Here is a 72,089-nt window from a genome sequence, read left to right as displayed (position 1 = left end):
TTGCTACATTTCCTTATTAGGAGACTGGGTCCACCAAAAAGTAATAGTGTTATATTTGTTTCCCCTCTTCTTCCACCAAAAAGTACTACTTTTTTCCCTTTTTTCAACCAATTAAGGGGGCAGCAATAGGTAATAATTATATTGCTGCGGTTTAAAACCGCAGCAATATTTGAACATATTGCTGCGGTTTTTGGGTAAAACCGCAGCAATATATTTATTTTTTATTAAAACCGTACAACGTATTGCTGCGGTTTTGGCTAGAAACCGCAGCAATAGCTTGGCCTATTGCTGCGGTTGTTTCCCAAAACCGCAGCAATATGACCTTGCCAGGTAAAAAAAAAAAAATTTTTTTTTTGGAATTTTGCAATTAAATCTGAAAGATTAAAACCATGCCACTATCCACCAAATTCGCAAACAAACCGGAAATGAAATGACATGAATCTTATTAATATTTAAAGATAAAAAACTATTACAACTTAATGACTAATTACAAAAATTATAATAAAAACAAAAATACAAAACTGATCTTAAAAAACGAAAAATATAAAAAAAAAATCAAAAGAACTACAAACAGAGTTGAACCTGCACTCAAGAAGCAGCTAATAGGAAAAAAAATCATGAAAAATCCTAAAACGAAAATCACAAACAGATCTAAAAAAAATGAAAAAAAAATCCTAAAACAAAAACTCACAAACAGATCTAAAAAAATGAAAAAAAAAACAAAAAAAAACGAAAATAAAATAAATGGCTCGAACAACCACTCGTTTCTCAAAAGAAAATAGAAAAAAATCGTTTCTCGCGTCTCAACCTTGAGAACCAGATCTGAAAAATCGAAACCCATCTCGTTTCTCGACGATGTACCAGATAGTAGTAGTGTTGATAATAGTGTATCAATAATATCTTTAACTTATATTGGTAAAAATATTAAAAGTTTAATTTTGTTATTGAACTCATTGAAAACCAGACAAAACATCACATAGTATATTTTTTTTCTTATATATAGGAAAGAATTCCGAAGACTTTTTTTTAATTTTTTTGTAATAATCGAGTTTCATTAGATGGAAATCTGTTAGGATATTAGAGATATAGTATCTTTTGCACGCTATGCGTGTCTGACATTATGTGTAAGTGATTTTGTGGAAGTTTTTAATTTAAGAGTCATTCAAATAATATTGTTCTATTTTTTGTTTGAAATGGTGCAGATGTAAGATGTAACTGTTTTGCATTGTAGGGATTATTTTTTCCCTTTTTTTTTAAAAAAAAAAGAGAGAACACAATTAGTAATTTTATTAGATTATTAAGGTTATTTTGAATAATATAAAGAGGATGGATACCAAAAGAACACAATTTTCCATATATAATGGGGGCGTTTGGTTCATATAGTGGTATGGGTTTGGAATCATGAATGAAATCAAGGTGGTATAGGTTTGAAACTTGATACCTAATACCATGTGTTTGGTTTTATTTGGGGAATGATGTTTCTCCTTCTATTTAATAATTAGAGGTATTGGTATGAGCCAAACTCACCTCCCCGCTTGGGTTTCTAACCCCATACCTTATGGGTTTGAGGTATGGGTTTTAGATCTCTCAAATTATTAAACAAACACTAGATATGGGTTTTGCTCATTCTAAACCCATACATCATACCAAAATCGTATGAACCAAACTTTTAGAGATTTAGGATATCTTCTTATCTATCGTTATCTAGAATATCTACTTAATAGGACTCTTGTCCTTGTAATACATATACTCCTTAGTAAATCAATGAGAAGGGTTGGTTTTACCAATTACTTTTTATTATGGTATCAGTTGCTGAGGTTTAAGGGTCGCTCTCACCATGGCTGGCGATGAACCGCCACCACCATCAAAAATTGAGTCTAACTCACCCTACTTTCTTGGTCCACAAGATAAACCCCATGATTTTATTACTCCCATCCACTTAAATGGTGAGAATTATGCTGTATGGGCAGATGCAATACAAACAGCTTTGAAGGTACGACGCCAATTTGTGTTCCTAGATGGTACAATCACCAAACTGGCACCACCATACCATGCACTCCTATGGATTGGACAACAATCAATGCCATGCTTATTTCATGGCTTATGAACACCATCGAACGAGTAGCATCCTCACCCTAGCTTACCCTTATTTTCACTTGGGAGTATTATGATACTAAGACCTCAAACCTGGGATAACAACATTAATAATAGTATTTAACATCATGTTTTGTAGAATCATCAAATGGTCTTTGCTTACCGGAAGTACCGTATCAATGGTTCTCATTAAATCAAATTGAGCTATGATGCTACTTTACTTAGTTATAGTGTAGTTGGAGTTTTACATTGAAGTAAATAACATGTACTTGGTGTTTATTTTAGACGAGTATGAAAAGGTGTAGTGTTGGGGTTAGTAGCGCAAGCGGAAACAAATAATGATAATGAGAAAATTAGGTAGAAGATGGACAAAGAAAGTAGAAAATGATATACACAATTTAACGTGGGAAAAATCCTCAAACGAGGTAAACAACCCACCGACGACGAGCACTTATTATACAATTAGATACTCTAAATGGGGGAGGATTGTTGGATATTTAGAGTATCGGAGTGTTGGTTTTCATGTTTCGTTACGTTAAGTCACATAGGATAAGGTGTTGTGACTTGAAGTAACGTGTGGATTAGAGTTGACTAATGTACGTAATACATTAGTGAAAGAGCGCTCGCTCGGGTTCGGAGCGCTCGCACAAAAAGGGCAGGGAATTGAGAAAATGCGCAAAGTGAAGAAAAGGAAAGGGCTCCTCTGTCCCTTCGCTGGTTTTTACGGTTTTTCAAGTGACGGTTATTGCTGTGTTTTGCTTCTTTTGAAACGTTGCAAAGGCTCTAATAAGTCATATTCAATAGATGTGAATGAAAAGAAACCAGATAAACTCTCTGAAAGTTCCATAAGCACAAGTTTCATTCATTGCTACAAATTCTTTCTCTCTTACTCTCATTTGACGAATTCATAACGAGCGTGATCTTCGTTGTTCTTCTTTGTATCTCGGAAGTGAATTCCTTGTAACCCGTGCTCAGTGTAGGGTAGGAATATTGCTTTTGGGAAAGTGTCCCAACACGCCTAGAAGATTCATTGTTCGTCTTGTAATCATCTTTGTCACCCTCAATCCATTTCTAACACTAACAAACATGTTATAAAATCTAAAATTAGGTTTCATTAGAAATTCACTAAGATAAACTTTGTGCATGCTTAAGAGGATATTGGATTGTCCGTCTTTTAAGCATCAAGTATAGATTCAGCACAAATTGCATGATGTATCACAAGAGAATTCATTAGGTTCCCTTGACTACTCCTACATTCAGTTGCAAACAATATTTTAGTAAATGCCAAAATGCCATGGTTGTTAGGTGATAACATTGAACTAATACTCAAAATGGACGACTCTACAGGGTTGTTTCTAACAACAGTTCAATGTTTTCACTTGGCAACTCTAGAGTTAAGGAGAATTTGCTGTAATATTGTAATACTTAACTTAGTCATAGTTAATGAGGTGGTGAGGTTGGAGGAGAGGATTACGGAGTTGAAGTTTTCGGGGAAAGCAATGGTGGAGGAGGTGGTGGTAGTGGAGGAGGAGGAAAAGATTGAGTCGGTAAGAGTTAAGTTAGTAAGAGTTAAGGGTTTGGGTAAGACGGAGACAGCAAAATGCGCTGTTAAGAGAAGTGGAGTGGTGGGATCATATGAATCTTTAGAGAGATAGAGGAAGGGGAGACTATGAGATGCGATGATAATAAGTGTAAAGTCATGGGATCATGAGGGTCTTAAGAGTGCTCCCCCTTTGCCCCTGAAGTCAGGGGTTCGATCCTCACCCCAGTATTATGTTGGGGTATTTTCTTAGCATGCTGTGCATGCCTTATCAGCCAATGTGTTGGTGTTTCCTACAGGCTAGTAGCCTTGTAGGGGTTGGCCCTTGGGTTGACTTATTTTCCTAATTAAAAAAAAAATAAAAAATGAGGGTCTTAAGAGTGGTAGAAGGAGATTGATGATGGCATGGTTGGAAGGAATTAAGATTTAAGAAAGATATAAACAACTCAATTAGTTGACATTTTTTTGTCTGATAGGGGCAACCGATACCCTAGCAGTACCTGCTCATTCCTTTCTCTTTTTATTCTTAATTTTCAAACTTTAAGCTCTAATATTAGCTGATTTAAGAATGTGCCTTGAATTGTTGTGCATCGAAGATGTTCGTCGAAATGCGCAAGAGACGCAAACCTGCGTCTCTCCCGGGTAGGTCGGGCGAACCTCACCCGGTCGGGCGCAGGAGCAAATCTAGGAGAACGTTGTTTCGCCCGATCGGGTGGATCTCGCCTGGTCGGGAGCGCATATACGTCTGGGAGAGCTGAGGACCGCCCGGATGGGCGGATTTCGCCCGGGCGAGTCGGGCGGGTCGGAGAATTACGCGGAAAACGCGTTTTTAGCCATTTAGTATAAATAGGTTATTTTAACCTATCTTTTACACTACGAAAAACACTCTGTTCTCTCTGTAATCTGGTTTCTTCTCATAATAAAATATTCTCTCTCTCTCTGCCGTGGATGTAGCCAAATTGGTGAACCACGTAAATCTGTTGTCTGATTTTATTGCTTTTGAGTTCATTATTTGTTTCTCTCTCACATCCGTTATAACAAATTGGTATCAAGAGCTTTGGTGATCGATCTGTGTGAGAAAGATGTCTGGGGTGAATGTCAAAATCGATAAATTTACTGGGAGGAATAGTTTAGTTTGTGGCAGATCAAGATGCGGGCGTTACTGAAGCAACAAGGGTTGTGGGCACCGTTGGCAAAGAAGTCAACAGATCCAGTTACCGCTGAGATGACCACTCTGGAGGAGAAGGCTTATTCAACGATTATGTTGTGTCTGGCAGATGACATAATCACTGAAGTCACGGAGGAGGAAACCGCATCTAGTCTGTGGTTGAAATTAGAGCGTTTGTACATGACAAAATCTCTAACCAACAAGTTGCTTTTGAAACAACGTCTGTTCAGTCTGCGAATGCAGGAAGGTATGCCTCTTAGAGATCATCTAGATCAATTAAATACAATTTTGCTAGACTTGCGTAATATTGATGTGAAGGTGGAGGATGAGGATGCCGCTTTAATTCTGCTTGTTTCTTTACCTATATCGTATGAAAATTTTGTGCAATCTTTCATTGTTGGTAAAGATTTTGTGTCCCTAGAAGAAGTTAGATCATCTTTGCATACTAGGGAATTGCGCCATAAGGCATCTGGTAGTACAGGTACAAAAAATCAGTCTTCTGGGTTAGTGGCCAGTAGTGGTGGTAAAGGACATGGTAAAAAGAATTTAAAGAAATCTGAAAATTCCAAAGGGGGTCCTAAACCTAATGATATCTGTAACTACTGTAAGAAAAAGGGGCATTGGAAGAAGGAATGTCCTAAAAAGAAGCATCAGGAGAATAAATCTGGGTCTGGTTCTGTTGCTGTTGCAGCAGAAAATTCGAATTCTGAGGATGACCTTGCTCTAGTTGCAAATGAGCAAACATATAGTGATGTGTGGGTTCTTGATTCTGGAGCGTCGTATCATATGAGTCCTCATAGGGAGTGGTTTACTACTTATGAGCAGGTAGATGGGGGTAATATTTCGATGGCTAACAGTGCAGTCTGTATGATAGTTGGAATAGGCTCTATCAAGATCCGGACTCATGAGGATATTTTCTATACTTTGAAAAATGTTACACATGTTCCACAGATGACCAACAATCTGATTTCACTTAGTCTACTAGACAGTAAGGGTTTCAGTTTCAGAGGGAGTGGTGGAATTGTGTGTGTCTGCAAGGGTTCAAAAGAGATTTTGAAGGGGGTCAAGCGTGGTACTTTGTAGTTTCTACAGGATTCTACTATCTCAGGTTCAGCTGCTGTTGCTTCGTCTGAGGTTCAGAAAGGGGATATGACTAAGCTATGGCACATGAGACTTGGTCATATGAGTGAGAGAGGAATGCAAATCCTCTCCAAGGCAGATCTTCTGGGTGGCCATAGGGTCACAAACCTGAAGTTTTGTGAGCACTGTGTTTTTAGGAAATTACATCGTAGCAAGTTTCCTAAGGGCATTCATAGAACAAAAGGTACTCTGGATTATATCCACTCTGATTGTTGGGGTCCTTCACGTGTGGAGTCTTTGGGAGGTCACAGGTATTTTGTTTCTTTCATAGATGATTATTCAAGAATGACTTGGTTGATTATCATGAAGTCAAAAGGTGAAGCTTTCAAGAATTTTAAGTAGTGGAAGGCATTGGTGGAAAATCAAACTAGGAAGAAGATCAAAAGGCTACGAACTAATAATGGTCTGGAATTTTGTTTGTCTGAGTTCAATGAGTTCTGTAAAAATGAAGGGATTGCTACATCACACTGTCAGAGATACACCACAGCAGAATGGTGTAGCGGAAAGAATGAATCAGACACTTCTGGAGAAAGCTCGGTGCATGCTTTCTAATGCTGGTATGACTAGAAGGTTATGGGGAGAAGCTGTCAATACAGCATGTTATTTGATAAATCGTGGGCCTCATTCTGGGATCAATCTCAAAACACCATATGAGATGTGGTCAGGTAAGCCTGCAGATTACTCATATTTGCGAGTTTTTGGTTGTAATGTCTACTATCATGTGAATGAAGGAAAATTAGAACCAAGGGAAAAAAGGGGAGTGTTTGTGGGTTATGGAGATGGAGTTAAGGGTTATAGAATCTTGTCTCCATATTATGGAAGGGTTATACTTAGTAGAAATGTAGTCTTTGATGAAAATTCTATGTTTAATCCTTCTGTGATGTCCGCTGAAGTACTAGATAGTAGTAGTGTTGATAAACAGGTGGAGCAGCAAGTCTCTCATGATGAGAGTGATGATCATCAACACATTGGTTATGAAGAACCATCATCTTCGAAGCCAAGTGAGGAGGCGCCTAGCCTGGCACGGGAACGTTCTATGAGGACAAATTTTGGAAAACCTCCAAATAGATATGGGTTTGAAGATATGGTGGCTTATGCACTGCAGGTTGCTGAAGAGGTGGATGTCTATGAGCCATCAACCTATAGGAAAGCAGTTACATGTATGGAGTCTACCCATTGGCTTGCTGCGATGGGGGAAGAGATGGAGTCACTTCATAAGAACGAGACTTGGGAGCTTGTGTCTAAGCCTTCAGGGAGGAAAATTGTTACTTGTAAATGGGTTTTCAAGAAAAAGGAGGGGATCATGATAACATCTGAAGAAGGGGTCAAGTATAAGGCTCGACTGGTTGCAAGAGGGTTCACACAAAGGGAGGGTGTAGACTATAATGAGATTTTTTCGCCTGTAGTCAGACATACTTCCATCAGGGTGCTACTAGCGATAGTTGCACATCAGGATTTTGAGCTTGAGCAGCTAGATGTAAAAACAGCTTTCTTACATGGAGAGTTGGAGGAGGAGATATATATGGCTCAACCAGATGGGTTTCAGGTTCCAAAAAAAGAAAACAGTGTTTGCAAGTTGAAGAAGTCCTTATATGGGCTAAAGCAGTCTCCAAGGCAATGGTACAAGAAGTTTGATAGCTATGATGAAGCTAGGCTACAACAGGAGCTCATATGATTCTTGTGTGTATCATAACAAGCTGACAGATGGGTCTTTTATCTACCTAGTGCTATATGTGGATCATATGTTGATAGCTGCCAGGAACAAGTCAAACGTTCAGAAATTGAAGGAACTTCTCAGTGCTGAATTTGGAAGGATTTGGGTGCAGCAAGGGAGATTTTGGGCATTGTGATCAATGCATCTGGTTTTCTAGTTATTGTGAGAGGATTCAAGTCAAGGTGGAGATTTGTAAGAATGTGCCTTGAATTGTTGTGCATCGAAGATGTTCGTCGAAATGCGCAAGAGACGCAAACCTGCGTCTCGCCCGGGCAGGTCGGGCGAACCTCGCCCGGTCGGGCGCGGGAGCAAATATGGGAGAACGTTGTTTCGCCCGGTCGGGGGGATCTCGCCCGGTCGAGCGCACATATACGTCTGGGAGAGCTGGGGACCGCCCGGTCGGGCGGATTTCACCCGGGCGGGTCGGAGAGTTACGCGGAAAACGCGTTTTTAGCCGTTTAGTATAAATAGGTTATTTTAACCTATCTTTTACACTACGAAAAACACTCTGTTCTCTCTGTAATCTGGTTTCTTCTCATAATAAAATATTCTCTCTTTCTCTGCCGTGGATGTAGCCAAATTGGTGAACCACGTAAATCTGTTGTCTGATTTTATTGCTTTTGAGTTCATTATTTGTTTCTCTCTCACATCCGTTATAACAGCTGATTTAATTTCTTGAATATATCTTATATAGAATTGTAGATATGCTTTGTGTAAATCTATCATCTAATAAGTGGGGTGATGAATAGTGTAAAAAGTCAAATAAAAAACAACAAAAAAGGATGAAAAGTGTAAGGAAACTGAAAATGAGGTGTAAACACCTTCTGTCGATGAAAATTTTCTCTCTATCTCTCTCATATCATGTGTTCTCTCTCTTTTTTTTCCCACTTTAACTCTCTTTTCATAGAAAGTTGCATAGTTTGTAAAATAAAAAGTATCATCACAAGTGAAAAATGACGAGATTATATTCTTCTCAAACTGAATACATAATGTTAGCATAATATCGCAATTTATTATTATTATTATTTGACGGATACAATTAATATCAAATTTACAAACTTTCAATTTTTTTTTCTACAAATGCCAGTTAATTATGAATTATACTTAGAAAATGACCAGTTACTATATCTTAAACGAATGACTTTCACTACTTATATTTTTAACCTTATCAAACTATTGGTCTAATTTTTTATTACCCAATTTGACTTGGAATTATGTTCATGAAACTATGCATTTTTATTTTGATGAAAAGACGAGGCCAATCTGCAAGTGGAAAATTAGCATAACGCGACAGGGACGCACATTTATCATGTCACAAATTAATTAATTAAAAGTTAGAAGAATATAAAATTTTACTTTGTTAGATTTGTATATAAAACTCTACAAGGTAGAGTTACATCTCAGCCATTCATTTTGTGATCAAAGACTCATATTAATTGTAATGGGAGTACAAGTGGGTGAGTTTGATGAGAAAAAATAAAAATAATTTTTTAAATGCATTATGTGAGTCTTTGATTTTTAATTTAAGGCTTAATATTCTACCAACTCAACCTTTTTTTTTTTTAGGGACTACCAACTCTATCATGTAGAGTTTCTTTTAAACTTTAGAGGATCCAAATATAATCTTTTGCTCCAAAAAATAAAATGAAAAAAAATTTACCATCCTAGACTAATTTATCTCAAAACCTTATCACCCGGACAAGATCATAATACGCCTAGAGTTAGAATCTCTTGAGCATGATTGTTATCATGTTTTGCCCCCAAAGAAAAAAAAAAGGGAAGATAATAATAATAATTAATTAATATTCCTGATTTTATTCTTTCCTAGATTTTAGGACAAAAGATTGAGTTTTGATTAGTCGAGAATCCTAAAACCATAAGATAAAATCCCCAAGTAAACTAGTTTTAGGAAAGTTGCTTACTACTACAATTCTAACGGTAACATATGATATATGGCGCGTATATGATCGTAGTAATCTGAGTTGTATCAGTATTAGGATTCCTACTTCTTCACCGCCTCTTTTCTCATCAGATTAGATCACTCCCTCCTCTTATTATCCCCAAGTAATCATCTTCTTGAATCATCAATCTCCAACTCTTCATTTAATTAGCTCATCTGTATACTGATTTCTGAAATCCATCATTACTTTCATTCTCTGATGAAGACCATGGATAGGAAGAGAAAGAGAGTAGAAGTAGTTGATCCAAGTAGTTTCTCCCATGAAGATATCGAATGCGCCGAAACTCTTGTTAGTTTGAGTTTAAGTAATAATTCTTCAACCCCATCATCATCTTCATCACTATCATTATCTCCGAAATCCGAAAAACAACAACCCACTGCCAACAAACAACTGAGGATTGTTATTCCTCCACCAAAGCCACCTATCTCCGACAATTCTTTGCCACCTATTGAGTCCATAATCAACAAGTTCACACCCATTGATCCATGCTTTGGTAAGAAGTTCATTGTTGTTAACAAGCCTCTCACACATACCGATGTTAACCCAAATCAGACACGTCTTGGAATCCTGCATAGTGATCTTAATGATAAGGAGGAGTTCTTTGTTGGATTATGCTCCAAAATTAGTCAAATAGTTTTCCTAATAGTTAGAATTAGTTGCTAATAATTAGTTAGTGGGTTAACAAGTAGTGGTCTAGATAATGGTCTAATTAGTGGGATAGCAAGTAGTGGGCTACATAGTGGAGATGTGATTAGTACTGCTTTGTATGCCTATTTAAAGATTGTTTTGTTTATTCATTAAGGGTGTACATGAAAAATATATAAAAATGTAGTCTTTTTAATGCTCTCTTTCTCTCTAAATGAAGAGCTTCAGGTTAGATCCGGAAAAGGGAAATAAATGAAGCAAAAAAAAAAAAAAAAGGGGAGAGAGAGATAGAGAGAGAAAGAGAGTATTAAAAACAAAATTAAGTAAAAAGAAACAAGCAATGCAGCTTGATTTCATTGTTTGTGAGCAAAATTTTTGTTTGAGTCAAATTTTTTGTGTTTAACCATGAAAGTAATGGTTGGGTGTGGTGTGTTGTTGGGTTCCCTTTTAGCCCATGAAAATGGATTTTAATCCTGTGAAAAAGAGGGCATAAAAAAATTGCTTGAGTTGAAGATCGAGTAATCTTTACGAGTGTGTGGAAGTCGTAGTCAACGCAGAGACGGTTTCCGAAATTAAATTAGTGGACTTAGTCAATTTGCAAGGCAAAGTCAAAATGAGTTTATGGAGAGATCGAAGTGCTCCATTGAGTGAAGGTTGGTGATAATGTGCATCAACGAATTAAAATACGGTGTTGGTGAGACGTGCATCAGCAAATGTTTGGTGATGAGAAGTGCATCACATATGAAGGGAAGTACTTCATAAATTTATTTATTTTTTAACCAATTTTGAAGCAAAGGGGTGTGTTGGATTATGCTCCAAAATTAGTCAAATAGTTTTCCTAATAGTTAGAATTAGTTGCTAATAATTAGTTAGTGGGTTAACAAGTAGTGGTCTAGATAATGGTCTAATTAGTGGGATAGCAAGTAGTGGGATAGCAAGTAGTGGGCTACATAGTGGAGATGTGATTAGTAGTGCTTTGTATGCCTATTTAAAGATTGTTTTGTTTATTCATTAAGGGTGTACATGAAAAATATATAAAAATGTAGTCTTTTTAATGCTCTCCAAGTTTCTCTCTTTCCTCCTCTAAAAATTCTACATTCTTGACTCAACAAGAGAAAGATGAGCTTGAGAAGATTTATCCGAATTTGGATGGAAAGAAGCCAAAGAAGGGACATGTTCGTGTCAAAGTCAGGGGTTGTTTTTCCCAGAAAGAACATGATATGTTGATGAGTAAGTGGTATTACAATTCTGGGATAGGTTTTAGGTATGCTTTGATTGGTGGTTGGAATTCTTTCAAGGACCAACATGGCCTTCAGGCTGATGATAAGATAACTATTGTTGCGGTTCGATCCCAAGGTGTTCTCTGTTTCGTAATCCATGGTGGTCGACGCCAAGAACCCAGACCTGCTGATCTTGCTCTTGTTCCCCGGCAGCAGCGCAAAAAGGTGAAACCTTCGCCTGGTGTTTTTCCAGTTGCTGTCAACAATGTTAGTGTACCGAGACCTGTTATCGCTCGTGCTCCAGTTCCTGTTGCTGTTGCTGCTGCTCCATGTCTTTTAACATGGCGGAGAACTCTCCCAAAGCCGCTAAAGATGCTGATTGGAAGCATGTGAATGAACATAAGTTGATTAGTTGCTGAACATCAGAGCGAATTCGGATTCTTAAATGTTTGTTGTTGTTGTTCAACGCTTTTGCCTTGTTTAATCAGACTATGAAACTCAGTATCATTGTTATCAAGCAATAGTTAATTTAGTTTGATTACTAGGTTTGTTTCCTTTTGTTAGTAGTTGATGATGATCAAAAGTTTATTGATCAATCCTATTAGAACAATTTGTATTAGGGCATGATTTATTTTGGACATTTCAGTCTATCCCAAGTGTAAACTGATCAATCAGAGTATTATATATAAGATGAGTTGATTAATGAGCTTTATTAATACAGATTTGTTCCTTGTTTTTTTTACAAGGTTTCAATCAAACTTTTCAGTATGTTATAGCTTCCACAATTAATTAGCATTAATTGTCATAGGGAATTTCTTGTGAAGACAGTATTTTGGCATTAATAACTCTCTTAATTTAATGGCTCAATGCATTTTAGTTATAACATTGTTAATAAGCACTTTCCTTGGGTGATACATAGGTCATTAGCAGGGCAAGAGCGAAAACAAAAACACAGGTACATGTCACTAGCACAAGAAGAGAAACAGATCGATTTTCAAGAGACTAGATGATATTCTTCGATGATTAGTTGCCATAGTTAGATCTCAGAAACAAGTGCTGACACAACAAAATAAGACTCAAAGTAGCATCTTATGCCAACTTTCTTCAGACATAATATACTTAATTGCGAAGAAGTTGCTTTTGTTTGATTATTGGAGCTTGCGAGCCGCATGTAAGATGTTTGAAGCTGCATTCCTCCTAGAACCTGAGTTCAGAATATTGGATCATATGAAGTGAAAGATCCATTTCAGAATATATCATGCTCTGGAACCCTTTGGGCTCAGCCGTCAGCGTGTTCCTTACTTGCATACCATCATGGCTTCTACCAAGAACGGATGGCTACTTGCAAAATCCATCTATGAAAAGTTGCAATTTGTTAATCTCTTCACAGATATGCGCATCTATATCACACCTCACTACGAGCATAGTATATGATGTTTTTTTTACTTATTGGACTCTCTAAACACCCAACTTCTCATGACTGTGTAACTGTTAAATTATTGTCTTTAAAATTCTGTTGGTCATGAGCGGTGCAACTGCATTGCATATCTTTACCAGTGCTGTTTATCATAATGAAGGCATTATTCTATTTTATGGATAGAGATGGATATCTTGGAGTATTCAAATTGGTAGGTCAAGAAGCAAATTGGACATTTCATGGAAAGCAAGTAGACATCAATGAGGCTTTTTTTGGGCCACTTTCAAGCCATCTAATCTGACTGTGATGGAGATTTTCTATAAGATTTTATAGGAATTCATACAAGGGAATCTAATAACAAAGCATTAAATGGTGGTGCCGGAGGTAAATTCATGGAGGATCATCGTCTAGGTCTCAAAGTGTTTCAGGTATAACGAATTTTTTTTAATGGGGCTTGATTGTGATTATTATGCTCAAACTCGTTATAATATTTTGGCTCAAGATCCTCTCCCTTGTTTGAAGTTGTTTTGAAGTTCCTCTATGACTTGTTTGCTATCAATTGCTACAATGACATTGGGTCCACTGTGTTTGAGAGATCCAACTTAAAGCTTCCTTGACCGCTTTTAGCTCAGCTTCAAGTGCATCTGTGCAATATACATGCCTTGCTACTCCCTGGATCCAGACACCATTATGGTCTCTGCATATAGCTCCTATTCTTGTCACGCTATTTGTATCTTTGAAAGAAGCATCAGTATCTATCTTTTTCCAGTCAGTGGGCAGGATTTTCTAAGTTTGAATACTGTTATCTTTCTGCTGTTTGTTCTTTGCATTCTAATTTGTAAGTGTAATATCATTCATCACTTTTCCATTTTATCTGTTTTACAACTTGTAAAACAGATAAAATGGAAAAGTAATGAAAGTTACAATTTACAACCTGCTCCTTAAACAGATTTTTCCTTTCAAACAACCATTGGTTACTTCTTTTCCAGAGGTTCCAAATTGTCAAGGCAAATGTGACATTCCAAGGAAGTTTGTGTATAGAATCTAACTCAGTGGTTGAACTCCGTTGTAGCCAGGTTTTAGAATCTCAGTAGCTCTAGAACGTGTTCTTAGAATGTGATCCATTGTTTCCTCGACAAGTTGACAGAAGCAACAGTGGGTAGCAATTGAGGGGATTCTGAAGTGTATGTTTCAATTTGTGGGTTTTCAATTCCACTAGGTTTGCCAAATGAAGTACTTGATTTTAGGGTGACCATGTGATTTCCATACAACTTTCCAGTTCTCATGATCATCTAATAACCTTCAAGGCCTTTAATTTTTTGTCAAAATTGTTATTTTTAGTCCACTCTGAGAATGTGTCATCTTCTTGATGTTGAAAAAGCACCAATCTCACGGCTAACAGTTAGTAACTCAGCTTATGGTTTAGGGGGGGAATAAATTTTGATCTTAGAGTGAAGTTTCCCAACCATTTATGATGCCACAGGGAGATACTTATGACCATTACCTAGAGTTCAGGAAGAAAATTACTAACCTATCCATGAGTAATCTAATTCCTCCAAAACCTAGCTAAATTACTAATCACTTGGTTTTGTGAAGTTCCGCGAGCATCAGTTGCCACTTTTGTTGTAGCCTAAGAAATCAACGGCTCTGGTACTGACACGTGGCCTCATCTGAGCCCTACATGTGGCATATATGCAGGGGAATAAAAGTACAAAAGGGCCTGAAGGTGACAGGCCTAAAAGTACGTTTCTCTGAAACGTACTAAAAAGATCTTCTTCTGGCCCCAAAAACTGTACTTAGGCCCAGTAAGTCTGATTTACACCTTTATATGAAAGAGGGTGTACTGACCAGTTAACAGCTGCCACGTGTCCCAAAACTTTGATTAGCCAATCAGATGCTCCCAAATTAGGGTGACATCAAGGCACAGCAGTCATTTCAAACAGTATAAATAGTCCTTGATTTCAGGGTGAAAGGTACGTTTTTCAGAGCATAGTACTGTTACTCTGTCATAAATTCTTCTCTCTCTCTCTCTACTTTCTCTCTCTAAAAGTTCCTTTACATCCCTGACATCTGACTTAAGCTTCGGAGGGGGAAATACCACCCAAACCTCCAGGGTGGGTCCCTTTTGTGCAGGTTGCTGGTCAGGAGTTTGCTTCGGGATTTGGACCAATCATTGTTGCACAAGTCTCCAGTTCTAAGAACCTATCTTTGGGAGTTGTGATATAAATTGCTAGTTTTACACTACATAACATTTGGCGCCGTCTGTGGGGAGACGCAACAATGACGGACTGTCACTCTTCGAATGTGGCAAGGAACAGAAGTTTTAGAGTTCAGGTGGATGATACCGTTGATGACGAGAGGCCACCTCGAGGCAGGGATCAGGGCCATGCTGCCGTTCACCTCGAGGGTAGGACTGTAACTCCAGTCATCCAAGAAAATCTTGACCGTCCAGTGACTGCTGGTCATTTGGAAAATGTGTTAAATGACTTCCAGGCCAGGATGGCCGCTGTTATGGAAGAGCAGATTAAGAACAACATGCTATTTTTTCAGATGAGTCCGAGAGAAGAGGCAGCTGCGCCACTTAAAGGGCGATCCCAAGAGGGTCGTCCAGGACCTAGTCGGCCACCTCGGCCAGAATTGACTAAGCCGCCTTCCAAAGGAAAGCAGCCGGCAGTCAGTGATTCTAGGAGGAAGATGGACTGGAAGCTGGTGGTCCGTCCAGCAGATAATATCCCTCCTACTGGTCACATGATGGAGACTGATGCCCGGGAGTACTTGGAGGCCAAGAGGGCGGCAGCACAGCAACGTTCAGCCTCTGGCTCCACGCCATATATGAAGGATCCGTCCTTAAGGCTCCCGTCCAGAACAGTGGTGCGAAGCCGTGGTCCATCCGCTTTCCAGCCCAGGCAAGAGAAGACAGTTTTGCAGCCTATGGTGTACAGGCGTCAGCCTTAGCTAACACCTCATCTAATCCGGTTTTAAAAGAGTACCGTCAGGAGCACATACCCATTGAGGGGCAGGTGGCGGCACTCCAGATCAATTGGCCCACTCCTTTCTCGGTCAGGATCATGGAGTCCCCTCCTTGTTAAGCTCCCAACCATTGATCCTTTTGACGGAACTACTGATCCGGACGATCACCTATCAGCTTACAAGCATCAGATGTATGTCCAAGGGGTGGACGATGCTACTTGGTGTAAGAATTTCCCAGCTACTTTGAAAGGAGTAGCGCAAAAATGGTTCAACAACTTGCCGCCTAATTCAGTGAATAAATTTTACTGAACTTAGTATTCTATTCACCAGTCACTTTGTGGCTAATCGGCAAGAACAGAAAACAAGCATGCACCTGGGTAAAGTCATCCAAGGTCCTAAGGAAGCCTTGAGAGGTTATGTGAAGAGGTTTAATCTGGAGGCGTTGCAGATCCAAGATCTGAATGCGGGTGTGGCGTTTGACGCCTTCATCAGGGATCTAAGACCAGGAAGTTTTAAGTTCGATTTGGTAAGAAGAAAATCACTACTTTGACGGAAGCACTGAGGGAGGCTGAAGCATTCATTCATGCCACAGAGGTCTGTGCTGAAGCAAAACAGCCAGAAGTGAAGAAAGTTGAAGAAGCTGTTCAGCCAAAAAAGAATCGCCCAAGAAGGCTGAGACTTGGGCCATGACTTCTATGACCACTTCGTCCAAGAGAAGTAGGCGGTCAGAGCCGGCGGCCTCAGTTGAACCAATAGAGTTCAACAAAGATCAATATTCCATTTTGATGGAAATAAAAGATCAGCATGAACTAAAGGCGCCGGCCGAGATGAAGACGCCTTACCGTAACAGGGACAAGAGCAAGTATTGTCACTTTCACAAAGATTGTGGACATGAAACCAATGAATGCAAGCATTTGAAGCGAGCACTAGAAGAGTTGGCTCGAAAAGGAAAGATGAACAATTACCTACCCTCGTCAGGAAGGAAGTTTCAGAAAAGGGATAACCGTCAAGGAAGAAAGATGGACGGAGATAGCACGGATGATGATGTGGTGATGGTCATCTCAGGAGGATTTGCAGCTGGAGGTCCAACAAATCGCGGCCACAAGAATATTTGAGGGAACTCAGCCAGGTTATGCTCACCAACCAGGCCGAGTCTGATCCTTTTCCAAAAATAGTGGTCAGCGAGTTGGACCGGGGGAATATTAGGACGCCTCATGATGATCCGCTGGTTGTGGAAATGAAGATTGCCAATCTAAGGGTTGGCGAATTTTGATTGATACTGGAAGCTCAACTGACATCATCAGTGCTGATTGTTTGTCTCGTTTAAAGTTTGACAAAAACGATTTGATGCCGGTCAATCATCCTATAATTGGTTTTGGCGGCGGGGTCATACACCCTATGGGAACCGTCACCTTGCCCGTCAGAGTTGGAGAAAAAGATGCGGCCAGGACGCTTTTTGTGAAATTTTTGGTAGTACGAGACTTGACAGCTTATAACGTCATTCTCGGGCGACCTACCTTAAATCACATCAAGGCCGTCATTGTGACCCACTTAATGCTGATGAAGTTTGAATGTGATGGGAAGATTGGATCTCTTTATGGAGACCAGCAAGCTGCCAGAGAATGCTATCTCACCACACTCAAACCATCATCTTGGAAGGAAAAAGCAGAGTGTCCAAGGGCACAAGGAGATGATTCGGCCAAAAAAGTTAAAGGCCAGATTGGTGAGCTTAAGGAGGAAATTGAGAAGGTTCAGGAGTCGCCTCTTCCTGAAAGCAATCCGTCCATGCTTTTGCCTAGCAAGAAGAGAAAGTGTTTGGCTATTAAGGAAGAAAAGCATTCATCTGAGATAATGGCTATAATGAGTCTGGGACTAGAACGTCCAGAGCCTGTGGAAAGTCCAGTAGAGATTTGCTTGAATCCAGAGCGTCCGGAAAGGACATTGAAAATTGGATCAGTTTTGAGATCGGAAATTCAGGACGCCTTAGTTGCGTTGCTGCGAGAATTTGAAGATGTGTTTGCCTATGCTGAGAGAGATGCCTGGGATAGACCCTGAGGTGGCCGTCCATAAGCTCAACATTGAGCCGGGGCAAAAGCCTATTCGGCAGAAGAAGAGGCATCTGGGGCCGGCCAGAAATAAGGCCGTTGATGAGGAAGTTCAAAAGCTGCTTAAATCTAAATTCATCCGGGAAACATACTACCCAGATTGGGTAGCAAATGTTGTGATGGTTCCAAAGCCGAATGGCACTTGGAGGATGTGTGTTGATTATACAGATTTGAACAAGGCTTGTCCTAAGGACAGCTTCCCGTTGCCAAAAATAGATCGTCTGGTTGATTCTACGGCCGGCCATGCCCTCTGAGCTTTATGGATGCCTACTCTGGCTTCCATCAGATTCCTATGTGGCCGGATGATCAAGATAAGACTTCCTTCGTTACGAGAAAGGGCTGTATGGATGGCTCAGGATGCCTTTCGGCCTAAGAAATGCTCCGGCTACATTTCAGAGGCTCATTAATACAGTATTTCAGCCGCAGCTCGGCCGAAATATGGAAGCTTATATAGACGACATGATCGTCAAGAGTAAAGAGGAGAAAGATCATCTGGACGATCTGAGGGAAACCTTCCTCACCTTGAGAAAATTCAAGTTGAAGCTTAATCCGCAAAAATGTGTGTTCGGCGTAGTTGCTGGGAAATTTCTGGGTTTTTGGTTGATCAGAGAGGGATTGAGGCAAATCCCGACAAAATTCAGGCTATTATGAATATGTCTTCGCCGTCCAAAGTCAAAGAAGTTCAGAGGTTGACGGGCTGTTTGGCTGCTCTTGGACGGTTTCTCTCAAAATCAGGAGACAAATGTCACCATTTCTTTGCTACAATCAAAAAGAATGCCAAGTTTGAGTGGTCGGAAGAAGCTGAGTTGGCACTTCAGCAAGTCAAAGACCATCTTCGGCAGCTGCCTAGGTTGATCAGTCCGGCCGAAGGTGAAAAGTTGTATGTATACCTGGCTGTATCACCTTTCGCAGTCAGTGCGGTCCTCTTGGCTGAAAGAGACGCGGTGCAAATACCCGTCTATTTTTGTGAGCCATGTGCTGAAAGATGCTGAGAACAGATATTCCACCATCGAGAAATTCGGCCTGGCCTTGTTGATGGCTAGCCGGAAGTTAAGACCTTACTTCTTAGCTCACAGCATCCTTGTATATACAGATCAGCCACTTAGACAAGTGTTGCATAAGATGGATGCCTCTGGCCGAATGTTAAAATGGGCTGTTGAGCTGAATATGTTTGATTTAACATTTGAGCCTAGAAAGGCAATCAAGGGCCAAGCTTTGGCTGATTTCATCGTAGAGCTTACTCGGCCTACGATAGAAAGCGTCCAGGATCCAGCAGCAGGAAGGCGTCATTGGACCCTTATGGTGGACGGATCCTCAACTGCCAACGGATGTGGGGCAGGAATCATTTTTCAATCTCCAGAAGGGGATAAGTTTGAATATGCTATGAAATTCAAGTTCCAGGCGTCCAATAAGAAGCAGAGTATGAAGCTCTCTTAGCCGGCATAAAAATGTGTAAAGCGGCTGGGGCCTTGGAAATCGAAGCTAAAACTGACTCTCTGCTGGTTGTCAGTCAGGTCAATGGTGAGTTTGAATGCAAGGAAGCGTCCATGAGCAAGTATATGAATTTGGTCAAGGACGAGATCAAGTCTTTAAAGAGGTTCGTCCTAGATCAGGTGCCCAGATCAGAAAACCATCAAGCTGATGCCCTCTCTAAACTGGCCAGCTCGGCCGAAGGTGACGTTCCTAGAACAGTCTTTTGGGAGGTGAAGGCGGCCAAGAGCATTGAGGCCGGAGAAGTGCTGTTTCTCAGCCGAGATGATGAGTGGATGAGTCCAATCATTGAGTTCAAGAAAACCGGCCGTCTGCCTCTTGATCCCATTAAGGCCAAGTATGTGAGAGCTAGGGACAAGTGGTTTGAATTTGGAATGAGACCTTATACAAAAATCCTATAATCGGCCTCTTCTCAAGTGCATCAGCCGAAAGGAAGGTCTGGACGTTTTGAAGGAGTTGCATGAGGGAGCTTGTGCTTCTCACATTGGAGGAAGAGCTTTGGCAGAAAGGGCTCTCAGGACGGGCTACTTTTGGCCGTCCTTAAAAGAAGATGCACTCCTCTATGCCAAGAAGTGTGATAGTTGCCAAAGCATGGTAATATCCTCAAAAGCCGTCCAATTCTTGACGCCCATTCTCTTTCCTCTTCCCTTTGCTAAATGGGGGATGGATATCTTGGGCCTTTTCCTATTGCTGCCGGCCAGAAGAAATTTGTAATAGTAGCTGTAGACTACTTTACAAAATGGGTTGAAGCTGAAGCATTAAGGGATCACTACCAATGATGTCAAAGGGTTCATCTGGAAGAACTTGATTACAAGGTTTGGCATGCCCCAGTCGATCGTCTTTGATAATGGGCCACAATTTGAAACACCCAAGCTTCGTCAATGGTTGGCCGACCAAGGAATTAAGCTCACTTTGCAGCAGTAGCTCATCCACAGGCTAATGGGCAAGTGGAGGCTTTCAACAAGATCCTTTCGGCCGGAATAAAAAAGAAGTTAGACAATGCAAAGGGGCTTTGGGTAGAAGAATTGCAGCTGGTCTTATGGTCAATTAGGACGACGGCCAAGAATTCCACAGGAGAGACTCCCTTTATGATGGTTTATGGCTCTGAGGCTGTCCTTCCTATTGAAGTTGAGGAACCCACCTTAAGAGTAATGATGTACTCAGAAGATGCTAACTGGGCAGCTCTTAGGACGGCTTTGGACTTAGTTCCTGAAGTCAGGGGCAATGCTCTGCTGAGGATGCAACTATATAAGTTAAGAATGGCAAGAGACTTCAACAAAAGAGTTGCTAGACGTCCATTAAAGATGGGAGATCTCGTCCTAAGAAAAATGGAAGCGGTCGGCCGAGCCAAAGAGTTAGGCAAGCTTACTCCTAACTGGGAAGGCCCTATAAGATAATTCGAAGTCGTTCAGAATGGTACCTTTCGTCTTGAAGGATTGGACGGACGTCCTATTCCTAGGACGTGGAATTCTGACACTTTGAAGAAATACTTTGTTTAGAGCACTCAGCTAAATTGTAATCTTTTCCTAATGCATTACAATGAAAAAGTAGAATGTAGACATGTACCTTGACTATCCGTCAAGCAAACTTCATATAATACAATTCTACTTCTCTATGACTTTGTTTTAATTGTTTGCTTAAGTTACATACTAACGTCAAAAGCTAACTAATTTTACAAAGCAAAAAGACAATGCACCTTTCATTAGGAGTTCGGCTGAACATGTTATCATTCTTAAACGGATAAACATGTCAGATTTGGCCGGTTGTTTACTTAAAGAGTTAAACATCTCCTGAACAAGGTCGGCTGGAAATAAGACGCCTTAGTAAAGGTATCTTACTGTCCGTCCAAAAGCCACAAAACTTCGAAATAACAACCTTAGTAAAGGAACAAGTTATTTCATGATTCACGAAATGGAAGTTTTTAAAAAATCAGTTCGTCCAACTATCATTCAGACGAGTTGCTCTCCAAAGAAGCAGCCCGTCAGAAATTAGCTTGGACGAGTTGCTTCTGCATAACGACTTGTCCTAGTTTTTAAAAATTATCTTTAACTCCTTCTTGAACAGGAAAAGTTATAAAAACTCTTCGTCCAAGAAGGGGGCATATAGGGGCATAATTTATAAACTAACTAAGTCTTTGTCAAGGACGAAGGAACCCAGGCTCTGGCCGAGCAAACTTCTATACTTGGAAATTTAAAATTAAAAGTTGCTTGAGCATCTGGTTATGAACGTCCAGAAAAGAGCTACTGGGTCAGATCAGAATGATTGACGAGATACTTTTATACTTGGCTTTAATAATAGTAATAGATGAAATCGGCCAAAAGAGTTATTAGATCAACCAAATATTATGACGAGTTGTTTTGCACTTGTAATAGATTTGAGGTTGTAAGACAAGCGTCAAAAACAGTAAAGCATAACACAAGGAGATTGAAAAAGTTAGCTTCCATGAATATAAAAGATGATTACAACCTAAATTCATCTAAGTACAAAAGAGAAAAAGTTACAAGTGGCTCACGGCCAAGATACAACAAAAGAACTAGGCGGCAGGAGGATCATTGTCCTCTTCGTCCTGGGCCTCTGCATCGTCCTCTCCCTCTTCATCCTCAGAGGATTCTTCAAAGACGGGAGGTTCTGCTCCAGTTATGGTGGCCTTATGCAAGGCTTCTTGGAATTCCAGCCGACGAGCATATCTGGGGATATCCTCCTCCTCGGCCATCATCTCAAAAGCCTTCACCGCCCATTCTTTTGAGGTATCTATGATGTCGTTCATAGCCTCTTTGGCGCCCGCAACGGTCTCCGCAACCTCAGTACGAAGGGCTTGGTTCTTTACCTTCAGGACGAGGTTCTCTTTGTAGAAATCTGCAGCCATGGCTATGGCTGAGTTCCTCTCGTCCGTCAGGGCTCGTTCCAAAGATGCCCGTTCGTCGATCATCTCCGTCAACCGAAGAAGGTAGACTTTGATTTGAGATTCCAGTTCGGCCGACCGCTTTTCCAAAGCAATCTTGGTTTGCTGATGCAGCACCTCTTGCTCGGACATGACAAACTGAGCATGATCAGCGGCCGCCGTCACATCGCGGACGAGCTTTTTATTTTCTTTTCTGAGCTCTTTCGCCCAGTCTTCTGTTATCATGCTGCGAGCAAAGAGCTGAAAGAAGAGGGAGGATATTAAAGTCAGGCCGAATGTTAGAAAAATTTACAAATATCTTTAACTATGGAGCTAGGGCGTCCAAAGAAAAGCTTACCTCGGCAGCAAGCTGAGACATGTAGCCTACATGCCCAGACGATGCTCCCCTTAAACCCTTAATATAAGGTTCAGGGAAACACTTGAAGAGCTCCGTCTTGAGCTTTTCCCGATCGGCTGATGACATCCTTCCGAAAGCCGGAGAAGATTCGTCATCAGAGAGAATAGGAGATCCATCAGCAGCTGGACCCTTCCCTTTATCTGAAAGGTTAGACTCGTCAGTACATCTGATGGGAATAACCACGGCCTGTTTGTTGGACGGACTCATCGGACGCCCGCCAACCCGTAGTGTTCTAACTACGTTTGAATAATAAGACTCACCAGAGGAACGGGAAGCCGTCCTATATGCAGTTGGCATCTGGCCAACCAGTTTGGCCACTGGTCCGGAAAAAGCGGACCCGTCTGCAGCCGCGTCCGGCTGAGAAGATTGGCCTGCTTCGTCCAAGATGACAACCTCGTCAGGTTGTGAGGCTGTAGGATGCTCGGCAGGCCCAGCATAGGTTACTAGAGCCAGAGAGCCAATCTCTGACGGCTCCTCCTTGGCCTCCTCTTTGGCTGGAATCTCGATCACGACCTTAGGAGCGGGCCGTGTCGATTTCTTTTTCTTGGCAGTGAAGCCCTTTGCTTTCTTTGGGGGAGGAGCTTCACTAGTTCCCGCCGGCCGTTTCTTGGCCGCTGCCTTCTCGGCCAAAGCCCTAGATGTTGGGGCATTTTTCTGAAAAAAAAAAAAAAAGAAAGAAAGATGCAACGAGTTAGAGATGAAGCTCGTCCTGAAGAAACCTTGTGACACTCTCTCAAAAAAGCAAGGCGTCCGGTTTTCATTAAGGACGATCTGCTCTTTGAAGAAGCAAAGCGTCCGAGTGACAATAAGGACGATCTGCTCCTTGAAGGAGCAAAGCGTCCGGGTTTTAATTAAGGACGATCTGCTCTTTGAAGAAGCAAAGCGTCCGAGTTTTATTTAGGGCGATCTGCTCTCTGAAAGAGCAAAGCGTCCGGGTTTTAATAAGGACGATCTGCTCTTTGAAGAAGCAAAGCGTCCGAGTTTCAATAAGGACGATCTGCCCTCTGAAGGAGCAAAGCGTCCTGGTTTTAATAAGGACGATCTGCTCTTTGAAGGAGCAAGGCGTCCAAAAGGTGTTCAAGACGGTTTTCCTTTCAAAGAAGCAAACCGTCCACTGTCCTATCAAGACGCTCTCGTCTTTGAAGGAGCAAAGCGTCCAAAAAAAAAAAAAATAAAAATAAAAAAATAAAAAAAAAAAAAAAATTTTACCAGTGTGTCGGCCCGCTTTTCAGCGCCCGACTTGCTGTATTCCTTCCAGAGGTTGTCTGCAAATCTGGACGAGCTCATGTCTCCTATCCAAGATTTTTTTAGCTTACTTCTGGCGGAATCTGCAAAAAGAAGAAATGTTAGACGAATGATAGTTTGGACGAGAAGCTTACTCGAAATATTCAGTAGTTATACCTCTGTCCTCGTCCTGCCGCAAACCGGCAGCGACTAAGAAGTTATCATGGTAGAACATCTCTTTAAAGGGGATCCAGTTGGACGGACCCTTGAAGGAGACGTTTTCCATGGAGTACTCCGAAATCCGGAAGTATTCCACCATCTCCTCTGCCGAGTTATCCTCTAACTCTAGAAATGAAGCCATCCGTCCATGTTGGTATTGGCCCGGCTAAAATAGCGAAGCCTTTTAGCAACCGCTTTATCGGGAGCTTGGACGAATAAAAACTCACCCTTCCAAGAGTGCATCTTAGATGTTTTGTCCCAGGACGTCAAGAATCCTTGACGATTGCAAACGCTCAGCCAGCTTCCCTCCACCGTCCTGGGAACCCTTGAAACATAATGAATATGGGTGAAGGCGGCCAAAGAAGGGTTTTTCCCCTTTAGATTGCAAACGGCCAAAAAGGTGAGGATGTTTTGCCAAGAATTGGGGGCAAGTTGGTTGTGTCCTATGCCGTAGTAGTGAAGAACTTGGCTGATGAAGGGATGAAGAGGAAATCGCAAACCGGCATCTAAGGCCAGGCGGTAAACGGCAAAGTGACCCGAAGGGGCGCTAAGTATGGTGTCCTCCCGGCCGGGGAGAACAAATTGGTAACCTGGCATGGGCATGGCCAAAGAGAAAGGTCTAAGGTCCGAACCTATTCGTCCTAGCCATGTGTTGTCAGCCAAGATGAATCTAGGGTCAGAAAGGGGCCCTAGCCGTCGTCTTATTTCAGACGAGGTTGTTGATGGCTCTTCTGAGCCGCTAGCAAGATTTGACGAGCTGGCCGTCCTTGGCTCATCCGAGACCGTCCCGCGTATGGACGGGCTGGGAGCAGGAGAACCTCCAATCTCTTGTTCCTCCTGGACGTGTTCAGAGGAGGACTCGGTTTGCTGGACGAGCGCTCTGTACTTCGCGCTCACCCTCGTTGGGAATTCGCCCAGTAGATCCCTCCATGTCAGAGCTGGAGGCCGGCAGGTTAACTCCTCGTCTGACGCGAGCTGTTTGCTTAACGCGAGCCAGATTACCCTGCACAGGTAAAGACTGGGTCGTCTGACTTAGCCGGCCATGAGAAAAGAAAAAGAATGCATGTCCGGCCAAGATGGGTCCAACTCTAGAAGATGCCGAAGAAGATAGGCCCTCTGTTCTAGGGCTAGTACCAACCCTTGAGCGGCCGGGTGTGTCGATGAAGAAGACGAGCTCATTTTCTTAAAATATGTGGGAAAACAAGAAAGAGAGTTGAGAATATACCTGTAAAGAGGAGTTCGGACGAACGTCAAAGATGACTTGAGACCTCGGACGAGCAAAGTAGCAATTACGCGAACTTGGACGGGAGTAATTCTTCTCTCTAAAAATTCAGTAAAAACTTGCAGAGTCTCTCTCTCTAGAAAATTTCTCAGCAATGTTAAAATGATTTCAGGAGCGACTAAGGCACATATTTATAGAGGGGTGAAAATGACCCCCTCATCCGGTAAAAGTAACCGTTGTTCATAGGAGTTGACCTGTGGAGACCGGCAAAATGGCGCCTCTTTTTTGAAAAAGAGAAGAGCAGTTCCAGGTCGGTTAAAAGAGGAAGATTAACCGTCTTGGCGCCCAAAAGATAATAACTCCCTCTTTTAAGGGGCAAATGTTGTAGCCTAAGAAATCAACGGCTCTGGTACTGACACGTGGCCTCATCTGAGCCCTACATGTGGCATATATGCAGGGGAATAAAAGTACAAAAGGGCCTGAAGGTGACAGGCCTAAAAGTACGTTTCTCTGAAAACGTACTAAAAAGACCTTCTTCTGGCCCCAAAAACTGTACTTAGGCCCAGTAAGTCTGATTTACACCTTTATATGAAAGAGAGGTGTACTGACCAGTTAACAGCTGCCACGTGTCCCAAAAACTTTGATTAGCCAATCAGATGCCCCAAATTAGGGTGACATCAAGGCACAGCAGTCATTTCAAACAGTATAAATAGTCCTTGATTTCAGGGTGAAAGGTACGTTTTTCAGAGCATAGTACTGTTACTTTGTCATAAATTCTTCTCTCTCTCTCTACTTTCTCTCTCTAAAAGTTCCTTTACATCCCTGACATCTGACTTAAGCTTCGGAGGGGAAAATACCACCCAAACCTCCAGGGTGGGTCCCTTTTGTGCAGGTTGCTGGTCAGGAGTTTGCTTCGGGATTTGGACCAATCATTGTTGCACAAGTCTCCAGTTCTAAGAACCTATTTGGGGTTGTGATATAAATTGCTAGTTTTACACTACATAACAACTTTCACTTATGATCTATAGACCATACACATCAAAATGCGGATAAGCACCAGTCTCCAACATATCAGTGTCATTTGTTCAGTTTATGACGAAATGAAACAAACATTGGATACTTTATTAAAATTTCCTTTATTGAACAGATTTGCATGTGCAAAACATTTTGAACCTTCCTTTAGTTTATGAATATCTTTATACCATTCTTATAGTAAAATACAATGTAAAGCTTTTCATTTTTACAACACTAATGTACATGTAACATGCCTATGTATGCGGGGTTGTAATATTGACATGATATAAGTTGCATCATCTCCAAATGAATATGGCACAAGTTAGAGTTAAACATTTCCCAGTCGAGGACGCTTTTGTAGCTGCTTTGGACTTGCTACAGATGCACTGCGTTTCTTCAATGATGTAAAAGCATCAGCAGACTTTTTTCTCTTACTTATCTGCTTCTCCAACTCCTTGATGCGTGATAGAAGCAAATCCGGTGGGAATCTTGACTGAAGCTTAAAAGTTGCAATGCATGTAGTTACTTCTCGAAGAATGTCCAATTCCTGCAAATCGGCTTGGATCTACAAAAACAAAGCCCAACAGTGTGATGAATCGACGCATCAGTGAAACTGATCAGAAACACATGTTTTTCAATTGAAAGTGATTTTACTGTAAATTACTTTTCCTTTATTCTACTCCTTGCAGAAAAAGTTCAGAGAAATGGAAAAACGGAATTGAAGAATAAGGAATACCTTTGATTTAAGATTTCCATCATTGCATTTCTCATTCACCCTTTTCATTGACAGGTGCAAATGAGATTCTAGCAGAGGCACTGGCAGGAACTTACATTCGAGCTTAAAAACACAAATGTACTTAACTGCCAAAAGCAGCTTCTTTCCTTCAATAAGAGATTTGACAACACCTGCTCAATGCCAAGAGAAAAAAAAAAAACAGGTACAATAATCAGATAATGTAACAATATGTCTAAAGAGCAACTAGAACCATTGATGTACACTCGGATGATAGTTGAATCGGGCATATAAGCCAAACTGGAGACAACACGATACCATGGAATTTTAGAGAAAAATAATGAAAGAAACATTCTCAATAACTCTTAACAGCAGAGATTGTGAAGATCAAAGGGGTATATTAGCAAGTTTTTTTTAGGAGCGAGCTGGATGAGCATACCAGGAATCTTCTCTAAAAGTCCCAATGCACCGCATAATGATGCTTGCTTCTCATGCTGGTAAACCTCACCCCCACCATACAAACAACCAAGAAGGGAGAGAAGCTCATCTGCATTATAGCGACCTGCTAACTTGAACGCAGCTAAAAACTGCAAAAATTCAAAAATATCTGCAGGAGTTGTATAACCCTTCAACCAATCCTTCATAGAATCAGCAAAATATATCGCGTCATCTTCCACATCATGTCTGATTGGAGCTGATAACTTCCTAAACTGCTCCAAGAGAAAGGTGCAACTGCTTTGGTTCTTGACAAGTTCGCCTTTATCTGAGTATTTTTGGTGGAAACTTTGGCAGACATCAAGAACAAGCTTTCCAGGATTAGGTGCAAATCTGATAGCATCCAATACCTTCTCTTGCAAAATGCTTTGTTCCTTAAAATGCTTGATTAAATATGATCGCACACCATCAGCATCCATGTGTTTGCACAATGAGTGAATATCATGACCGATTTTCGATGAGGATGAATCCACTGCACATGTTACATGAGCAATATCTGAATCACCAATTTAAACATGTAACACTAAAAGAAGGGAAAACAAGAAGTCAATGAGATTAACTGGAGATGCTTCAAGTCGAAATCGACACTCAACATATTAACAAGCAGGATGTTCAGAGACCATGAAGGAATTATTGATGAATCTCATAGATTAAAAATCATAAAGAGACCCTCCAAACATGATAATAATGGTACGAGGAACATTTATTAAGATACACTACTATATATAGTACTAAAGTAAAAGCCACTATAATTGATTTTCCCTCCTAAATATATTCGTTCAATAAATTATTGCATTGGAGTTCTAAGTATAGGTTTTAGTCCTAAAGTTTGCATTCAAATTTAATTTATAATCAGTACCAAGTATACAAATAGTTACAATTTATAATACTAGTACTGTAGTACATTAATTGGAAAACCAAGCAAATCTCAGGTATTAGCTACTAGCTAGTCATCTATGAATACAAGATCCACATAAACATGTTTCATCTATTATACTAAAAATGTAACAAATCTATCAAAGGAAGAAATTACCAATCTATCACCTTATCTGTTAAAGAAATATTATAAGAGACCTCATATCATATCATTAGTATCTAAAAAATCATGCAAAAAGAAAGAACTTTCTCCACAGCTTTCATAATTTTCTAAGAGACATCAAATCAAATGAAAATGAATTTGTCCTCAGATAATTTTCTTGCATAGCATTATTTCAGCCATTCCATAGGAATTATTGTATAACTTTCAGAAAGTGTGTGTTTAATTTCATACAAATCATAGTTGGTGAATGAAAGTTTTTATCTCAATAACAAATACTAGTTATTCTCACCATTTTGTTTCTTTATAGATTCTTGATCTCGACAACGAGAAAGCATCAGATTCCCATCACTTCTCTTCTCCCGTTGATAATATTCATTCATTTGCTTCTCCTTCAACATCATCTTCTTGCTGAGTAGTGACAAAGCTTCGCGGAGCTTACTAATTTCCTGCTCTTTAATCTCCATTGCTTTCTTCATTTTATTCTCCTTTAAATCAACCACATTGTATAACTCTTCCTTCCTCAACTCCAACACTTTCTTTTCCTTCTCCAACACTAAAAAAAGTTTACTCAATTCACCACCTTTCAACTCCAAATTATTAGCAAACTCTTTCAATATTTTCTCACTACAATCCATAGCTTCCGAAACCGCCTTCGATTCCTTTTCTTTCTCCCCCACCATCCTCTGCCTCTCCATCACCGCCTTTATCCGATCCTTCACTTGCTTCTCTCTTATCTCCACTCTTTTAATCCTCAAACTCAATGATTTCTCCTCAAACTCCAACTTTTTCTGCCACAATTCAACCTCTTTCTGATAATTCTCAATTTGATTCTTGATTAAAGTAAGTTCTCTCTCCTTTGACTCCAACTCCCTGACTCGATTCTCCAACGAATAATGAACCGTTTCAAAGGAATTCAGCAAATTCCGCCATTGTTCATTGAGTGCGACGATTGATTGGGAGTGAGATTGGAAATCTTTAATGATTGCGCCATTTTTGTGAATTAAATTAATGGCGACTGTAAGATTCTTTGAAGTTAACTCCGAAACAGACATGGTTAATTGAAATTAACACAATAATCACATTTGAAACCGTAGAAATCGCAAAAAAGATTCCAAGAAATATATACCCTGAAAGTCTGCAAAGAAACAGAGGTTGGTTAATTAGCAAAGGAAGAAGACGAGAAATTGGAAATTAACTAAGGACGATACTTGAATAATGAGGGGATCATCATACGAATTGGAATTTTTTGTTTTCATTTCTTTTATAGACGGTGTTTGGCGGGGATCCCTCTACAGTCTACAAGACGATAGTTTGGTAGATGTAATATTAAAAAGAAAATTAGCTTAATAGTGACTACTGACTAGGCCTGTTTTCCTCAATTTATTTTCAGTTCAGTTCAGCTGAGTTCAATTTAGTTCAGCTCCATTTTTTTAATAGAGATTTTGTTAAATATTATTATTATGTTGGTCTAATTTATTACTCTTATTATTATTATTATTTATTTTTATATCATTATTATTAAGTATTATTATTATTTCTACATATTATTTTGTTTATCATAGCTTTACTCATTATTATAACTATTATTATTAGAAGGAACATGGTTTAGGTCAAAAGCACATATAAACACACGTTTTTAGCCCATAAACCAATCCAATCGCGTCAAAACGGTTTATGATGCAATTTTGTGCGGTCCGGCCCAATCATCATTTTTATTACTAAATATTATTTTATTATTAAATCTAATCATTAAAATAGTAATATTAATTTTCTTCTTATAGAGTATATTATTGTCATTATATAATCATCATCAAGTATTAATATATTAATACAAATAATATAAAATAATTATTAGTAATTATCATTAATTATTATTATTATTAATTTATGATTATTAATATTATTTATTCATAACTATCATTTAAAAATATCCAAAATACTATTATTCACTAGTAGAATAAACGCTATTTGCTGCGGTGATTGCTGCGGTTTTACCTATATGCAGAAATATAAGACGCAAAAAGAAAAAAAAATAGAAATTGACAATATTGCTGCGGTTCCCAACTAAACCGCAGCAACATATGTTAACAAGATTTTTTCAAATTTAATTGACTACTTTGACCAGCAATATTGCTGCGGTTTTTAAAGATAACCGCAGCAATACATTAAAATATTAATATTTTAATGTATTGTTGCGGTTTCTATAAAAAAACCGCAGCAATATAAATGCCCAATATTATAGGGCTGCGCTGAAAATGGCATGTAGGGCTGCGCTTTTTGAGGGCAGCTTTTTCCATCGCAGCCCTTCAGTATTCAAGTAGGGCTGCGCTAGAGAAGCGCAGCCCTTCACAACGAAGGGCTGCGCTTTTTTCAAAAAAGCGCAGCCCTTCCCAGATGGAAGGGCTGTGCCTTTTTGAAAAAAGCGCAGCCCTTCTAAGCTAGAAGGGCTGCGCCTCCTTCACAAGCGCAACCCTTCTAAGTTTAGAAGGGCAGCCCTTCTAGCAAGAAGGGTTGCGCTAGTGAAGGACTAGCGCAGCCCTTCTTGCTAGAAGGGCTGCACTAGTTTAAACTAGCGCAGCCCTTCACTTTATAAATTTTTTTTTTTTTTTGGCTTGCACACAGCCTGCACATACCAGCAGCACAGCCTGCACCCACACACCAGCCCACCCCCACCCATAACCTCCCTTGGACAAGAAAAAAAATGCAAATTGCAATACGATAATATATGACAAGTGGAGAAAGGTAATAATTAACTTCAAATATATTAAAATAATGTAAAAAGTGTACATAGGATGATAGAAACTAGCTAGTACATTGTTGGAGCGAAAATCTCATCCTATGCAATCATCGGTAATGTGGGACGCCAACTTATCCCGAACTTCGTCAATTTCTTCTTTGGTGAAGTTCCTCAAACGTGGTATGGAACTAGCATAAACCTTGCAAAACAACCAAGGAATAAACATATACAAAAAGTCAATCATTTTACCGTAGTTAGTACTTCTAAAAATGACATATATCTTCCCGAAATGGAATCAAAATCAAATGCAAGCCTAAAAGTCTACACACTAGTTATAATATATCTCATATAATCATGTTCAAAGAGAATTTGAGGTTAAATCACTTCATAACTACATTTTGGGAGCGAAAAGGCCAAAATAGGCCAAAATAGGCCGGAAATGGCATTTTCGTTCTCGAAATGCAACCAAGAACAAATTAAAGCCTAAGAATCTACATACTAGTTATAATATGCCTCATATAATCATGTTCAAAGAGAATTTGGGGTTAAATCACTTCATAAGTACATTTTGGGAGCGAAAAGGCCAAAATAGGCCAAAATAGGCCGGAAATGGCCTTTTCATTCCCGAAATGCAACCAACAAGAAATAAAAGCCTAAGAATCTACATACTAGTTATAATATGCCTCATATAATCATGTTCAAAGAGAATTTGGGGTTAAATCACTTCATAAGTACATTTTGGGAGCGAAAAGGCCAAAATAGGCCAAAATAGGCCGGAAATGGCCTTTTCGTTCCCGAAATGCAACCAACAAGAAATTAAAGCCTAAGAATCTACATACTAGTTATAATATGCCTCATATAATCATGTTCAAAGAGAATTTGAGGTTAAATCACTTCATAACTACATTTTGGGAGCGAAAATGCCAAAATAGGCCGGAATAGGCCGGAATTGGCCTTTTCGTTCGCGAAATGCAACCAACAACAAATTAAAGCCTAAGAATCTACATACTAGTTATAATATGCCTCATATAATCATGTTCAAAGAGAATTTGAGGTTAAATCACATCATAACTACATTTTGGGAGCGAAAAGGCTAAAATAGGCCGGAAATACAACAAACAACAATTGGAAACCTAAAAGTTACATACCTTTCGAAGATCAACAACATCTTTGCAATAGTTGACGATATCGAGCATGAACCTCATGACGTAATACCCACACGCAAGTCCACCTTCTTGTACCGGACACTAAAATTCACCAAAGATGCAATAAATGACATGTTATATGTGTATTATGTGTTTGTATAAAAGGATGCAAAAAATATTACATGTTACCTCGACTAAATACCAAACAGGAGCTTTTCCTTGTCGAAGTCCAGATGAAGTAATCTTCTTCATCCCCACTACATCAATACACATTATTATAAGATTAGATGTACATTTAATATTTAATAAGCTAAGTGTGCATATATAGTTTCGATTAGGCTACCTATTTAACAATGATTTGACTAGTAAGGACCGTATTGTTCCTTTACGAAAGAATCAAAGTGGTAGACTTCGTTACGTGACACACATATTGCAATGAGTGTCCAATGGTTCCTACAACAATAAAAATAATGTTATTGTTATCGTAGAACAACTAATAGGTCAATTTAATTAATTAAAAAGTCAGTTTAAGAAGCATACGATTCAATGTAAGGAAGAAGAACGATCTTATATCCAAGACGAGAACATGCGTTCAAAGAATCTTGAGATATACTTTCACCTCTTTTTCGTTTTGTACAGCAACTGTCATCTCGTACAAAGTTTGGACATAACCAACCAAAGATTGGCTGACTAGATCGCCTCACATCATTGTATAATAGCCTGAGAATTCATATTGATAAAAATAAAACTTACTTATTATGGAAGTTATTATTAGTTGGATTGAATACTACTTAATTAATAAAGTATTACCTCATGAATGTTTGTATCATGGAAACATTCAACTCTTCCCCAAGTAAGAATTCTTTAATATCAACCTTAGAAATGAAGGTCGATGTTTCCTCATCAATGTAGTGAATTGGTGGTGCGACAACTTAATCTCAATCATTGCTTCATCGGCTGCATCGCTAATGCACTCATGAGCCAGAAGCACGGTTTAGTAAGGCGTTGCACCACCTCCATATCCGTAATGAGTGGATACTTTGCCGAAGAATTCGTTCCCACTTGGGCACGTCGGCCTCCCTAAGGTGAAGCTACCTTCTTTCCCTTCCTGTCGGCCTTCCCCGAACCCTAGTAATTAGTTAAATTAAAATATATTACTGACAATCATATATAGGAACTATAAAAGAAAACTATGTATATAACTTATGTTAGAGATTGTACCTGATCTGATAACCGCACCAATGCACGCGGCCATAGAATATAACTGCCAATGGAATCAGACAATAACTGTAGACCAACTGCTGCATTCGGCAGCGGAAGAGGAAATGCTTCGAAACCGGGCACAATGTCTGAAACGCTGACCACATAGTGAATATCAGCTACTGGCTGGTTGTGCAATAGTGGCCGGTCCCTAGGGGGCTGTACAGATCCATAAGCCACGATAATGAATCTACCATGACCATCTCCTTGATTACATAGCTCACATGGTGTCTCTTCCTTTAAAAAAAAACTCTATTCAAGGTTAGTCTATGAAACAACATATTTAAGAACAATAGTTGTGATATTAAACAATTACCGTAACTCCGGTTGTGGACGAGGCTGCGTAGGAACAGGCTGCATAGGAACATTGCCCTGCGTGAAAGCACCAAAAGTCGGTAAGCCCATCTGCGCCAAAATGGCGTTGAAATTCTAGTCATCTCCTCTCTGAGCTCCTCCCGAAGTTCGGCTTTCATAGCCTCTACATCTATGGAAGGTGATGAATTGACACTGGAGGTAGTGGATCTGGACGTAGAGGTGTATTGATCACCATACACCTTTCTCACCCCGAGGCGGACACCTCCTACGCCCCTCACACGTCCATACTGGTCCCGTCCTAGAGTCTCGTGTAAGGCATCAACTTGTCCTCTAGAGTGAACTCACCAGCTGCCTCCTTTTCCTTCAAGCCAATCTGCATAAATGATAAGAGAGAAATACTCGTGAGCGCAGAAGTTATATTATTATGTAAACCTTATCAATAACTTATAATATGTACTTACAATGGCATTAGCTATCTGTTTTGTTCCGGGATCAGGTATGACTCTCTGTCCCTTTGCATCAACCCCATGCATGGAACACCACCAATCGAGCACTCTATCTGGTTGCCGCTGTGCAACTGTCGTCGTAGAGCTAGTGCCCGATGTCGTGGTCGACGCAATCGTGGGGTAATGGTCATACATCCACGATTCTCTCGCCTGACCATCGACTGAGCACCCAGATGGTGATAGTGCTTCCTAGATTTTGCATTCGCGCTATTTTTCTCACGAATTGCCTGAAACACACAAATATAAACAAAGGTTAGATATGGTGTTATATAATATTGGATCTGAAGTATTAAATCTTAGCTAGTAAAAAATTCTTACAACAACTTCTGGGGTAGTTGTTTTTTGTGCAACAAATGCATGCCACTGCTCAGCTGTGATATGCCTCCATATCTGATATGGAAGCTTGGAGGGATCCTCGAATGATGTGTCATGTGAAGCCTCAGAAGAAGGTGTTGCTTCCCCGTCGTAGATTTTCTTCTTCTTTGTTCCCCCGACTTTTCTCCGCTTCGTGATCCACCCCGACACTAGCTTGGCCTTGAAGTCTCGGAACCTTTGGGCAACTGCGGATAGAAACAAATTCTTCTTCGCTTCATCATTTGGAATATGGAATTGATTCTACAAAGAACGCATTTCACAAATTAGTCAATATTACATAGTATATTTAACTAAAGTGTTAAAATTCTAAATAATTATACGCGAATCTTACCATAGTATCTTCCCAAATCATCTTCTTCAAAGACTCGGGGACCTCTTTCCATGAGTGGAGAATGGAGAGCTTATGCATGCAAATCCCAATTTGCATGGCATACTTTTGACGCCATTTTCCACAAGGTTGCCCCAATTGATCGTACTCCAAAGTCATTAGGGTGGGTTTCCCTAGTGACTTTGTAGGTCCCCTTCCTTTCCTCTTTTTCGTCTGCAAGTTCTTACTTGCAATTGACGTTTGTATACCTTTTTCTTCACGGCGAGCCATAACCATTTGCCGTTGTTCCTTTTTGTGATCGAAACACTCATCCTCGGTAGTGTGTTCCGCACTCGTATCCGTATGCACATCCTCCATGTCCCTGAAATGGTAAAAAAACATACGAATTAATTAAAAAAAAATAGGCAAATTAAAAATGTAACTAGTATGTAGAAGGGGGGGAGTGGGGGGGGGGGGGGGAAGGGGGGTAAGGTGCTGCAGTGAGGGGGGGGGCAGTGGGGGGGAAGGGGGTGGGCAGTGGGGGAGGGGGGTAGTGGGGGGAAGGGGGGCAGTGGGGGAGGGGGGGCTGCAGGGGGCAGTGGGGGGGAAGGGGGGGCAGTGGGGGCAGGGGGTGAAGGGGGTTCAGGGGGGCTGCAGGGGGGGGAAGGGGGGTCGCAGGGGGCAGTGGGGAGGGGGGGCAGTTGGGAGGAGGGGGCAGGGGGGGGGGAGGGGGTCTGCAGGGGGGAGGGGGCAGGGGGGGGGGGGGGAGGGGGTATGGGGGGAAGGGGGCTGCAGGGGGGTCTGCAGGGGGCAGGTGGGGCAGGGGGGGGCAGTGGGAGGGAAGGGGGCAGTGGGGGGAAGGGGGGGCAGTGGGGAAGGGGGGGCAGTGGGGGGGGAAGGGGGGTCTGCGGGGCGAGGGGGGGCTGCAGGGGGGCAGGGGGAAGGGGCAGTGGGGGGGGGGGGAAAGGGGGGGGTGTGGCAGCAAGAGGAGGGGGTGGCGGGGGGGGGGGGTAGGGGTGTGCACGGGAGCGAAAAGCAAATAGGCCAAAATAGGCCGGAAATGGCCTTTTCGTTCCCAAAATGCAACCAACAAGAAATTAAAGCCTTAAAATCTACATACTAGTTACATTATACATCATATAATCATGTTCAAAGAAAAATTTGGGTTAAATCACTTCATAAGTACATTTTGGAGCGAAAAGGCCAAAATAGGCCAAAATAGGCCGGAAATGGCCTTTTCGTTCCCAAATGCAACCAACAAGAAATTAAAGCCTAAAAATCTACATACTAGTTACATTATACATCATATAATCATGTTCAAAGAAAATTTGGGTTAAATCACTTCATAAGTACATTTTGGGAGCGAAAAGGCCAAAATAGGCCGAAATGGCCTTTTCGTTCCCAAATGCAACCAACAAGAAATTAAAGCCTAAAAATCTACATACTAGTTACATTATACATCATATAATCATGTTCAAAAAAATTTGGGTTAAATCACTTCATAAGTACATTTTGGGAGCGAAAAGGCCAAAATAGGCCGAAATGGCCTTTTCGTTCCCAAAATGCAACCAACAAGAAATTAAAGCCTAAAAATCTACATACTAGTTACATTATACATCATATAATCATGTTCAAAGAAAATTTGGGTTAAATCACTTCATAAGTACATTTTGGGAGCGAAAAGGCCAAAATAGGCCGGAAATGGCCTTTTCGTTCCCAAAATGCAACCAACAAGAAATTGAAGCCTAAAAATTGGAGAAATTACACACACCTGAGTTTATGTCTCATGATTATTGAGCTTCCGCCTTTTCTTAGGATCCTCAAGTACATGTATCCCTTCCGTGTGATCTACACGCATATAATTCTCCGACATATTTACATCATCTTCCACACGAATTTCAGGATAGGTAAAGGGGGGAGGTCCTCAAATGCATCATATTCTTCCTCATTATCAACATCACCAATACCGAGGATACTCCTTTTACCAGGTACAACAATTGACCACTTATGATCAGCAGGATCAGTTACAAAAAATACTTGCTTCACTTGTGATGCAATTACAAATGGCTCCTCAGTTTCACGTAAACGACTAAGGTCAACAAGGGTGAAACCGCAAGGATCATCGTTTCTTACACAACGGCGATTATTGTCAACCCACGTGCAACACAAGAGGCAAATATTAAAAGTACAGTAGTCCAGCTCCCAGATTTCTTGTATTCGCCCATAGTAGTTGCTTTCAGCATGTACAGGCGACTTATCTTTCGAGCTTGCATATTGTGTAGACGACGCCACAAGTGAAACACCACTATTTTGTTGCGATCTTGACTTGAGATCTTGACGTTCAGTCCAAAAAGTATACCCATTAATATCATAACCCTCATAAGAGCGTACAGCTTCACGAGGACCAAATGCTAACCACTTGACTGTTTCAGGAACACTTTCATCCAAATCATTGAGTACTCGTTTATGAAACCAATCAATGAAAGTCTTGTTATGCATTTGCGTCAATGCCCTCACTCCTTTTCCAGGATTGCTAACACGTAATTCCTCCATATGTTCACTTAAATAAGGATGGACATCTGGTACGTGATGCAATACAAATAAGTGAGCTTGTTTACGCTTTTCTACGGAAGGTGTGATCAATTTTGAACCAATTGTACCCTTGCCCTCAAGTCTGCCCTCGTGTCGGGATGTCGGAAGTCCAACAGGATCAACACTAGCAAAATACTCAGCCACAAAATTACTGATCTCTTCACCCACAATCCCTTGAATTATACTACCTTCTGGTTGTGCAGGATTACGAACTTTATCTTTCAAAGTTCCCATATATCTTCAAAAGGATAGCACCACCTCAAAAACACTGGACCACACAGCTTAATTTCTCGAACTAGATGGACAATGAGATGGACCATAATGTCAAAGAATGCGGGGGGAAATACATCTCAAATTTGCATAGAGTTTCAACTACTCTAGTCTGCAAGGAATCGAGGGTCGACGGGTCTAGGACTTTGCTGCAGATTGAATGAAAAAATGAACACAGTTCTGTAATGGTGTGCCTCACATGCTTTGGAAGTATCCCACGAATTGCAATCGGTAAGAATACTTGCATCATGACATGACAATCGTGCGATTTCATACTCGATAACTTCAACTCACCATTTAAGTAACAAAGCGCTTCATATTCGATGAGTAGCCAGTAGGGACCTTAATGCCATACAATGACTCGCAAAAAATCCGTTTCTCTGCACGCGACATCGTGTAGCAAGCTGGTGGCAAATAATTTTTCTCCGAATCCTCCACCTTTTTACTTTTCTGATTTTCATCATCAACCCTTTCCTCCCCTCTTTTCTTCTTCCTTCCGTCCCTTTTCTGAGCCCACAACTCTGGTCGAATCCCCTCTTTTCCAAGTAAAGTCGTGACGCCTTAACATCTTTTGTCTTGCCCGGAATATTCATAAGTGTCGCGATAATAGCTTCACAAACATTCTTCTCTATGTGCATGACATCCAAACAATGTCTGACCTTTAGATCTTTCCAATATGGGAGTTTCCAAAAAATGGACTGTTTTTTCCATAATCCTGTAGGTCTATCAACCTCACTAGCAGGTTTACCAAAGACTGTTTCAATGCCCTTCACCTGATTATAAACTTCAGTACCAGTTAATGGTCTATGAGCAACTTCTTCTTCAACCGTCCCATCGAATGCCTTCTTCTTAAACCGATAGGGATGGTCGCGGCTGAGGAGCCTTCGTGTGCGCATATACACATGTTTGCAGCCCTTAAGGTGTGTAGATTTCATGTCATCTAAACAAATCGGGCAAGGTTGTTTTCCTTTAGTCTTATACCCAGATAAGTTCCCATAAGCTGGATAATCGTTCATAGTACAAAAAAGCATGGCACGCAGAGTGAACATCTCATTAGCATACGCATCAAATACTAACACTCCTTCGTTCCACATCTTCTGTAAATCTTCAACAAGCGGCTGAAGGTATACATCTATGTCATTTCCAGGTTGTTTGGGCCCCGATATAAGAAGCGACAACATCATGTACTTGCGTTTCATGCACAACCAAGGAGGCAAGTTATAAACCACTAAAACTACTGGCCATGTGCTATGCTGCGAGCTGAGATTGCCAAAAGGGTTCATGCCATCCGTACATAATCCAAGCCTCAGATTCCTATCCTCATTACCAAATGACTTATGCACCCTGTCGATAGTTTTCCACTCAGGCGAATCAGCCGGATGCTTGAGCAGACCGTCTTTCTTCCTACGATCTGCATGCCACCTCAAATTCTTCGCATCTCCTTTCATTGAGAACATGCGCTTAAATCTAGGTATTATGGGTAGATACCACAACACCTTGGCTGGTGGTCCTTCACTACCTCCAGCTCCTTCACGCTTGTACCTCGACAATCCACAACGTGGACACTCATGTAAATGCTCATACTCATTACGTAAAGCACACAATCGTTAGGACAAGCATGTATCCGCTCGTACTCTAAACCCAAAGGACACATCAACTTCTTCGCATAATAGTACGACTTTGGCAGTTCATTTCCTTCAGGGAGCATCTCAGCTAAAACTTCCAACAACGATGTGAAACTAGAGTCCGTCCAACCAGCGTTCGACTTAATGTTGAACAGTGTTACCACCGCAGAAAGTTTGGTGTACTTTGTACAACCTGGATACAACGGCTTTTCAGCAGCCTTAGACATAGACTCAAAAATACGAGGTCGTCTACACGACTGATCTTCAACCTCGTGTATCATCTCGTCTACCCGATCCCTATCATCATCTCCAAATTCATCATCCAAATTCTCATCCCCTAACTCATCATCATCCTTCTTTTTTTCTTCACATACATCATTCTTTAATCCAGAGCTTCCCATATACCTCCCCTGCTCACCATGCCAAATCCATACATGGTATTGAGGCCTAAACCCACGGCGAAATCATGCTCCCTAACCACATGTATACTACTAACCTTGCTCACATTTCTACAATCCAAACAAGGACAATAAAAGTCGACTGCTCCAGAGGATGTTTGATATTCTAATGCACTTCTACAGAATTCCGAGACCCCATTCACAAACTCAATCGATTCACGACTACCATACATCCAAGTACGATCCATCTCATTCAAGAAGACCACCTCTAATAATTAAACACAACATTCATTATAATGCATCAATCATTATTAAAGTACACAACACTCACATATTCAAATCACACACGTATACAACAAGCTAAGATAGTCACATGTTCAATTGTATGCATGCAGTCAAAGGTCCTTATCACTCCAACCTAACCCATCCTTGGACGTCTAATCTCACTAGTGAATATATGCCAACTTTCCAATTCTAAGGAAAATCCGGCAGCATTTCCCTACAGTTCTCCAAGTACACAATGTAGATAATTGCTTATCTACATATGTACCCAGAGAACAATGTAGCGAAAGATAAGCCAAGATTTTCCTCAGAATTGAAAAGAAGACAACATTCACCACCTAAGTGAGATCAAACGTCCAAGAACAGTCCCAAACCGGGGACTATTCAAGACTTACCCCTAATGAGTAAGTCTTGAACGGGTATCTAGGCATATATGATGATGATTCAAACAACTAGTTATATATTTTCATATATATAGCTAAATCACATTGCGTTTTCATACAATCTCATATCAACAAATAATATATTACATATTCATTTAAAAAAAATACATATACATTCAATAAATTATCAACTTTGTCTACATGTTAAAGTAGTTACCTCTTAACACCAACGACGAGCAATGAAGAGAAAAGAGATACTTGGAACTTTACTTGCCTTCCTTAGCCTCTTCTTCCTACAATTGACAAAACCCACATTGCACATTAACCATTTAATTCAATTAACAAAACAAAAGTAACTTAAAAACAAAATTAATCCATACCTAATTAACCACTCAAATGGTGGAGAAGAGAAGAAAATAAAAGAGAAGAGAAGAGGGTGGTGCGCAAGGGGGTGGTGCGCAAAGGGGGTGGTGGTGCGCGAAATGTGGTGTGCGAATTGGGGGTGGTGCACGAAATGTGGTGCGCGAAGGGGGTGGTTGGTGCGCGAAGGGGTGGTGGGCGCGAAATGTGTGCGCGAAGGGGTGGTGGTGCTCGAATTAGGGCAGCAAAGTGGTGGTGGTGGTGGTGGTGCAACACTCGAAGAAGTGAAGAGAGAGAATGAAAGTGGGAATATCGCACTTGGGGTAGTAAGAAGTGAAGAGAGAGAATGAAAGTGGGAAAATGAAGTAAAGGCGCGCATGCATAGTTTGTATCGAAAAAAAAAAAATTGATAGTAGGGTTGCGCTTGTTTCAAAAAAGCGCAGCCCTTCCTAGAGAAGGGCTGCGCGTTTTAAAAACGCGCAGCCCTTCCACTACAGAAGGGCTGCGCGTTTTAAAAACGCGCAGCCCTTCAACTGTAGGGCTGCGCATTTTAAAAATGCGCAGCCCTACTTGCGCAGCCCTTCTGCTTTTTTCCCCTAGTGTATAATACTACATTTAAGATCACACCTCTCCTACTAAACCCTAAAAAAACCGCCTCCCTCACATACTCCCTCATTCTCCTCTCACGCCTCTCTGTATCCTCTTCTCTCACGGATCTCTCTCTCTCCTCCCCTCTCACGCGTCTCTCTCCCCCCTTCTCTCAGCTCTAACAACCCAACCACATCAGTTTCACGCCTCCCGTCGTTGTTCCATTCCGGCGAACCCGCATCCAGCGTCGTCTAGTTCGTTCGTCGTTCCAGTCGTTCTCTTTCGTGCGCCGTTCCAATTCGCCGTTCATACATGCGTCGTTCTAGTTCTACCAGTTCGTCGTTTGTGCGACGTTCCAGTCAAGTCCTTCGTCGTTCCAGTTCGTGGTTCCACTCGCCGTTCATTCGTTCTATGTCGTTTTTTTTTACGGGAGAGATGATATTATTTTGCAATAGGTGTAATAAAAATATGTTGTTGAGGCCCTATGTTTTTCTCTCCTCCCTCGAAACACTCTCTCTCCTCTACTTGCGTTGTGCTGCGGGTCCTGTTCTTGCCGTTTACTTGCGGTGGTGCACCGCTGATCTGCCGATGCTCACTGTGCTGCCAGTCATCGCTGAAGTCGTTGTTGTTCCAGGGTTGTGTGTTGTTGTTGCATTGTTCTGTTGTTGCATTGTTTTGTAAATGTTGTTATAGTTGTTATTATAATATTTTTGTAATTATTTGTGTATGAAATTACTTTTAGATCTAGTGTTTTGTGATATTAATATAGTTGTAGTATATAATTTTTTTTATATTTTTTTGGAGTTATATTCCTATTCTTATGTTTGGTACTACAATTCTAACTTTTTTATAATCTATCTTAAATATATTATAATTTTGAATTTTGTATAATAAGTTTTTGTCATTAATTTCAATCAGTAATGTTTTATTTCTTTTAGCTTTTTTGCCTTTCAAATTTGATGGCAAAATGCAAAAAAAAAAAAAAAAAAAAAAACAAAAAATTCATGTTCCAGTACCTATTGCTGCGGTTTTATCTAGGAACCGCAACAATAGATATAACAAAAATTTGATATTAAATAATTATATTGCTGCGATTTTACCTAGAAACCGCAGCAATATGTTCAAATATTGTTGCGGTTTAAAACTGCAGCAATATTATTAATACCTATTGCTGCGCCCTTAATTGCTGCGCGCCCCAAACCGCAGCAATAAGGCACTTTTTAACCGCAGCAAGTAGCATTTATTCTACTAGTGATTATTATCCATTATTATTACTTATCATTATAATTATTATTTAATATTCATATTATTATTGTTTAAATATTATTTATATATTTATTACATTCAATTTAATTCAATTCAATTCAGCTCAACTCGATTCAGTTGTTTTATGCCGAAGATAATGTTTTTTATTAAAATTAGACCGTCTCTTTTAATAATTTCTGAAATAAGTTTCAGTAAAAATAAGTTTAGCAAATATAAGATAATGCTTTGTTCACTTCAACTAATTAAAATAAGTTTTAGTAACAATATCTTTTAGTTCAACAAAAATAAGCAAGTTCAATAAAAATAAATTAAGCAAAAATAAGTATTGTTTAGAAAAAAAAAATTCAGTAAAAACAAGTTCAACAAAAATAAGTTAGGTGCAACTGAAAATCTAAAATATACTCTAAGTTCTTGCAAACATAAGTTAAGTTTAACAATAAGAATAAGTTTAGTAAAAATAAATTAAGTTTAGAAAACTAAGTTTCGTTAAATTAAGTTAAGTTAAGAAAAAATAAGCACAAGAGAACAAAGCTTAAGTTGACCAAAAATAATTTAAGTTCAGCAAAAATAAGTTGAAGAAAACAGAGCCTGTGTGAGATTTTATAATTACTTCCTCCATCCTAAAAGGATGTTCCATATTCTCTTTTTTTACGGTTGTTAATGCACATTTTGTATCATTAATATCTTTAATTAATTACATATTAGTAAAAATTATGAAAGTTTGATTTTATTTCGAAGATTCACTTTCTATAAGATTTGATCCCATGATGACAAGCATATCTCTATTATTGATAGGCATGCCGCGCACCTAACAAAAATAAATAACCTAACTAATCCTCCTAACAATGTAGTAGGGTAAGTCAGAGTCGAATCCACAGGAAGAAAGTTGTTCTATGATTAGCCCTTAAATAATGTAAGACTAAGGGAGATTAATATCAAGAATAATGGTGAAATTAAACTATACTAATCAATATAAAAATAAAAGACTCTACAGTTAAGTATCTCCACTAGCACGAAATAATACAAAATAATTTCTACCCCAAACTAATATATTAAATGTTCACAAGGAAAAGTACACCCTATAAAGTACCATAAACCTCTCCCGAGTATCTATGGCTTCTTTAATATGCATTCAAGCCTACTCCCGTGGAATCATGCAAATTAAAGACATTAAACACGACACATTAACTTCCTAACAATCCATTCTACCTACTCCCGTGGAGAACTTCATGTCCTTAATTGAAATACTCAAATCCGTCAAAATCCAACTCCCGTTGTGATCAAGACAATGGAATCATAACAATACTAGTTATTCCTAATCTAGTATTGGAATATGCACAATCAATTAAGCAAGAACAATTAACAATTAATATGAGAATTTAAAGAAACAATCATGAATTAAATCATACTAGGGTTTAACTTAACCATAGATAAAAGACACTACTCATTCATGAAATAAATAATGAAATCTAAAACCATAAAAGAAAACATAATTAAAGAAATCAATGAAAGAAACAAATAGAACTCATAAATTAATGAAAATGAATGAAAACTAGGGTTTACACTAAAAACTAGAGAGAAAGAGAGGAAGAGAAAACTAAACCCTAAAACCTAAAAAATAACGTGAAGGGAGAGGAGAGAGAAAGAATGAAAACCTATCTAAATAATATTCAATAACCTAATATGACTTGGAAAGTAATTTACAAGATAAGAAAAGTCTTAAATAAATCATTAATAGGCGGATTAGTGATCCGCGCGTACACGTGGCAGATTCCAGCAGAAACAGTGCAATCTTCCGAAAGGCATAACTCCTTGACTAGAAGTCTCCTCAGGGCGTGCCACCTATCGTTGGAAAGCTCTTCAAGTCTAGTTTCCAAATATGCTGGAATTACTCGATTCTAAGAATCACATCAAAAGTTATGATCAGAAGAGTAGACATGACTCCTTTTTCACATTTCTTCTAATGATTTTCCGCTTCGTTTTCGCTCAAATTCGTACTATAAAATATCTATGACGATCTTATGCATTGTAGCTTCCTTCCAAGTGCTCCTAATCCTCAAGCTTAGCTAATCATACTCCAAATATGTCCTCAATGCCTGAAATTCATCAAAAACAAGAAAACATACCGAATAGGAGTAGACTAATATAACTTAAGAATATAATGCATCAATGAACCTAAATATGAAACTAAATCATCTAAAATGCAACCTAAATGAACCTAAAAACTATATATAAATATGACTTATCAAACTCCCCGGCCCCAAGCTAAACCATTGCTTGTCCTCAAGCAATAAGTCATAGACATCGGAAAAGTTAGACAACCTACAATATAGGACTACAACAGCGCTAAACACTCAATTGAAAACACAAGAGATATAATCACTACATAAGCCAAGCATCAAAACAATCTCGAACAAAGCCACATAGCATATCATGTATCGCAATCGACTCTCCAATCATACCACAGACCATCTCCCCCAAGCTGGATTTCACCAAATATGACAGACCTCACTATAGTTATGTGCACTCAAATCTCTCATGTGTTTAAGGGTTGGGTTAAATAATGACTCTCAACCTAAACAAGTCGACTCAGATGAAGCAAATATTCTTTAACTTTGACTTTTTAACTCGCTCAATACTCAACAATACAATACATAATGATCAAGAGGACTTTTAAGGGTTGTAATGGGCTGAGGTTAAAGGTATGGAAATAATTTGGGAATTGTGGTGGAAAAACCAAGAGGAGGAGCATCATATAACTGAAAATATGACCATAAAAGGTCATAACAACTCCCTACAACAACCAACAATCTCCAAATATAATCAACAATCTTTTTCACTCAATCAATTCAATCATAACCCTTTTTGTTTCACTTTATTCACAACTTTTTTTTTTCACTTCTTTTTCATTTCATTTTCACCTTTTTTTTGTGTGTTTTTTTTTTCAAATTTTCATTTCAATTTCCAAGCTCACTAAACATATTTTTCATCCTTCTAAACCACAAATAGAGCACTTCAATTCAATACAAACCAAACCAAAACTAATACTCGCTCCCCAAGTTAGGTTTGGGACAAGAATCAAATGAGGTCAAGGCTTGTAATGTAGGTAACAATCAAACAAAGTCAGAAAAGGCTCAGCGGGGCTAAAGGAAGGATAATATGAAAACAAGAATAACTCTTGGAGCTAAGATCATCAAATGAAACGCCTCAATCATATCAAAATGTATGCACTATAAAATATCAAGGAGTACCAAGTCAAAGTCAAGATCAATGCAACAACAGGAACTAATCACACATGAAAGAACATAACTGACACAGATACGTCAGTTTATAGGCACAAAAGCTCACTTAGGTTAAGGTGTCTGCATAGTAACGTTAAATCGAGCCAGAGATAGATCAATCAATCTTACCACAAACAATAAGTTGCGAGACAATCGTGCTATGAAGTATCATGAACAAGATGAGTGACACTCAACAAATGTAGTAAAATATCAACAAGGTTCTCAACAAGTTTTAGCAGTAGTCCCATAGATGCAACTAGAATGAGATGAAATCTAAATGAGATAATATATATGCAGATGCAACTAAGAAAGCAGTACAATTTTTTTGGTTACACGTAAACTCCCACTCCTAATAAGCAGTACAAACCGTGCAACATCCTACGAAAGCAATGAAATCTACACTAGAAAGCAAAAATAAGATAGAATATTCCTCCCCCAAGCTAGAATTTGCAGTGTCCTCACTGCAAAAACCAGTTCAGAGAAAGAACGAAAACCAACCCCTAGATCACCAAATCACCAAAAACGCCCACCAAAAAACACAATACCACAACACCACAAAAATCCCATAATCCAAAAATTCAATCAATATGTTGAAAAGATTCTCAACAAGAGGGCATCAAAAGAAAAATCCAAGCAAAAATTTTAAAGTCATATCAAGAATATTAACAATACAAAATATAAAAGCTTACTACCCAATTGAAGTATCGAATAAGCTTAAAAATCATATTGCACGACTTCTTGAAGACTAACTTTGAACTTTTTGCTGCCTTTTGCACAAATCCTACAACAATCATCAATTAAAGAAAGAAAAAAAAATTAGATGATAATAGGAAAAGGTAATAATAAAAGAAAAAAAAATCAGATTAATTCAAATGAAAAGAAAAAGAAGAAAGGAAAGAAAAAAGGGGGGAAAAAGAAAGAAAGAAAAAAAAATCAGAGGGGAATGCGTCTTGGCCGAAGAAGGAAGGCGGGAGGATGGTGACAGGTTGATGGTGGTTGGCGGTAGGATGGACGGCGAGCAGAAAGCCGGCGGGTATTTGGAAGAAGACGAGGAAGGAGGGAGACTGGGTGGAAAGAAGGAGGGGACGAACGAGGTACAGGTGCGGTGGGCAGAATGGGGCGGTTCGTCGGAGAAGGAAAGGGTTGCGCGGGTCGCGACTGGCGCGGTACTGGGCAGAGAGCAAGAGGCCGGCGGTAGGTGGTCTGAGATAGGTGAAGCGTCGGGGGAAAGAAGGCGTGAAGCAAAGTAGCATGAGGACGAAGGAAACAAACAGGGGAAGGGGATTCTGTTGGGTTTCTTTTGTTTTGCTGAAATTTCACCTAGCCCGGTCAAGCACAAAAACCCGCCCAGTCAGGCGACTTCGCCCGGTTGACTTCAGCCTCATAAAATCGCTTGCGCGCCCGGGTAGGGCAAAAACTGCCCGGTGGGGCGAAATCTGCCCGGTCTGACAACTTCGACCATGCCTTTGACGACTTTTTTTTTCTTTTTTTTTTTTTTAATCTCGTTCCACCTTCAAAAAAACAAACATACATACATCAAAGTGAGTAAAATCGCTCAAACACGATGAAACAGAGATAAAAATCAAAATAAAAAGTAAAGAAAAGAAAAGAGAAAATAAGTTAAAACTCGGGTTGCCTCCCGAGAAGCACAACTTTGAGGTCTTGCTTGACCATTTAAGATTAGTAGACCACTCATAATAGTTCAATGCTCGAAGAAGCTTATCATATGTTCCTGCAAACATCTCAGAGCATATTAGATAACAGTGAAAAGGAAAAATGAAAAATATTAGTCCTAAAAAATTATTAAAACTACAAAAAGAATAATCAAACGAAAAGTTATATTTACAAGAAGAAAAAGAAAAAGCGTTAGTCTTTTTACATGACTCAAAAGAAGGAAAGAAACGAATTGTACATTATTTACATTATCATGAAAGTCATTCAAAAGGGGAGAAAGAAGGAACGATGGAGGATATAATATAGGAGAAGAAGATATAATATCAAGTTTATCAGAGAATGGAACATGAGACTCAAAAATAGTAGGTAGTACCGATAGACTCATAAATCACCTCACGCTCAACTTGACTTTCCTCCAAAGAGGAAATTTCAACCATGACTTCTTCCTCCTGCAAAACATCCATCACATTAGTCGTTCTTTCAATCTTTTCATCATCCCAATAGCTCTCATTTATTATCCACCCCTCATTATCATCATAAATAAACGATCGGGGCTAGAATTCTGAGCAGATTGACATTCAAATTGGGAAGAGGGGTCGAAACCATCTATTAATGTCACATCACAAGAAGAAAAATCATGAGAAGTAGACTGACAATTAGAACAATAAGGAGGTGGTGACATGTAAGTTCGGGGTGAAAGAGCAGATGAAGACATCTCCCACTCATAAGTATCTCTAGCCAACCACTCAATTAAATCCCAACAATAATCAGGTGATTGGAATAGAAATCCTCCATTACACATAGATTCTACCACCATCCTAGTTTCTTCATTTAATCCCTCATAAATCACTAGGCACATATCCCATAATTCAATTCCATGATTAGGACCTATAAAATCACCAAGTCTGTGATAGTATTTCCAAAACAATTCATTCTCATATTGAGGAAAAGAAAAAATTGCTCTAGAATTACTAGCATATACATGGGATTCACATAACATATGAGGTAATTCAGGAGAACTCATGCAAAAATTGGGAGGATTTTGATATGATGCATCAAAACTGTAAACATGAGAATTCACAAAATTATTACTATGTTGCCTAGCAAAATAATTATCCCCATCATCAAAATAGCATGACTCCATGATACAAAAAAAATTAAAAAAAAAATTAAAAGTAAAATATTCACAAAAAGGGGAAAAAATATATACAATTTAGTCTCAACAACAATAAAAACTAACTAAAACAATACCGTCTCCCCGGCAACGGCGCCAAAATTTGATAGGCGTGCCGCGCACCTAACAAAAATAAATAACCTAACTAATCCTCCTAACTATGTAGTAGGGTAAGTCAGAGTCGAATCCACAGGGAGAAAGCTGTTCTATGATTAGCCTTAAATAATGGTAAGACTAAGGGAATTAATATCAAGAATAATGGTGAATTAAACTATACTAATCAATATAAAAATAAAAGACTCTACAGTTAAGTATCCCACTAGCACGAAATAATACAAAATAATTTCTACCCCAAACTAATATATTAAATGTTCACAAGGAAAAGTACACCCTATAAAGTACCATAAACCTCTCCCGAGTATCTATGGCTTCTCTAATATGCATTCAAGCCTACTCCCGTGGAATCATGCAAATTAAAGACATTAAACACGATACATTAACTTCCTAACAATCCATTCTACCTACTCCCGTGGAGAACTTCATGTCCTTAATTGAAATACTCAAATCCGTCAAAATCCAACTCCCGTTGTGATCAAGACAATGGAATATAACAATACTAGTTATCCCTAATCTAGTATTGGAATATGCACAATCAATTAAGCAAGAACAATTAACAATTAATATGAGAATTTAAAGAAACAATCATGAATTAAATCATACTAGGGTTTAACTTAACCATAGATAAAAGAAACTACTCATTCATGAAATAAATAATGAAATCTAAAACATAAAAGAAAACATAATTAAAGAAATCAATGAAAGAAACAAATAGAACTCATAAATTAATGAAAATGAATGAAAACTAGGGTTTACACTAAAAACTAGAGAGAAAGAGAGGAAGAGAAAACTAAACCCTAAAACCTAAAAAATAACGTGAGAGGGGGAGAGGAGAGAGAAAGAATGAAAACCTATCTAAATAAATATTCAATAACCTAATATGACTTGGAAAGTAATTTACAAGATAAGAAAAGTCTTAAATAAATCATTAATAGGCGGATTAGTGATCGCGCGTACACGTGGCAGATTCCAGCAGAAACAGTGCAATCTTCCGAAAGGCATAACTCCTTGACTAGAAATCTCCTCAGGGCGTGCCACCTATCGTTGGAAAGCTCTTCAAGTCTAGTTTCCAAATATGCTGGAATTACTCGATTCTAAGAATCACATCAAAAGTTATGATCAGAAGAGTAGACATGACTCCTTTTTCACATTTCTTCTAATGATTTTCCGCTTCGTTTTCGCTCAAATTCGTACTATAAATTATCTATGATGATCTTTATGCATTGTAGCTTCCTTCCAAGTGCTCCTAATCCTCAAGCTTAGCTAATCATACTCCAAATATGTCCTCAATGCCTGAAATTCATCAAAAACAAGAAAACATACCGAATAGGAGTAGAAAAATATAACTTAAGAATATAATGCATCAATGAGCCTAAATATGAAACTAAATCATCTAAAATGCAACCTAAATGAACCTAAAAATTATATATAAATATGACTTATCAATTATATAAGCCAATGGGTCATTTTTGTCCATGTCAAATACTCCCTCCGTTTCCTAAAGATCTTCCTTGTTACTGTTCCTACAGATACCAAAGAGGATCCACTTATGTGGAGTGTAGGGTGGGTTAAGTAGGAGAGAGAAAGGTGTTAAGAAAAATAAACAATAAAAAGGGATTAAAGTAGGAGAGAGAAAGGGAGTAAAATTGAATTAATAATGTATGGTGGACCATATGATAGGGACATGAGAGGGTAAAAAGGGGGAAAAAAATTCCAAATAAGGAATAAAGTAAAAGAGGGAAGATCTTTTGGAAACGCACTTAAACGGAAAGAGGGAAGATCTTTAGGAAACGGAGGGAGTATATAATTGGATATTCAAATTTTCTACAATATATCCTTTTCTAATTTAAAGATGGGGTCAAAATTCTAATTGATAAATTATACTCCCTTTGCTTTTATTTATTTGCTACATTTTCCAAAATTGTTGCTTTTTTTTAATTATTTGCTACATTTCCTTATTAGGAGACTGGGTCCACCAAAAAGTAATAGTGTTATATTTGTTTCCCCTCTTCTTCCACCAAAAAGTACTACTTTTTTCCCTTTTTTCAACCAATTAAGGGGGCAGCAATAGGTAATAATTATATTGCTGCGGTTTAAAACCGCAGCAATATTTGAACATATTGCTGCGGTTTTTGGGTAAAACCGCAGCAATATATTTATTTTTTATTAAAACCGTACAACGTATTGCTGCGGTTTTGGCTAGAAACCGCAGGAATAGCTTGGCCTATTGCTGCGGTTGTTTCCCAAAACCGCAGCAATATGACCTTGCCAGGTAAAAAAAAAATTTTTTTTTTTGGAATTTTGCAATTAAATCTGTAAGATTAAAACCATGCCACTATCCACCAAATTCGCATACAAACCGGAAATGAAATGACATGAATCTTATTAATATTTAAAGATAAAAAACTATTACAACTTAATGACTAATTACAAAAATTATAATAAAAACAAAAATACAAAACTAATCTTAAAAAACGAAAAATATAAAAAAAAATCAAAAGAACTACAAACAGAGTGAACCTGCACTCAAGAAGCAGCTAATAGGAAAAAAAATCATAAAAAATCCTAAAACGAAAATCACAAACAGATCTAAAAAAAATGAAAAAAAAAAATCCTAAAACAAAAATTCACAAACAGATCTAAAAAAATGAAAAAAAAAACGAAAATAAAATAAATGGCTCGAACAACCACTCGTTTCTCAAAAGAAAATAGAAAAAAATCGTTTCTCGCGTCTCAACCTAGAGAACCAGATCTGAAAAATCGAAACCCATCTCGTTTCTCGACGATGTACCAGATAGTAGTAGTGTTGATAATAGTGTATCAATAATATCTTTAACTTATATTGGTAAAAATATTAAAAGTTTAATTTTCTTATTGAACTCATTGAAAAACCAGACAAAACATCACATGGATATATTTTTTTTCTTATATATAGGAAAGAATTCCGAAGACTTTTTTTTAATTTTTTTGTAATAGTCGAGTTTCATTAGATGGAAATCTGTTAGGATATTAGAGATATAGTATCTTTTGCACGCTATGCGTGTCTGACATTATGTGTAAGTGATTTGTGGAAGTTTTTAATTTAAGAGTCATTCAAATAATATTGTTCTATTTTTTGTTTGAAATGGTGCAGATGTAAGATGTAACTGTTTTGCATTGTAGGGATTATTTTTTTCCCTTTTTTTTTTTTAAAAAAAAAGAGAGAACACAATTAGTAATTTTATTAGATTATTAAGGTTATTTTGAATAATATAAAGAGGATGGATACCAAAAGAACACGATTTTCCATATATAATGGGGGCGTTTGGTTCATATAGTGGTATGGGTTTGGAATCATGAATGAAATCAAGGTGGTATAGGTTTGGAACTTGATACCTAATACCATGTGTTTGGTTTTATTTGGGGAATGAAGTTTCTCCTTCTATTTAATAATTAGAGGTATTGGTATGAGCCAAACTCACCTCCCCGCTTGGGTTTCTAACCCCATACCTTATGGGTTTGAGGTATGGGTTTTAGATCTCTCAAATTATTAAACAAACACTAGATATGGGTTTTGCTCATTCTAAACCCATACATCATACCAAAATCGTATGAACCAAACTTTTAGAGATTTAGGATATCTTCTTATCTATTGTTATCTAGAATATCTACTTAATAGGACTCTTGTCCTTGTAATACATATACTCCTTAGTAAATCAATGAGAAGGGTGGGTTTTACCAATTACTTTTTATTATGGTATCAGTTGCTGAGGTTTAAGGGTCGCTCTCACCATGGCTGGCGATGAACCGCCACCACCATCAAAAATTGAGTCTAACTCACCCTACTTTCTTGGTCCACAAGATAAACCCCTACTCCCATCCACTTAAATGGTGAGAATTATGCTGTATGGGCAGATGCAATACAAACAGCTTTGAAGGTACGACGCAAATTTGTGTTCCTAGATGGTACAATCACCAAACTGGCACCACCATACCATGCACTCCTATGGATTGGACAACAATCAACGCCATGCTTATTTCATGGCTTATGAACACCATCGAACGAGTAGCATCCTCACCCTAGCTTACCCTTATTTTCACTTGGGAGTATTATGATACTAAGACCTCAAACCTGGGATAACAATATTAATAATAGTATTTAACATCATGTTTTGTAGAATCATCAAATGGTCTTTGCTTACCGGAAGTACCGTATTAATGGTTCTCATTAAATCAAATTGAGCTATGATGCTACTTTACTTAGTTATAGTGTAGTTGGAGTTTTACATTGAAGTAAATAACATGTACTTGGTGTTTATTTTAGACGAGTATGAAAAGGTGTAGTGTTGGGGTTAGTAGCGCAAGCGGAAACAAATAATGATAATGAGAAAATTAGGTAGAAGATGGACAAAGAAAGTAGAAAATGATATACACAATTTAACGTGGGAAAAATCCTCAAACGAGGTAAACAACCCACCGACGACGATCACTTATTATACAATTAGATACTCTAAATGGGGGAGGATTGTTGGATATTTAGAGTATCGGAGTGTTGGTTTTCATGTTTCGTTACGTTAAGTCACATAGGATAAGGTGTTGTGACTTGAAGTAACGTGTGGATTAGAGTTGACTAATGTACGTAATACATTAGTGAAAGAGCGCTCGCTCGGGTTCGGAGCGCTCGCACAAAAAGGGCAGGGAATTGAAAAAATGCGCAAAGTGAAGAAAAGGAAAGGGCTCCTCTGTCCCTTCGCTGGTTTTTACGGTTTTTCAAGTGACGGTTATTGCTGTGTTTTGCTTCTTTTGAAACGTTGCAAAGGCTCTAATAAGTCATATTCAATAGATGTGAATGAAAAGAAACCAGATAAACTCTCTCAAAGTTCCATAAGCACAAGTTTCATTCATTGCTACAAATTCTTTCTCTCTTACTCTCATTTGACAAATTCATAACGAGCATGATCTTCGTTGTTCTTCTTTGTATCTCGGAAGTGAATTCCTTGTAACCCGTGCTCAGTGTAGGGTAGGAATATTGCTTTTGGGAAAGTGTCCCAACACGCCTAGAAGATTCATTGTTCGTCTTGTAATCATCTTTGTCACCCTCAATCCATTTCTAACACTAACAAACATGTTATAAAATCTAAAATTAGGTTTCATTAGAAATTCACTAAGATAAACTTTGTGCATGCTTAAGAGGATATTGGATTGTCCGTCTTTTAAGCATCAAGTATAGATTCAGCACAAATTGCATGATGTATCACAAGAGAATTCATTAGGTTCCCTTGACTACTCCTACATTTAGTTGCAAACAATATTTTAGTAAATGCCTAAATGCCATGGTTGTTAGGTGATAACATTGAACTAATACTCAAAATGGACGACTCTACAGGGTTGTTTCTAACAACAGTTCAATGTTTTCACTTGGCAACTCTAGAGTTAAGGAGAATTTGCTGTAATATTGTAAAAATTAACTTAGTCATAGTTAATGAGGTGGTGAGGTTGGAGGAGAGGATTACGGAGTTGAACTTTTCGGGGAAAGCAATGGTGGAGGAGGTGGTGGTAGTGGAGGAGGAGGAAAAGATTGAGTCGGTAAGAGTTAAGTTGGTAAGAGTTAAGGGTTTGGGTAAGACGGAGACCGCAAAATGCGCTGTTAAGAGAAGTGGAGTGCTGGGATCATATGAATCTTTAGAGAGATAGAGGAAGGGGAGACTATGAGATGCGATGATAATAAGTGTAAAGTCATGGGATCATGAGGGTCTTAAGAGTGCTCCCCCTTTGCCCCTGAAGTCAGGGGTTCGATCCTCACCCACAGTATTATGTTGGGGTATTTTCTTAGCATGCTGTGCATGCCTTATCAGCCAATGTGTTGGTGTTTCCTACAGGCTAGTAGCCTTGTAGGGGTTGGCCCTTGGGTTGACTTATTTTCCTAATTAAAAAAAAAATAAAAAATGAGGGTCTTAAGAGTGGTAGAAGGAGATTGATGATGGCATGGTTGGAAGGAATTAAGATTTAAGAAAGATATAAACAACTCAATTAGTTGACATTTTTTTGTCTGATAGGGGCAACTGATACCCTAGCGATACCTGCTCATTCCTTTCTCTTTTTATTCTTAATTTTCAAACTTTAAGCTCTAATATTAGCTGATTTAAGAATGTGCCTTGAATTATTGTGCATCGAAGATGTTCGTCGAAATGCGCAAGAGACGCAAACCTGCGTCTCTCCCGGGTAGGTCGGGCGAACCTCACCTGGTCGGGCGCAGAGAAATCTAGGAGAACGTTGTTTCGCCCGATCGGGTGGATCTCGCTTGGTCGGGAGCGCATATACGTCAGGGAGAGCTGAGGACCGCCCGGATGGGCGGATTTCGCCCGGGCGAGTCGGGCGGGTCGGAGAATTACGCGGAAAACGCGTTTTTAGCCATTTAGTATAAATAGGTTATTTTAACCTATCTTTTACACTACGAAAAACACTCTGTTCTCTCTGTAATCTGGTTTCTTCTCATAATAAAATATTCTCTCTCTCTGCCGTGGATGTAGCCAAATTGGTGAACCACGTAAATCTGTTGTCTGATTTTATTGCTTTTGAGTTCATTATTTGTTTCTCTCTCACATCCGTTATAACAAATTGGTATCAAGAGCTTTGGTGATCGATCTGTGTGAGAAAGATGTCTGGGGTGAATGTCAAAATCGATAAATTTACTGGGAGGAATAGTTTAGTTTGTGGCAGATCAAGATACGGGCGTTACTGAAGCAACAAGGGTTGTGGGCACCGTTGGCAAAGAAGTCAACAGATCCAGTTACCGCTGAGATGACCACTCTGGAGGAGAAGGCTCATTCAACGATTATGTTGTGTCTGACAGATGACATAATCACTGAAGTCACGGAGGAGGAAACCGCATCTAGTCTGTGGTTGAAATTAGAGCGTTTGTACATGACAAAATCTCTAACCAACAAGTTGCTTTTGAAACAACGTCTGTTCAATCTGCGAATGCAGGAAGGTATGCCTCTTAGAGATCATCTAGATCAATTAAATACAATTTTGCTAGACTTGCGTAATATTGATGTGAAGGTGGAGGATGAGGATGCCGCTTTAATTCTGCTTGTTTCTTTACCTATATCGTATGAAAATTTTGTGCAATCTTTCATTGTTGGTAAAGATTCTGTGTCCCTAGAAGAAGTTAGATCATCTTTGCATACTAGGGAATTGCGCCATAAGGCATCTGGTAGTACAGGTACAAAAAATCAGTCTTCTGGGTTAGTGGCCAGTAGTGGTGGTAAAGGACATGGTAAAAAGAATTTAAAGAAATCTGAAAATTCCAAAGGGGGTCCTAAACCTAATGATATATGTAACTACTGTAAGGAAAAGGGGCATTGGAAGAAGGAATGTCCTAAAAAGAAGCATCAGGATAATAAATCTGGGTCTGGTTCTGTTGCTGTTGCAGCAGAAAATTCGAATTCTGAGGATGACCTTGCTCTAGTTGCAAATGAGCAAACATATAGTGATGTGTGGGTTCTTGATTCTGGAGCGTCGTATCATATGAGTCCTACAGGGAGTGGTTTACTACTTATGAGCAGGTAGATGGGGGTAATATTTCGATGGCTAACAGTGCAGTCTGTAAGATAGTTGGAATAGGCTCTATCAAGATCCGGACTCATGAGGATATTTTCTATACTTTGAAAAATGTTAGACATGTTCCACAGATGACCAACAATCTGATTTCACTTAGTCTACTAGACAGTAAGGGTTTCAGTTTCAGAGGGAGTGGTGGAATTGTGTGTGTCTGCAAGGGTTCAAAAGAGATTTTGAAGGGGGTCAAGCGTGGTACTTTGTATGTTCTACAGGATTCTACTATCTCAGGTTCAGCTGTTGTTGCTTCATCTGAGGTTCAGAAAGGGGATATGACTAAGCTATGGCACATGAGACTTGGTCATATGAGTGAGAGAGGAATGCAAATCCTCTCCAAGGCAGATCTTCTGGGTGGCCATAGAGTCACAAACCTAGAGTTTTGTGAGCACTGTGTTTTTAGGAAATTACATCGTAGCAAGTTTCCTAAGGGCATTCATAGAACAAAAGGTACTCTAGATTATATCCACTCTGATTTTTGGGGTCCTTCACGTGTGGAGTCTTTGGGAGGTCACAGGTATTTTGTTTCTTTCATAGATGATTATTCAAGAATGACTTGGTTGATTATCATGAAGTCAAAAGGTGAAGCTTTCAAGAATTTTAAGTAGTGGAAGGCATTGGTGGAAAATCAAACTAGGAAGAAGATCAAAAGGCTACGAACTAATAATGGTCTGGAATTTTGTTTGTCTGAGTTCAATGAGTTCTGTAAAAATGAAGGGATTGCTAGGCATCACACTGTCAGAGATACACCACAGCAGAATGGTGTAGCGGAAAGAATGAATCAGACACTTCTGGAGAAAGCTCGGTGCATGCTTTCTAATGCTGGTATGACTAGAAGGTTATGGGGAGAAGCTGTCAATACAGCATGTTATTTGATAAATCGTGGGCCTCATTCTGGGATCAATCTCAAAACACCATATGAGATGTGGTCAGGTAAGCATGCAGATTACTCATATTTGCGAGTTTTTGGTTGTAATGTCTACTATCATGTGAATGAAGGAAAATTAGAACCAAGGGCAAAAAGGGGAGTGTTTGTGGGTTATGGAGATGGAGTTAAGGGTTATAGAATCTTGTCTCCATATGATGGAAGGGTTATACTTAGTAGAAATGTAGTCTTTGATGAAAATTCTATGTTTAATCCTTCTGTGATGTCCGCTGAAGTACCAGATAGTAGTAGTGTTGATAAACAGGTGGAGCAGCAAGTCTCTCATGATGAGAGTGATGATCATTAACACATTGGTTCTGAAGAACCATCATCTTCGAAGCCAAGTGAGGAGGCGCCTAGCCTGGCACGGGAACGTTCTATGAGGACAAATTTTGGAAAACCTCCAAATAGATATGGGTTTGAAGATATGGTGGCTTATGCACTGCAGGTTGCTGAAGAGGTGGATGTCTATGAGCCATCAACCTATAGGAAAGCAGTTACATGTATGGAGTCTACCCATTGGCTTGCTGCGATGGGGGAAGAGATGGAGTCACTTCATAAGAACGAGACTTGGGAGCTTGTGTCTAAGCCTTCAGGGAGGAAAATTGTTACTTGTAAATGGGTTTTCAAGAAAAAGGAGGGGATCATGATAACATCTGAAGAAGGGGTCAAGTATAAGGCTTGACTGGTTGCAAGAGGGTTCACACAAAGGGAGGGTGTAGACTATAATGAGATTTTTTCGCCTGTAGTCAGACATACTTCCATCAGGGTGCTACTAGCGATAGTTGCACATCAGGATTTTGAGCTTGAGCAGCTAGATGTAAAAACAGCTTTCTTACATGGAGAGTTGGAGGAGGAGATATATATGGCTCAACCAGATGGGTTTCAGGTTCCAAAAAAAGAAAACAGTGTTTGCAAGTTGAAGAAGTCCTTATATGGGCTAAAGCAGTCTCCAAGGCAATGGTACAAGAAGTTTGATAGTTATATGATGAAGCTAGGCTACAACAGGAGCTCATATGATTCTTGTGTGTATCATAACAAGCTGACAGATGGGTCTTTTATCTACCTAGTGCTATATGTGGATCATATGTTGATAGCTGCCAGGAACAAGTCAAACGTTCAGAAATTGAAGGAACTTTTCAGTGCTGAATTTGGAAGGATTTGGGTGCAGCAAGGGAGATTTTGGGCATTGTGATCAATGCATCTGGTTTTCTAGTTATTGTGAGAGGATTCAAGTCAAGGTGGAGATTTGTAAGAATGTGCCTTGAATTGTTGTGCATCGAAGATGTTAGTCGAAATGCGCAAGAGACGCAAACCTGCGTCTCGCCCGGGCAGGTCGGGCGAACCTCGCCCGGTCGGGCGCGGGAGCAAATATGGGAGAAGTTGTTTCGCCCGGTCGGGGGGATCTCGCCCGATCGAGCGCACATATACGTCTGGGAGAGCTGGGGACTGCCCGGTCGGGCGGATTTCACCCGGACGGGTCGGAGAGTTACGCGGAAAACGCGTTTTTAGCCGTTTAGTATAAATAGGTTATTTTAACCTATCTTTTACACTACGAAAAACACTCTGTTCTCTCTGTAATCTGGTTTCTTCTCATAATAAAATATTCTCTCTCTCTGTGCCGTGGATGTAGCCAAATTGGTGAACCACGTAAATCTGTTGTCTGATTTTATTGCTTTTGAGTTCATTATTTGTTTCTCTCTCACATCCGTTATAACAGCTGATTTAATTTCTTAAATATATCTTATATAGAATTGTAGATATGCTTTGTGTAAATCTATCATCTAATAAGTGGGGTGATGAATAGTGTAAAAAGTCAAATAAAAAACAACAAAAAAGGATGAAAACTGTAAGGAAACTGAAAATGAGGTGTAAACACCTTCTGTCGATGAAGATTTTCTCTCTATCTCTCTCATATCATGTGTTCTCTCTCTTTTTTTTCCCCACTTTAACTCTCTTTTTATAGAAAGTTGCATAGTTTGTAAAATAAAAGGTATCATCACAAGTGAAAAATGACGAGATTATATTCTTCTCAAACTGAATACATAATGTTAGCATAATATCGCAATTTATTATTATTATTATTTTGACGGATACAATTAATATCAAATTTACAAACTTTCAATTTATTTTTTCTACAAATGCCAGTTAATTATGAATTATACTTAGAAAATAACCAGTTACTATATCTTAAACGAATGACTTTCACTATTTATATTTTTAACCTTATCAAACTATTGGTCTAATTTTTTATTACCCAATTTGACTTGGAATTATGTTAATGAAACTATGCATTTTTATTTTGATGAAAAGATGAGGCCAATCTGCAAGTGGAAAATTAGCATAACGCGACAGGGACGCACATTTATCATGTCACAAATTAATTAATTAAAAGTTAGAAGAATATAAAATTTTACTTTGTTAGATTTGTATATAAAACTCTACAAGGCAATGTTACATCTCAGCCATTCATTTTGTGATCAAAGACTCATATTACTTGTAATGGGAGTACAAGTGGGTGAGTTTGATGAGAAAAAATAAAAATGATTTTTTAAATGCATTATGTGAGTCTTTGATTTTTAATTTAAGGCTTAATATTCTACCAACTCAACCTTTTTTTTTTTAGGGACTACCAACTCTATCATGTAGAGTTTCTTTTAAACTTTAGAGGATCCAAATATAATCTTTTGTTCCAAAAAATAAAATGAAAAAAAATTTACCATCCTAGACTAATTTATCTCAAAACCTTATTACCCGGACAAGATCATAATACGCCTAGAGTTAGAATCTCTTGAGCATGATTGTTATCATGTTTTGCCCCCAAAGAAAAAAAAAAGGGAAGATAATAATAAATTAATTAATATTCCTGATTTTATTCTTTCCTAGATTTTAGGAACAAAAGATTGAGTTTTGATTAGTCGAGAATCCTAAAACTATAAGATAAAATCCCCAAGTAAACTAGTTTTAGGAAAGTTGCTTACTACTACAATTCTAACGGTAACATATGATATATGGCGCGTATATGATCGTAGTAATCTGAGTTGTATCAGTATTAGGATTCCTACTTCTTCACCGCCTCTTTTCTCATCAGATTAGATCACTCCCTCCTCTTATTATCCCCAATTAATCATCTTCTTGAATCATCAATCTCAAACTCTTCATTTAATTAGCTCATCTGTATACTGATTTCTGAAATCCATCATTAGTTTCATTCTCTGATGAAGACCATGGATAGGAAGAGAAAGAGAGTAGAAGTAATTGATCCAAGTAGTTTCTCCCATGAAGAAATCGAATGCGCCGAAACTCTTGTTTGTTTGAGTTTAAGTAATAATTCTTCAACCCCATCATCATCTTCATCACTATCATTATCTCCGAAATCCGAAAAACAACAACCCACTGCCAACAAACAACTGAGGATTGTTATTCCTCCACCAAAGCCACCTATCTCCGACAATTCTTTGCCACCTATTGAGTCCATAATCAACAAGTTCACACCCATTGATCCATGCTTTGGTAAGAAGTTCATTGTTGTTAACAAGCCTCTCACACATACCGATGTTAACCCAAATCAGACACGTCTTGGAATCCTGCATAGTGATCTTAATGATAAGGAGGAGTTCTTGACTCAACAAGAGAAAGATGAGCTTGAGAAGATTTATCCGAATTTGGATGGAAAGAAGCCAAAGAAGGGACATGTTCGTGTCAAAGTCAGGGGTTGTTTTTCCCAGAAAGAACATGATATGTTGATGAGTAAGTGGTATTACAATTCTGGGATAGGTTTTAGGTATGCTTTGATTGGTGGTTGGAATTCTTTCAAGGACCAACATGGCCTTCAGGCTGATGATAAGATAACTATTGTTGCGGTTCGATCCCAAGGTGTTCTCTGTTTCGTAATCCATGGTGGTCGACGCCAAGAACCCAGACCTGCTGATCTTGCTCTTGTTCCCCGGCAGCAGCGCAAAAAGGTGAAACCTTCGCCTGGTGTTTTTCCAGTTGCTGTCAACAATGTTAGTGTACCCAGACCTGTTATCGCTCGTGCTCCAGTTCCTGTTGCTGTTGCTGCTGCTCCATGTCTTTTAACATGGCGGAGAACTCTCCCAAAGCCGCTAAAGATGCTGATTGGAAGCATGTGAATGAACATAAGTTGATTAGTTGCTGAACATCAGAGCGAATTCGGATTCTTAAATGTTTGTTGTTGTTGTTCAACGCTTTTGCCTTGTTTAATCAGACTATGAAACTCAGTATCATTGTTATCAAGCAATAGTTAATTTAGTTTGATTACTAGGTTTGTTTCCTTTTGTTAGTAGTTGATGATGATCAAAAGTTTATTGATCAATCCTATTAGAACAATTTGTATTAGGGCATGATTTATTTTGGACATTTCAGTACTATCCCAAGTGTAAACTGATCAATCAGAGTATTATATATAAGATGAGTTGATTAATGAGCTTTATTAATACAGATTTGTTCCTTGTTTTTTTTACAAGGTTTCAATCAAATTTTCAGTATGTTATAGCTTCCACAATTAATTAGCATTAATTGTCATAGGGAATTTCTTGTGAAGACAGTATTTTGGCATTAATAACTCTCTTAATTTAATGGCTCAATGCATTTTAGTTATAACATTGTTAATAAGCACTTTCCTTGGGTGATACATAGGTCATTAGCAGGGCAAGAGCGAAAAGAAAACACAGGTACATGTCACTAGCACAAGAAGAGAAACAGATCGATTTTCAAGAGACTAGATGATATTCTTCGATGATTAGTTGCCATAGTTAGATCTCAGAAACAAGTGCTGACACAACAAAATAAGACTCAAAGTAGCATCTTATGCCAACTTTCTTCAGACATAATATACTTAATTGCGAAGAAGTTGCTTTTGTTTGATTATTGGAGCTTGCGAGCCGCATGTAAGATGTTTGAAGCTGCATTCCTCCTAGAACCTGAGTTCAGAATATTGGATCATATGAAGTGAAAGATCCATTTCAGAATATATCATGCTCTGGAACCCTTTGGGCTCAGCCGTCAGCGTGTTCCTTACTTGCATACCATCATGGCTTCTACCAAGAACGGATGGCTACTTGCAAAATCCATCTATGAAAAGTTGCAATTTGTTAATCTCTTCACAGATATGCGCATCTATATCACACCTCACTACGAGCATAGTATATGATGTTTTTTTTACTAATTTCCTGCTCTTTAATCTCCATTGCTTTCTTCATTTTATTCTCCTTTAAATCAACCACATTGTACAACTCTTCCTTCCTCAACTCCAACACTTTCTTTTCCTTCTCCAACACTAAAAAATGTTTACTCAATTCACCACCCTTCAACTCCAAATTATTAGCACACTCTTTCAATATTTTCTCACTACAATCCATAGCTTCCAACACCGCATTCGATTCCTTTTCTTTCTCCTCCACCATCCTCTGCCTCTCCATCACCGCCTTTATCCGATCCTGAAGGATTTTGTCCTCGATCAAGTGTAATAAACTAAATAATATTAGGATAAGTTATGGAGATAATATATTCAATAATATTATATGATCACAACGTTTTGCTAGAAGCTAATTGTGGTTCGTTGGACTAATATGATTAGGGCCAACTACTAATATCATTGAGTCCTATGAGGTCACACAAGTAATGACACTTGGATATTTATCCAAATCCATTTGTGAAATGGGTTGCGCGGTTTGATGATGGATGGGAAGAGTTGTAACTCATGAGTTTATTAGACTCATAATGTATGACATTATGAGGCAAAATAAAGCCTCATGAAACACCTCTTTTGTAACCACCTTATATATTGATATGGGGTTACAAAGGTGTGCATATATTTTACAACTTCTAGAGTGAAAAATCTTTTTTCCCTTAGTCTTTTCACACTCATTTTCGGCCCTCACCACAAAAGTAAGAGAGTGCTTTTCTCTCTTCCGTACTAGCATACGTGGTGATCCAAGTGTTGTTCGTGGACCAACATTAGAGGAACGGCGCTTGACGTTCTAAGGTGATCTCCACTAGAAGTTTGGTGAAAAGAGGAACATACGCATCAAAGGTATAATTCTATAATAATGTTTGATTCATACTAATTTATGCAATGATCTTGGGATAGATGTACAAGTATTTGATACTTGATTTTCCGCATTATGCATCTAAGTTCCTACAGTGGTATCAGTTAGCCTATTGCATAGATTAATATGATCATGTTGATGCTTTTATTTCATTTTTTAATTCAATTACGGGAGGGCTTTATATATGAATTTATTTGCATAATTGATATTATGATATTAATTGATTGGAAACATAAAATTGGATTTTTATGTTATATATAAATATATATTATACTCAACATTGAAATCTCACATCACAAAATATCAGATTTTGTGTATTAGTTTATATCCTTTTTGAGCTTTTGTTAAACAAAATTGATATGAACCCTAATTTTTTCCCCAAATCAATTTGTTGTAACTTCCATTCAAATTATGCACAAGGGTTGTTGATAATTGAAAGGGAAGGGGGAAGGATCGCCGGTGGTCGCCCGGCGTGGTGGCAGAGGCGCCGCCGGAATGTGGCCGGCGTGGTGGTGGCGCGCGGGTTGCTTCGTGCGACTTGACGCTGCTGCTGCCGCGCAGATTGCTGCTGCTGCCAGCGCAATGTCGTGGCCGCCAGCACCGCCGGTGGTGACCGGACCTGTTGCGCGCGGTCGGTCGTTGCTGGTGGTTGCTGTGGTGGCCGGCTGCTGAGGTGGCAGTGGTGCTTGCACACTGCTGCCTTGGCAGCTTTATTATAAAAAAAAAAAATTTTTTTTTTGAGTATATTCCAATTTGCAAATAAATTAATTAATGGTGATTAATTTTTTATTTAGTACATAATTGAATTAAAATAATGAGCTTTAATTTTATTAGTTAATTATATGTGATAATTGACTAGTTAATTTTAAAGGGGTTACTAAGGAGTTAGTAACTACTATTATTATGATTTTCTTTTATGATGTTAATTACTTTTTAGGTTGTTAGTATTAATAGTTGATTAATTCTTCCATGCCTATTTATGTTGTTAGTCATCATGTTAAGTTTTTGTTTTTAATATGATTAAATTATATGTGGTGCCTACAATTGCTTTAATTTTTCTTTAAGTTTAATATGATTAAATTTGTTAGATTAATATTTTAAAGCCTTTGTGAGACGAAATTCTAATATGATTAAATTTTGTCTTAAGGTACCAACCATAGGATTTAATGTGTGATTAAATCTTCATGGTGTTATTATGTTTTAAAGTTGTTAAAACATGATAATTTATTTTAATAGTTGATTAAAATGCATGTTTTATATATTTGATATTATGAATGCATGCGGTGACTAGTATGGCCCAAAACTTGGATAGAAAATACGATCTGCGTATCGTTAATGTATTTTTGTAATCTAAATACGATCTACGCATCGTTGGTATTTTGTAATATTTTAGTTTATAATTCCAAAAATATTTATTCAAGTATTAATAAGAAGAATGGTGATTCAATCTTATCCTATGAAGCACAAGGATGGAGATCCATGGTGATTCAATAAGGGAGCCTTAAAGAGTAGTCTTTAGGTTTAGGGGCCATACTAGGATCACTTTTAATTTTATGCATTTAAATGTTGCTTTTAAATGCTTTCTAAGTTTATTATGCTTGTGATTTAATTATTTAAATGTTCACTAGCAATTAAATCAACATAATAATTTACTTAGGTCCCTTAAATAAAATATTGGGTTTTTTGCTATTCCAAAATAAACACCTACTAAAACTTGATCGTTAGTAATAGGTTCTGCCAAAGCAGAGTGTTACTTTCAATCTTGGGCTAAGTAGAGTAAATTTCCGAAATTTGCAAGTTTAATTTGGTTTGGCCCAACAAAATCATCAAAACGGTTTTGGATTTTGTAGCAAAGTTTATGGGTTTTTTGTTTGGGTGACATGCTCTGTCTAGGATTAGGAAGGCTCTCCCCAACGTTGTGGGTAACTTCCTTACCTGGGAGCGTAATCACCTTAGCAATCACCCATTAACTAAGAGTTACAATTGTTGTAATTAGTAAAGGAGTTTACTTACCTTTTAAACTTGGTTTTAAGTTGAGGCCAAAGTCCACTTATAAATCATGTTTGATAGGATCTTAGAACCACTTGATTCAAAAGGGACACATTAAAATTGGTCAAGTGCATAGCTTTTATTTTAAAGTGTTTAAAATTTGTTAAAATATTATGATAAACATACTTATACTTTTTGCATCTTCTATGTAGATATCATGTCTGGTAACAACAATAATTCACCTTTTAACTTACGTTCAATCCTTGAGAAGGATAAATTGAACGGGAACAACTTCCTTGATTGGGAAAGGAATCTAAGAATTGTTCTTAGATCCGAAGGTCGAGAGGATGTTTTTGAAACCCCGATCCCAGTTTTAACTACTACCTCTACTGATGCTGAGAAAGAGGCCCATAAGGCCGTTGCAGAAAGGTCAGTAATTGTTACTTGCCTTATGCTAGCGGCTATGGAACCAAGCCTTCAAAAGAGGTTTGCAAGCTTGGATGCCTATAGCATTATCCGACAGTTGAAAACCATGTTTCAACAACAAGCTCGGATAGAGAGGTATGAAACTCACAAGGCTATTCTTGAGTGTTCGTTAGTTGAAGGCAAGCCGGTCGCCACTCATGTCTTCGAAATGATTGGTTATTTCGAAGCCATGGAGAGGTTGGGCTTTCCTTATAGCCAAGAGTTGGCTACTGACATCATTCTGCACTCACTTCATAAGGGGTTCAATACGTTTCGATTGAATTTCAATATGAACGGGGTGTCGAAAACCCTTGCTGAGTTACATGGGATGCTCATGACTGCCGAGCAAAACATCACTATTGCACCTAAGAAGGAAGTTCTTATGGTTCAAAAGGAAAAGGGTTTTAAGAAGGAATGGGCTGGCAAGAAAAAGCAAGATAAGGGCAAGCAAGTTGCCACTAAGACTGCTATTAAGCCACAGGCAAAGGCAAAGCCAAAGGTGGCCGCAAATGCCAAGTGCTTCTATTGTGATCAAATAGGTCATTGGAAGCGTAACTGCCCGAAGTACTTGAAGGATAAGAAGTCTGGGGCTTCTTCTTCAGGTATTGGTAGGCGTGTCGCGCACCTAACAAAAATAAATAACCTAACTAATCCTCCTAACTATGTAGTAGGGTAAGTCAGAGTCGATCCCACAGAAAGAAAGTTGTTCTATGATTAGCTCTTAAATAATGGTAAGACTAAAGGAGATTAATATCAATGATCGTCGAAAACTATACTAATCAATATAAAAATAAAAGACTCTACAGTTAAGTATCCCACTAGCACGAAATAATACAAAATAATTTCTACCCCAAACTAATAAATTAAATGTTCACAAGGAAAAGTACACCCTATAAAGTACCATAAACCTCTCCCGAGTATCTATGGCTTCTCTAATATGCATTCAAGCCTACTCCCGTGGAATCATGCAAATTAAAGATATATAAACACGGCACTTTAACTTCCTAACAATATTCTACCTACTCCGTGGAGAACTTCATGTCCTTAATTGAAATACTCAAATCCGTCAAAATCCAACTCCCGTTGTGATCAAGACAATGGAATCATAACAATACTAGTTATCCCTAATCTAGTATTGGCATATGCACAATCAATTAAGCAAGAACAATTAACAATTAATATGAGAATTTAAAGAAACAATTATGAATTAAATCATACTAGGGTTCAACTTAACCATAGATAAAAGAAACTACTCTATCATGAAATAAATAATGAAATCTAAATCTACAAAGAAAAACATAATAAAGAAATCAAGGAAAGAAACTAATAAAATTCATGAATTAATGAAAAAGAATGAAAACTAGGGTTTACACTAAAAACTAGAGAGAAAGAGAAGAGAGAAAACTAAAACTAAACCTAAAAAGAAAATAACGTGAGAGGGAGGAGGAGAGAGAAAGAATGAAAACCTATCTAAATAAATATTCAATAACCTAATATGACTTGGAAAGTAATTTACAAGATAAGGAAAGTCTTAAATAAATCATTAATAGGCGGATTAGTGATCCGCGCGTACACGTGGCAGATTCCAGCAGATTCAGTCCAACTTCAAAAAGGCATAACTTCTTGAATAGAAGTCTCCCCGGGGCGTGCCACCTATCGTTGGAAAGATCTTCAAGTCTAGTTTCCAAATCTGGTGGAATTACTCGATTCTAAGAATCACATCAAAAGTTATGATCAGAAGAGTAGAGGTGACTCCTTTTTCACATTTCTTCTAATGATTTTCCGCTTCGTTTTTGCTCAAACTCGTACTATGACATATCCATACGGTCCTTATTCGTTGTAGCTTCTTTCCAAGTGCTCCTAATCCTTAAGCTTAGCTAATCATACTCCAAATACGTTATCAATCCCTGAAATTCATCAAAAACAAGAAAACATACCGAATAGGAGTAGAAAATCATAACTTAAGAATATAATGCAATAATGAACCTAAATATGAAACTAAATGCTCTAAAATCCAACCTAAATGCATCTAAAAACTATACATAAAAATGACATATCAGGTATCTATGTCATTGACATTAATTTAGCAACCTCTACTTCTTGGGTATTTGATACCGGTTGTGTTTCTCACATTACTTCGAATGTGCAGGGACTAAGAAGGAGTAGAACCTTGGCTAAAGGAGAGGTGGAACTGCGAGTTGGAAATGGTGCAAGAGTTGCGCCGTTGCAGTTGGGACTTATAGTCTACCTTTGCCTTCTGGATTAATATTAGAGCTTAATAATTGTTATTACGTTCCTGCTATTACCAAAAACATTATTTCTATTCCTGTTTTGGATAATGAAGGGTTTTCATTTACAATTGAGAAAGGTTGTTTCTCTGTTTATTTGAATTCAATGTTTTATGCCACTGCTAAGAGGTCTAATGGTCTATATTACCTAGACTTAGACAAAGATGTCCTTAACATAGACAGCAAAAAACATAGATCAAGCGATACTAATCCTACTTACTTATGGCATTGTCGTTTAGGACACATAAACGCGAAACGCATTCAGAAGTTGCATAAAGATGGACTTCTAACATCTTTTGACTTTGAGCCATTTGATGTGTGTGAATCATGTTTAATGGGTAAAATGACAAAGTCACCTTTTACTGGAAAGGGTGAAAGAGCCAGTGATCTATTGGGCCTAATACATACTGATGTATGTGGACCAATGAGCACAAAAGCTAGGGGAGGGTTTGGATACTTCATTACTTTTACGGACGATTTAAGTAGATATGGATATGTCTATTTAATGAAGCATAAGTCGGAATCATTTGAAAAGTTCAAAGAATTCCAGAATGAAGTCCAAAACCAGCTTGGCAAAACAATCAAAGCACTGCGATCCGATCGTGGTGGTGAATATTTGAGCCAAGAGTTTAATGATCACTTGAAGAGTTGTGGAATTCTTTCACAACTCACTCCGCCTGGAACACCTCAGTTGAATGGTGTTTCGAAAGGAGGAACGAACTCTACTTGATATGGTTCGGTCTATGATGAGTTTTGCTGATCTTCCAATATCCTTCTGGGGATATGCTCTCGAAACTGCTACTTTCACACTTAATAGAACTCCATCAAAGGCAGTAGATAAGACACCATATGAGATATGGAGTGGAAAAGTTCCAAACTTGTCTTTTCTACGTATTTGGGGATGTGAGGTTTATGTAAAGCGTTTACTTTCAGATAAACTCGCCCCTAAATCAGATAAGTGTTTCTTTGTGGGTTATCCCAAGGAAACCAAGGGCTATTACTTCTACAATCGCACTGAGGGCAAAGTGTTTGTTGCTCGTCGTGGTGTCTTTTTGGAAAAAGATTTTATTTCCAAAAAGGCAAGTGGGAGTAATGTATTTCTCGAAGAAGTTCGAGAAGAGCAACAAATGGACATAGTTCATCCTATGTTAGAGACAACGACACAAGAGCCAGATGTTGGGCTTGAAGTAGTTCCTCCTTTGGAGGAATCTTCTCCCATAACTGACCAAGTGTTGGAGGACGTGCATCCCGTACACGAACCTCCTATTGTCCCACTCGAATCTAATTCGTGCGAAAATTCTCAAATTGTTGAGAAGAAAATTTCTCCTGTTGCAGCCCCTCGTAAGTCTAGTAGAACAAGAATACCAACCAAGAGGTTTGTTGATTTCTTGTTAGCAAAAATTCTGAGATAATGATTTTAGAATTTGAGGAACCTACTACTTACAAGCAAGCTTTGATGAGTGAAGACTCCGAAAAATGGCTTGAAGCCATGAGGTCCGAAATGGCATCCATGTCTGAAAATCAAGTATGGGACTTGGTAGATTTGCCCGATGGGATACACCTATTGGTTGCAAATGGGTTTTCAAAGTGAAAACAGACAAGGATGGTAATATTCAGGTTTACAAAGCAAGGTTGGTTGCAAAAGGGTTCAAGCAAGTTCATGGTATAGACTATGACGAAACCTTTTCACCGGTAGCCATGCTTAAATCCGTTCGGATACTCCTAGCGATCGCCGCCTTTTATGATTACGAGATTTGGCAAATGGATGTCAAAACCGCTTTCTTGAATGGGTTCTTGAAAGAGGATGTGTATATGACACAGCCGGAGGGTTTTGTGGATCCAGAAAATCCTAGGAGGTATGTAAGCTTCAAAAACCATTTATGGATTGAAGCAAGCATCACGGAGTTGGAATCTTCGTTTTGATGAGCAATCAAAGAGTTTGGTTTTCTAAAAAGGAGAAGAGTCTTGTGTTTACAAGAAGGAAAGTGGGAGTAACATAGTCTTCTTGGTCTTGTATGTAGATGACATACTTCTCATAGGAAACAACATTCCCATGCTTGAGTCAGTCAAGGAATGGTTAAAAAGTTGTTTTTCTATGAAAGACCTCGGAAACGCGAGTATATTTTGGGGATCAAGATCTATAGGGATAGGTCTAAGAGGATGATCGGACTTAGCCAACGAACTTATATAGATAAGATCGTCACTAAGTTCAACATGGAAAACTCTAAGAGAGGCTTCCTACCCATGCAACATGGAGTGTCGCTTAGCAAGACTCAGTGTCCTCTGGGCCTGATGAGATTAAGCGAATGAGTAATGTTCCTTATGCGTCAGCTATAGGGTCCATTATGTACTCCATGATTTGTACTCGCCCAGATGTTTCATATGCCTTGAGCATGTGTAGCAGATTCCAATCAAATCCAGGTGACGCACACTGGAGTGCAGCTAAGAATATCCTAAAGTACTTGAGAAGGACTAAGGATAATTTCTTAGTGTATGGAGGTGAAAGTAAGTTAATTGTTGAGGGTTACACAGATGCAGTTCCAAACTGACAAAGATGATTTCCGATCCCAATCTGGTTTCATCTTTTGTCTAAATGGAGGGGCAGTGAGCTGGAAAAGTTCAAAGCAAAGCACTGTCGCTGATTCTACACAGAAGCTGAGTATATTGCTGCAGCAGATGCAGCAAAGGAAGCCGTTTGGATGAAGAAGTTCATTCTGGAGCTAGGAGTAGTGCCTAGTGTTGGAGATGGTATTGTTTTACATTGTGATAACAATGGTGCCATAGCTCAGTCTAAGGAACCAAGATCACATCAAAGATGTAAACATGTACTTAGAAAGTTTCATCTCATTCGAGAAATCGTTGAGAGAAAGGATGTAATAGTTTGCAAGGTTCATACGGATAGCAATGTCGCTGATCCTTTGACTAAACCTTTGCCACAGCCCAAGCATGAGAGTCATACTAGGGCTATAGGGCTTAAGCATATAGGAGAGTGGGTTTAATTGTGTACTATTTACTTTTAATTAGTTCACAGTTATAATTACTCGCTTTGATATGTTATGTTTATGTTTATCAATAAAAGTTTTGTTCTTATTTAATCTTGGTTTAGTATTAAATAAAACGTTCAAAGTATTTTATAACGTTTGATAGAATTGTCAAATACGTGATTTGACAAATGGAACTCTATCCAGTGAACAGGAGTTATAATATACCTTAGTCCCTAGTTCGAATCATTAAGTTGAACGTAAATGATTCAATTTCATGGACTAGATTGCAAGTTGATTGATAGCGCAGTTTCATGGGCTATAGGGACATGGAGATGTCTAGTCATTTGCATAGGCTTGTATAGTTGATACACGCTGGGCAGACCTAGTGGGAGTTCTCTAAAAGGTT

At 38.8% G+C, this 72,089-nt stretch overlaps 2 protein-coding genes and 1 pseudogene across 2 annotated transcripts; all 3 read right to left on the bottom strand.

Moving 5' to 3' along the window:
• Positions 1–27,154: 27,154 nt before the first annotated feature.
• Positions 27,155–29,934, bottom strand: LOC104891092 (truncated FRIGIDA-like protein 1). The gene is made up of 2 exons (XM_010676743.3): positions 29,000–29,934; positions 27,155–28,143 (listed from the first exon to the last, which is right to left on the bottom strand). The coding sequence occupies exons 1-2, from the start codon at positions 29,760–29,762 to the stop codon at positions 27,542–27,544; spliced, it is 1,365 nt and encodes a 454-aa protein (XP_010675045.2). The 5' UTR covers positions 29,763–29,934; the 3' UTR covers positions 27,155–27,541.
• A 4,230-nt stretch (positions 29,935–34,164) lies between these two features.
• Positions 34,165–41,351, bottom strand: LOC130591175 (uncharacterized). Its single transcript, XM_057394110.1, has 5 exons — positions 41,286–41,351; positions 41,123–41,198; positions 35,380–35,737; positions 34,998–35,288; positions 34,165–34,206 (listed from the first exon to the last, which is right to left on the bottom strand). The coding sequence occupies exons 3-5, from the start codon at positions 35,731–35,733 to the stop codon at positions 34,165–34,167; spliced, it is 687 nt and encodes a 228-aa protein (XP_057250093.1). The 5' UTR covers positions 35,734–35,737; positions 41,123–41,198; positions 41,286–41,351.
• LOC130591174 (uncharacterized) lies at positions 39,057–42,464 on the bottom strand (annotated as a pseudogene).
• Between the last annotated feature and the right edge of the window lie 29,625 nt (positions 42,465–72,089).

The sequence above is a fragment of the Beta vulgaris genome, chromosome 4 (genome assembly GCF_026745355.1).
Source record: "Beta vulgaris subsp. vulgaris cultivar EL10 chromosome 4, EL10.2, whole genome shotgun sequence".
NCBI classification, from domain to species: domain Eukaryota; kingdom Viridiplantae; phylum Streptophyta; class Magnoliopsida; order Caryophyllales; family Amaranthaceae; genus Beta; species Beta vulgaris.
Note: the sequence above shows the minus strand (reverse complement) of the source record. Positions and strands in the feature narration are given on the sequence as shown.

What these genes read in the sequence shown, in the direction of transcription:
- LOC104891092 (XM_010676743.3), bottom strand. Translation starts at nt 29,762, where the DNA reads ATGTCTGTTTCGGAGTTAACTTCAAAGAATCTTACAGTCGCCATTAAT. An exon ending in ATCTATAAAGAAACAAAATG is followed by an intron (nt 28,144 to 28,999) that starts GTGAGAATAACT and finishes TAACATGTGCAG; the next exon opens with TGGATTCATCCTCATCGAAA.
- LOC130591175 (XM_057394110.1), bottom strand. Translation starts at nt 35,733, where the DNA reads ATGGAGGATGTGCATACGGATACGAGTGCGGAACACACTACCGAGGAT. An exon ending in TGATTTGGGAAGATACTATG is followed by an intron (nt 35,289 to 35,379) that starts GTAAGATTCGCG and finishes CGTTCTTTGTAG; the next exon opens with AATCAATTCCATATTCCAAA. An exon ending in AAAAAACAACTACCCCAGAA is followed by an intron (nt 34,207 to 34,997) that starts GTTGTTGTAAGA and finishes GTTCCTATGCAG; the next exon opens with CCTGTTCCTACGCAGCCTCG.